Raw genomic sequence first — 60948 nt, forward strand, 5'->3', positions numbered from 1 at the left:
AAGATTTTAAAGCATGAATTGTGTTTTCGTTTGTGGGCTCTTCTTCATAGCTGATTTCTATAGTGCCATAATACAAGACTAATAATCCTTATTTATAATGGTCCAATTTAAGGAAAGCAGTTGGTGGATTCTCTTGGCCAGTATAATGAGGACATGCAGGAAAAAAGTGGTTCATAACATGTCTCACGTCAAGCAAGGGAGAGCTAGTGTTTAGCCAGAAATACTAATTATCTTATACCTTGAGCTCTTGTATGTTTTTTTGAATTAAGATAGTACTGTATACCAGTGCTAAATATATTTTCTAGAGCAAATCTTAACACAAAATTGACTATATTAATGATAGTTTTGTATCTGAAGGAACTCATAAGTGATCATTAAACAGTAGCATAATGAAATTTTGCATTCCACCCTCTGTATTAGATTCTTAAGTTGTAGTAGATGATATTATGCCAAATGGGAAATCTCAGTGAGACCTTTTCCCTTTTCTTTTACTTTTTTTTATAGCCAACAAAGATCTGATCCCATCCTGTTGCTGGCATTTTCTGAATTTCTTTCTTTCTTTAAAATAGTCAACATGTGAGAACATGCTTTATAAATAGTCTAAAAGAAAATGAGTAATCAGTGTTGTTAAATCATCCCAGAATTCTTAACAGGGAAAATCTTTGTGGTCATGTTTGCTAGTAATACATATTAGGATAGTATGTATTAAAAGTATGTCTTGCCTAGGATAGCTGATGACTGGATATTGTTCCCCAAGATAATTTGTGCTATTGTTTCCTTATCCTGTACGAACATTTAACATGCTATAATAGGTTAGTTTAATAAATCTATGCAATAAAAGTGAATGATAATGTGATTTCTTTGATTTTTTTGTCAAGAAAAAAATATGTACAATGTTGATCAGTGGAAATTAATTACTTACTTACTTTTCATCCTGCCTAGAGGCAACTCTAGGGGGCTTACATCAATATTTCCTCTAAAGTTAGTGGAATTTCTTTTGTTCATGTTTTAAACAGAAGCTGATGTCCATCTATTAGTAATAAGTGGTTTACTTATATTAGTAAGCAATTAAATTAGATGATTCCGGAGTTCCATGTCACTTATGATTTTATACCTAGAATAGCATTGGCATAGACACTGTTGTTCTGTTGTGTTGTTGTTTTTAAGAATACTCGCATTCAAGCAGGCATCTCTGAAATGATAAAGAGACATTTGGTTGTTATGATTCCAAAATGCCATAAAAGTAAAATAATAGATATCCCCTGTTATCCCTGTAAAGAGTCCTTAATCGTAATTAGGATCATGATAGTGTTATTTCAGAGTAACTATAGAGAAGCTATTTTGTCTTCCTGAGAACTAATCATTAACATCCAAACTTACATAGCAGTGATGCAACACTACATGTTGAGCATGTGGAATCTTGTTTCACATAGTTGATTTTGAAACAGCATGTTTGAGAATATCTTGCACTGCAAGAACAAATAATTCAATACCAGATCAAGTAGAACTAGACTGTTCCCCTCAAAACTCTAATAATGACATAAAACGTAATCATTTAATCAGACTCCTGATGACACAGGCATGGACTTGCAAGAGAGAAATGGTTACTGATAAATAGTTCTGGCGAATGATGCCTATCAGTTTAAGGAGAGCCAAACGCCATTAAATGACTGAAGCACAGCAAGAAATGCCTTGTCCTCTGTTTCTGTTGCTTCTCAATATCCCATGCTAGGGATTCATAATATAAAATCACAAAAGTACTACTAAGCATGGACAAATATGGGCAGATTAAAAGAGTTTAAAATGGCCTTAAGTACTAATGAGCTTTTGTTATAATCATCCTAATAGAGTATCAGTCACAGCAGTGAATGCAGACTTATTTTTCTGCTTTAGTTGGTTTTCTACTGCAATATAATTTGCCTTCTGTGGTGAATAATCATTTCAGAAAACAGGATAGTCAGTTGATACTCGGGTAGTCAGATGGTATAGTAACTTGCGGTTTGACTTCTTATCTTCCATTATGGTCACATTTGGATCAACAGGTTAGTTAATATGATTCTTGAATAATTGCTATGTATTCATATATTCTTATTGGCCCGAAAAATGTTTGAGATCTGACAAGATAACATCAAGAGTTGAGTGGTTTGAAAGGGGATGAAAGATGACTAATAGAATGATCAAACTGTATTTTTAGTATATGATAGTGGCTAATCAATAAAGTATTCTAATCTGCCTCACAAATACTCTTTATTGTATCTGCATAACCCCTCCTTTTCCCCACTTTATTCCAGTTTACCTACTGTATTAGAAACTCATGGTGAACTGTAAATCACAAGAATGTATACTTTTTCATAACATTTGTTAGTCTGAAATGATACTGCCAGACTCCTTTCGATGTTTATCTACTGATGATTTAATAAAAGTCTCCTCCTATAATGGTTATCCTCTGGAAACCAATAAGAAGAAAACAATAACTATCTTTGTCCCTTTGTACCACTAATTCTGTATTCAGTTTACAATCTATCTTGAGACTGTAATACAATAAGATTCATTTATTTATCATATGACAATACTACATTGGCCAGGAGATTATAATGTCAATACAAAATAGTTGTTTGGTTGCTGCTGATTGCTAGTCCCTTTAGTTCACATTTGGGCACTATGCAGAGTGCATCCAGGGGGAGAATTAGCTCCACATTCAGAAAACCTGACAACATTCTGCAGTGTCATCTAGGGCTTTTCCCACCACCAATGTCACCTCACATTTGGGTGTGTGACCATCAAAGAAGACAATTATACCAATCTGATTAATAAAACTAAGAAGGATCTAGAAAGATGGAAAAACCTACAACTGTCCCTGATGGGCAGGATCGCAGTTATAAAAATGAATATATTACCAAAATTCCTTTTCTTATTTCAGAATATACCCATTAAATTAGAAAAAGGTGTCTTCAAAGATTTTAATCAATTGGTTTCGAAATTTATCTGGCAGGGAAGAAAACCAAGAATAAAACTTAAGGCTATGCAAGACACTAAGGAAAAGGTAGGATTTGGCGTACCAGATTGGGAACTCTATTACACTGCGGCCATATTAACATGGCTAAGGGAATGGATAATGCTGAGAAATAAAAGATTACTCAAATTGGAAGGTCATGACCTCCAAGCAGGCTGGCATGCCTTCCTTTGGTATGAAAAAGGATCTGCACACAAATATTTTAGTAGACATTACATTAGACAATCTCTGTTAATAATATGGAACAAAATTAAACATGACCACTATACCAAAATACCTATTTGGCTATCTACGATGGAAGCATACATACACCCAAATTTAATTAACATGGAAAATATAGTCACATATAAAGAGCTATTGAACAGGCAGGGGGAGATCAAAACTAGATCAGAATTGACATCACAAGGAATACAAATAGAATGGTGGTCTTATTTACAGATACAATCAAGGTATGCACAGGATAGGAAGAACGAAGGTATTGCCAAAGACTACACAATATTAGATAAACTGTTGATACAGACAGAAAACAGACTGATCAAAGTGCTATATAGATTTTTGTTGGAATATAAACTAGAGGAAGAACATGTCAAAGAAACCATGGTCGCCTGGGCGAAAAATTTCGGTTACAATGTGGAATTGGCTAAGTGGGAAAAACTTTGGATACTTAATCAGAAATTAACATTGGCTATGGCGTATAAAGAAAATCTTTACAAGATGTTCTACAGATGGCATCTCCTGCCAGCACGGCTTTCTAAAATGTTTAAAAATCTGGCCCCAAATTGTTGGAAGTGTAAAAAAAACACCAGGCACTTTCTATCATATGTGGTGGACGTGCAATGAGGCAAAAAATATTGGAAAATGATTCAATCATGGTTAGAACAAATGGTGGGAGAACAAATTATGTTTAAACCAGAAACCTTTCTCCTAGGCATAATACCGGAGGGGTTTAAGAAAGATACACTGTATCTAATCATACATATACTAACTGCAGCGCGCATAACCTATTCACAGCATTGAAAAAAAAATACACCATCAGAGCTAGATATAATCAGAAAAGTGTTGGCCTGTGCAGAAGCAGATAGGCTCACTTTGGAACTTAAAAATAAAGGGGAATCAGAATATTTTGAGGTATGGAATAGATTTTATGATTGGTATAAGTTAAGATGACAAGACTGGAACAAATGTATATATTGTGATCAAACAGAAGGACAGACAATGTATTAAGTAGATTAACTGTTAATGGTTGAAACTAGCTGTACATAATGTGAATATATGATCACTCCGACTCCGCGGCATTGCATTGTTTTAAATGTAAAAATAATAAATATATATATAAAAAACAATGTCACCTCACATTTGGACATTGTATTCAGGCAGGTCCAGCACTGGTTGAATTCGTACTGCTGCTTGAAGAACTGTTTTGCGCTATGTAAGTGATAGTTATTTATCCACTTGCATGTAACATGCTTTCAGACTGTGAGGTTGGCAGGGAGGGGCAGATGCGAGGACAGATTAAGAACTTACAGTCGGTTGGGAGACCGTGGATGCTGGTTACACCCGGTCGCTTGTACCAACCCCGCGTTCTAGGTGGTCAAGAGTTACAGACCCAGGGCCTGAGGCTGTTGTTATGCAATGCGAGGTCCGTTGTTAACAAGGCCCCCCTCATTTACGATCTAATTTTAGAGGGGGAGCCGGACCTCGCGGGAATAACGGAGACCTGGTTGGGCCACGAGGGAGGTCTTCCCCTCGTGGAAATGTGCCCACCAGGCTACCGAGCATTTCACCAGCCTCGGGCCCAGGGAAGGGGCGGTGGGGTAGCAGCAATTATTCGGGAGGACTTAGAGCTGAGGGAGTCTACTGTGCCACAGACGTCCGGATGTGAATCCCTTGTTGTGAAATGGGGCCCTGGGAGACAGTTGGGCCTGCTGATAGTATACCTGGCTCCTCGCTATACATCAGCGGCCCTGCCTGAACTCCTCGAGCTGATCGCATCGGTGGCGGTTGAGACCCCCAAACTTTTATTGATGGGGGATTTCAACCTGCCATCGATGGGAGAAGCAACAGAGGGGGTTCGGGAGTTCATGGCTTCCATGACAGCCATGGACCTGACTCAATTGATTCAGGGCCCGACACACGAGGGAGGACACACCCTGGACCTTGTCTTTGTCTCTGGCCAGTGGTTGAGTGATCTGGGAGGAGGGGACTTAACCATCACTCCCCTGTCATGGTGAGATCACTCACTCCTTCGTCTTGACTTCCCTGATGCTACCTCCCGCTGCGGGGAGGCGGAACTGGAAAGCACTAGATGGTTCCGCCCCAGGCGCCTGATGGAACCAGATAGGTTCCAGACGGAGCTTGGGCCACCTCCTGTAACCCTGACCCGCCCCCGGGTAGAGGACCTGGTGGTCACATGGAATAATGCGACTACCGGGGCCCTGAACCGGGTGGCGCCTTTGCGGCCTCTCCGGCGGCAACGATCCACCCTGGCCCCTTGGTTTACCGAGGAGCTAAGGGTGATGAAATGCCGCAAGAGACGTCTAGAGAGTCGTTGGAGATCCTCCCGTTCCGAATTTGATCGAACACAGGCACGAGCCCATTTAAGGACGTACCTTGTGGCATTGAGAGTGGCCAAACGTCAATATTGTGCCACTCTCATTGCATCCGCAGAGAACCGCCCTGCCACCCTGTTTCGGGTGTCCCGCTCCCTCTTGTTTCAGAGGCCGCGGGAGGCCCCTCTACAGGGCAGGGCAGAGGAATTTGGGAAATATCTGCAGGATAAAATCGCTCAAATCCGGAAGGATTGGGTCCCTGTCAGTGGTCCAATGGAGACGTCCGTGGCTAGTCTTGAGGAATCGACCTGGGAGGAGTTTGACTTGGTTGCCATCGAGGATTTGGACAGAATGCGTGGACGACTGCGACCCACCACATGTTTATTGGACCCGTGCCCCTCCTGGCTTGTACTGGCATCCTGGGAGGTTACACGAGACTGGCTCCTGGGCCTAGTGAATGCTTCGTTGAGCGGGGGGTCTCTCCCGGCCGCCTTGAAAGAGGCGGTGGTGAGACCCTTGCTCAAGAAGCCTTCCCTGGACCCTTTGGAGCTGGCCAATTATCGTCCTGTCTCCAACCTTCCCTTTTTGGCGAAGGTTGTAGAGAGTGTGGTGGCTTACCAGTTTCCACGACATCTGGAGGAAAATGATTATCTAGACCCGCGCCAGTCCGGCTTCCGCCCCGGTCACAGCACGGAGACGGCCTTGGTCGCGTTGGTGGATGATCTCTGGAGGGCCAGAGATAGGGGTTGTTCCTCTATCCTGGTCCTATTAGACCTCTCGGCGGCTTTTGATACCATCGACCATGGTATCCTGTTGCGCCGGCTGGAGGGGTTGGGGGTCCGGGGCACCGTTTTGCAGTGGTTCGGCTCCTACCTTTCTGGCCGGACGCAACGTGTGTTGGCAGGGGAGGAGAGGTCGACCCTACGCCCCCTTACTTGCGGGGTACCACAGGGATCGGTCCTCTCGCCACTCCTGTTCAACACATATATGAAGCCGCTGGGTGAGATCATCTGTGGTTTTGGGGTGGGATATCATCTGTACGCTGATGATACTCAGCTGTACATTTCCACCCCGAACCACCCCAACGAGGCCGTCGAAGTGATGTCCCGGTGTGTGGAAGCCGTACAGGTCTGGATGGATGACAACCGACTCAAACTCAACCCCTCCAAGACGGAGTGGCTGTGGGTAGCGGCTCCCCGGTTCAGCCAATTAATCCCATCATTGGCCATCAGGGGCATTCAACTCGCCCCCGTGGAGCGGGCGCGCAATTTGGGCGTCCTCCTGGATGCCAGGCTGTCCATGGATGACCATGTGACAGCCGTGGCAAGGGGGCGTTCCACCAGGTCCGCCTGGTGCGCCAATTGCGCCCCCTACTGGACCGGGACGCCTTACGCACAGTCACTCATGCGCTGGTGACGTCTCGCTTGGACTACTGTAACGCTCTCTACATGGGGCTTCCCTTGAAATGCACCCGGAGGCTACAGTTGGTCCAGAACGCAGCCGCGCGGGTAATTATGGGGAGTACTAGGTACTCCCATGTGACACCGTTCCTGCGCGAGCTGCACTGGCTTCCTGTGGTCTATCGGGTGCGTTTCAAGGTTTTGATAACGATCTTTAAAGCGCTCCATGGCTCAGGACCTAGTTACTTGCGGGATCGTATTCTGCCCCATACATCCCTGCGACCAATCCGCTCGCACAGAGAGGGTCTCCTCCAGGTGCCGTCCACCAGACAGTGCCGAGGGGCGGCGCCTAGGAGTAGAGCCTTCTCTGTGGCGGGCCCAGCCCTGTGGAATGACCTCCCTCCGGATATTAGGAATACCTCTGAGCTCCGCTCCTTCCATGTAAAGCTCAAGACCCACCTATTCCAAGTAGCTGGCCTGGCTCAACTATGATCTAACTATATCGCTCCTGACGGGTTTTTTATTTGGGTAATTTAATTGTATTTATTTATTTAGGGGTTTTTAAACAGTGTGATTTTAATTGTTTTTATTCATCAGCCCACCTCCTCCTTGTACACGTCTTAGTATACGTCTTTGTTATATGTATGTCTTGTCTAGATATGTATTTTATATGTTTTATTGTACGCCGCCCCGAGTCCTTCGGGAGAGGGTGCGGCTAAGAAATAAATATTTATTATTTATTATTATTATTATAGAAGCTGAGCCAAGTGATGGAAGCTCACTCATCATATGGTGTTCAGACTTGAACTACCGGTGTTCAGACCTTCTCTAGCATCATTAAGCCACTGAATCACTGTGTCTCAAGAATAAGAAATCTTGTAGCTTAAAACATCTGGCCTAATTTGGGGAGTTTCTTCATATCGTTTGGTAAAACATAGCTGAGGAGTAGCTGAGGAGAATTTGAAAATTTTACACTTATGAACCATTTTTTATTGATTCTAACAAACTTAACCCACTGCGATTTTTAGATATAAGTAAAAGGAAAAATGAATTCTGACAGCATAATGCTAGGGGGCAACCAAAACCATTTTGATTGATACAGAGGAAAAGCTGGATCAAATCAATCCAAACAAGCATACAAAGGGGAGGACCAAAATCATTTAATTATATATTAATTTTAAAATACCTATTACCGTATTTTTCGCCCTATAAGACGCTCCGGAATATAAGATGCACCCAATTTTAAAGGAGGAAAATCTAGAAAAAAAAGATTCTGAACCAAATATTATAGTAAAATATTTTATATCAACTGTATAAAGTTAACAGCAGTTTAAGAACAATTTTATGTCAACTATGTAACACAGGGGTGTCCAAACTTTTTTCAAAGAGGGCCAGATTGGATGAAGACATGCTGGAGGGCCGAACATTTTTCCGAACATTCTTTGAACAATAACAATTAAATGCAAATGAATTATTTTATGCCAAGTTAATTACAAATGGCATACTTTTCATTTCATAACATTAAGATCAACTGACAGCTGAGTTTTCACAATGTATCCATCTTTTCCCTGAAGACTCGTGTTTAGTACATTCAGATGCTTTCTTTCCTCTTTCCCTCTTACTTGTCTATCCTTCCTTCCACCCTCCCTTCCTCCTTCCCTTCCTTCCTGCCTCCCTTCCAGTTCCCTCCTTCCTCTTTCCTCCTGCCTGCCTGCCTTCTTTCCCTCCTGCTTATCTATGCTTCCTTCCTTCCTTACACCTCCCTCCCTTCTGCCTGCCTGCCTTCTTTCCTCTTTCCCTATCCTCCTATCCTTCCTTTCTCCCTCCCTCCTTCGATCTCAGGAGCGAAAGCCTTTGAATGAAGTTTGATTGTGTCCCATCTAGCGTTCTCCACCCCGACCCCCGGATCCGGAGAGATTTGAGGGTGGGGGTGGAGAACGCTAGATGGGACACAATCAAACTTGATTCAAAGGCTTCGATTTGATTGTGTCCCATCTAGCGTTCTCCACCCCCACCCCCAAATCTCTCCGGATCCGGAGAGATTTGGGGGTGGGGGTGGAGAACGCTAGATGGGACACAATCAAACTTGATTCAAAGGCTTCGATTTGATTGTGTCCCATCTAGCGTTCTCCACCCCCACCCCCCAAATCTCTCCGGATCCGGAGAGATTTGGGGGTGGGGGTGGAGAACGCTAGATGGGACACAATCAAACTTGATTCAAAGGCTTTGGCTCCTGAGATGGTGCGCTGCCATCCAAAATGCTATTACTACGATCTCTGCTGCCTGGAACTGCCCGAGAAGCGGCAGGTAAAGCGGGCGCTGCAGCGATCGTGGTACCAGCATTTTGGATGGCAGCGCACCGGTCTCAGGAGCCAAAGCCTTGAGGCACCTTTCGTTTGCAGGAGGAGGGCAGCTTAAAGCAGCGCCCCAGCAATGTGAAGAGCCGCTGCCACCGCCACCACCGCCTAAGCCCTCTCGGGAGCCCAGCCGAGCGGGGAGCTCTGAAAGCGAAACCTCTCTCCTTTCCAGCCATCACGATCTCTGCAGCCCCCTCTTTGCCTGCCCCATTTTCAGATGACCCAGTGGCTACATTCGGCTTACAAGAGGCACTCAGATTTTTACCCTCTTTTTTGGAGTAAAAAAGTGCGTCTTATAAGGTGAAAAATACGGTACATGTTCACCTATTTAATTGTTATTTTGCCATAAATCTTGAATGGGGACAACATAGAAATTATGGAAATAGATGAACTATTGATTTAAGTTAACCATCTAATATTTGAGCAGGCTCTTCAGTTCATTATGATGTTATGTGGAGGTCCATTTTGCCTGATGTACATTCCAACCCCTTTAATCCATTTCAGTCCTGCTATTATTATAACAGAGATTATTGTTTCCTCTAATCACTTTGCTAATCTTCTTGGAATTGGATGTATCTCTTTATTAGGAGGGTTCAGGCTTATTTAAAGTGACAGGTTATTTATTCCTTTTTAAGATGGGAGCAAAAGTTTGGTCAGATGTAGCAAGGGAATAACTGAATGACAAGGGAATTGGATAAGCTACTAATTTAATAGTGAAATTTGATAATTTAAGAAAAACTTATATTTGTAAAGTTTGCCAAGGAGTTTAGTATAACAGGCCAACTGCCATTTTGGGAGGAATGCAAGTCAATTTATTTCCTTCAAAAGCTTGAAAAAATGATAGCAGCTATTGTTAAACATTCATATCTTGATGTTAGGCTGAATTATGAAGTATAATTATCTAGATTCATGAAACCTATTGGAAAATGACTATGGGTGGTGTACAACAATCCAGTAAAAACAGTAAATGAATAAGACAGTCATTGGTTAAAACCATTAAATCATGGCTACAATGGCTAGGTTTAAATGATATGTTAAGCCCAACACAAGTAAGACATACTTTGTTTTAGCAACAAGTTTTATGTCAGATTATGGAATATAAAGAAAATCAACAAAATGATTTATATTTAATTTCATCTCCATTTCTGAATAATTCACATAATTTGAAATAAGAAACAAAGTTGTTATTTTATAGATTGGTTGCTCTCTTGGGAGTGATAAGTTCATAGTTGGTTAGAATTAGGTCAACAAAATGAAGTTATAAATAACTGTTAATCGGGTAGCATTCATAAGTTCCAACTAAAGGATTGTGCTGAGATATTGGGAGGACTCTGTAATGCGTATGTGAGGATCTTTGAAATGACCTTAGATATTTTTATCTTGTAGTTCAGTGAAGGTGCACGGGGGTGAAACAGTGAGGAAAATTCCTCAACAAGATTGAATAGAGGCTGCAAGTAAAAAGTAACATGAGGAGAGGAAGTCCAGCTTTCATGTGCAATAGTCACTAAAAAAAAGATAAAAGAAATTAAGTTCCTAAGAAGAAGAAATAAGGTTTGCAAGAAGAAAACTGAGAAGAAAGAAATAGCAAGCATTTCTTCTCCATTTTTCAAAGCAACATGGGACAACACTTCACAAATGAGGAAGGAGAACCAGTTGAAATTGATGTGGCCGAATTGCAGGAGTGGTATAAGAAGTTTGTAATGGAATGCCCAAGTGGGACACTCTTCAAGCATGAATTCAAACGATTATTTGGGGTTCAGAATAATGAAGAAGCATCGGAGTATGTGGAAAGCATGTTCAAAGCTTTCGATAAGAATGGGGTAAGCGTGTTACAATTGATACTAAAAGTTGAAAGCTTACATTCTCCTGCTTTCTAAATGTGGAGTTTCCCTTTTGGCTAGATATTTTTTTGTTCATGTTACAATTAGATAGAATTTACCTAGAAGCAAGTCCCAAAGAGCACAACAAAATAAATTTCTGAATGAGCTTGCAGGAAATGGTGTTACGTTTCAGATAAGAAATATGATAAATATGCCAGGAACTCAGGAGGTCCAGAGTGCTGTACGGGAAGAGAACTAATCAGTTAAAAGTTGTATTTAATTGACAGATTCTTATTATTCTTTGATAGAATATTGACTTTATCATCATCATCTGAACAGAATTATTCAAGACCCTAAGATATTACTTTTAAAATAAATAGTTATTTGATCAAAATTCTCCCAATACTTTTGACAGTTGTGGCCCATTGCATTCATTATTTCCAAAAATTGGGGGAAATCTGATGAATTGTACTGTGGCATATGATGATATTTCCAGGAGGGGAAAAAAGTAGGGATGTTAGAATTTCAGAGATTAATGCCATTGTTATAATTTATTTTGGTAAAGAAGCAAATGTAGGTTTCATGCTGACATTTCTGTGAAGTGGAAAATGGTTTTGTTTTATTTTTTAATGCAGTGACAATATCAAATGCATGAAGTACATGTTATGCCTGATATAGGGGAGACATGATAGCATTATTCCAATATCTCAGAGGTTGCCACAAAGAAGAGGGAGTCAAACTATTCTCCAAAGCACCTGAGGGTAGAACAAGAAGCAATGGGTGGAAACTAATCAAGGAGAGAAGCAACTTAGAACTGAGGAGAAATTTCCTGACAGTGAGAACAATTAATCAGTGGAACAGCTTGCCTCCAGAAGTTGTGAATGCCCCAACACTGGAAGTCTTTAAGAAGATGTTGGATAGCTATTTGTCTGAAACGGTATAGGGTTTCCTGCCTAGGCAGGGGGTTGGACTAGAAGACCTCCAAGGTCCCTTCCAACTCTACTATTGTATTATTGATATGTACAAAGGCATTTAACTCTGGTCAAAACATATTGTTCTCTTAGTGGCTTTGGATCGAATAACCTGTTTTGCTCCAAAAAAAGCAAAGTTAAGTTTACAAGAAATTTTGTCACTAAACGTCTTATTTAAATACAATGCAAATGCCAAAGGCATTGTAATCAACCATTTTATAGCATTATGGTAATGTCACAATACTTTATATTATTCATGCACCCATTCTAGTCAGAAAAAAGTAATAAAATGTAGTGTACTAAACCTGGCATTTGAATGTGGTTCAATCTTTTGTAAGAAACGTGTGTCGCAATATTAGGATGCAGCATTAAGCACGTACAAAAACATTTTTTAAAAAAATCAGCCTATTTAGTTGCAGTGCATTACAAATAAACATGCTCAGCCACATAAGTTCATGTATCAGCCAAAAAAAGTAACAAGATAGGCATAGGATCACAAAGTTCTAAGATACCCACATGCACACATGACATGGACTAGGAATGCTTCTACATGAGGAAAATCAAAGACATTTAGATTCCAGTCATCATATTCAGACTTACATTTTATTTTTCTCTGGAAACATCCATGGTTTTGTAATTTAGCTTATAATTAATTTAAAAAGTAATAAACTATTACAGGAGGTATATAGTTAGGAAATAAAGTTTTTGATTACCAAGGTGATTTTCTCATTTGTAGGGGATAACTTTTTTGACAAAATAATTTTAATGTAAAATATTTAGTGCAAAACTAATTGAGGATGCCTATTTTGTAACATGATTGTCTTGTGTAATAGTTGTAACATTCACAGATTTTATCTGGGGGGAAAGAATGAAAAAAGTAGTGGAAAAATACTGGAAAATATAAATAGTTGTAAATAAACATTATCTGAATGTTGTCTTGAAATCTCCATGCCAGGGGAGGAGGAATTGCACAATAAGAATCTGGTCTGAAACAACTGTGCTGTTGAGTTTTCCATGCTTTAGCAATGAGTCCTTGTACTCTTGGTGTTTCTTGACTAGAGGTAAAGGCATGTCATTTCTAGTGTGACACAGGTTCTGCTTTCCTTTATGGAGAAGGTGTTGAATCCATTCATTCATTCATTCGGGTTATATGCTGCCTGAGCTGATCAAAATAATATAACAGTTCAACAATTCTGTGAGGTGATTGGGCTGGAAAAGACTAGCCCAAATTTATCAATTAGCTTTCATTTCAGAAGCTTGTAAATAATAGTTTATGCTATATGACTACCACACACTCAATTAGCTTAGGCTTATTTAATTTACCATGTCTAATCAAACTATAGCTTAAGTGATGTGTGAATTCCATCTTTAATAAGAACACAGGTCATTTTTAATGGGCAAATAGCAGTTGCGGAAATGCCTGTGGAGATTCTTATTCATGGTTGCCCCAAATGGCAACTGTACTTTCTTGGGTTTTTTTTTTCTTTGAAAATGTTTCGATTCTCATCTACACATTTTTTTTCAACCCCCCCCCCCCCAAAAAAAAACCCAAAACAAGTTAGTTTAGTTTGGAAAACCTCCTTTGGAATAGTTGCAGAAATCCTAATTCGGATCAAAATTTCTGCAATGGGATATGTTAACCATTTTCCCTTGATTTGTCCTAATCAGACATACAAATGCTTTGTCGTGGAAAAGAAGAGCTTTAAATAGAAAAGCTTTTCTACTGAAAAAATGTTGCATTGAGAAAAGGTAATAACAACCTATATCTGCCAACAGCAAATTCAAATTCCATCTTACCCCTCAAGATGTCATCATTGTCATCTTGGTGGTTAGTCAAACTGCTATAGTCCTTTTGGATATTTTTTTCCATCTGTTCTTGATCTTCTGCTGGTCATTTAGTATATTCCCGTTGCAGTCTTTAACAGTTCCTTGCCCTGCTGAAAAGCTGGATCATATCATTTTCACTATGGCAAACATGACCTTAGTATGTTAGCTTCTTCCAGATGTTGACACTGTTTGTTCCCCACTGCCTATTTTTGTCTTTCCCACCTTCAAATTTGAAAATTGCATTCAGCTTTTTAACTTCATTCTTTATTACCTTTAGCTTTCGCTGCTCTTCTCGTATTGCATTATATATTGTATTTTAATATTAATACAATATAGCAGCGACGTGGAGGCAGGGGAGGCACAGCCTCACCACTGTCATCATGAAAAGAAAAAAATTGTAAAAGGAAAAAGGCAAGAGCTGAGGTCAGGCTGAGCTAGTTGCTGCCTCACCGTGGATGACTCTGCTTAACTGTTTAAAAAAGCCTCTAAAAAAGCACCTTCTACTATATAGCAGGAGAACTGCATGCCTCATCTAGTCTGACTTTAGGCGTTTTATGATCGCTCAAGCAAAGTTAAGCAAGGGTTAAAAGCCTAAAAATTCCTGACATAGGTGAGGCATGCAGTTCTTCTGCCTCATAGTAGAGGGCGCTCATTTGGGCGGGACTTCTTCAGAGGACCCGAGGCAAGAGCAGAGTTGAAATCCTCTCTGAAACAGCTGGAAAAGGTATGTGTGGGTCAGAGGGAGGGGGAGGAATTCAAACTTCATCCTCCTGGTGTGGAGCTTTGGGCAAAGGCTGGAGGAAAGGACTCTGGCTCACTTGTGCTGCTCTCCCTCCCCAAGTGTAGTTTGATTGCAGGCACAGCCACGGTGCCTTTTCAAACCTGTAATCAGTGAAGCTGGGCTGGATCCTTCCGAGGCTGGGGGAAAGTGTGTGTGCTCCAGTATGGCTCTTTGACTGGCTTCCTGCCTCCTCCTGTGGTCTCCTCACTGGTGCTCTTCCCTCCAAACCAACTCTGTGTGTGTGTGTATGTTTGTTTGAGAGTGAGTGAGTGAGTGAGAGAGAGGGAAGGGGATAGGAGAGATAGTCCAATCCAATGTGTGTGTGTGTGTGTGTGTGTGTGTGTGTTTGAGAGAAGGGGGAGGGAGGGAGAGAGGGAGGAAGGAGGGGAAGGGAGAAGAAAAAGAAAAAGAAAGAAGGAAATTTCTTTCGCAAAGGAGAAAAACAAATGCTGTCGCTTTAAATCGGAACTGAGCATGCCTGGCTGTGGAATTCTGGGAGTTGAAGTCCACAAGTCTAAAAAAATTTGAAACCCACCACTGTGTCAGTGCCTCACCAGCCATAAACCTCACAGCACGTCACTGCAATATAGTATAGGTGGGCCAAGTCTGTGGTTCTCTAACTAAGCATGCACCAGATGTCTATGGAGATTCTCAATCATCCAGGTCATCTAGTTCAATGGTGTCATCACACAGCCACTTGTTTGTTCTCTTTGGGGATTTGGCGTGACACATCCTTTCCAGCAATTTCCATGATGTTACCTTGGATCTCTCACCACTGTTCATTTGGGTTTTTCCCCTTCCAAATTCAGTGGCTCAAACCTATTTTTAACTTCTATGGCATACATAGATTAGATGTTGTGACATTGAATTTGAGGAGATATTACCTTTTTTCACTTTGTACAATTTTGAGCTTCAGTTTACCCGCTAATAGTTGATTGTGTATAGTCAGCACCAGAAAGTATCTTAAGAGATGGTATTGAATGTTTCCAGGGTTATTGGACAACCTTGATGTTGTCCATTTGGTGCTGTTCCATGTGTATAATTGTTGCTTGTGTTGTGTAAACCAAGTGTTCATTACACTGAAATGATTTTCTTGACAAAATTGCAATTGCCAGCTTCATTTTGTTCACTTAGCCCAAACCTGTCTACTATTCTTGCAACTTCTCCTTGGCTTACCTTTGCATTGAAATCGCCCATAATATACAAAAGATCCTTTTCTTCCCATTTGCCTGAGAGCACATTGAAGCTCACTGTAAAAAAGCTCATTGTCTGAGTCTACAGTTGGAGCATAGATTTGTAGTATAGTGATATTGAGTGGCTTGCCTTGAATTTGGATAGATGTGCAATCGCTGAGCGCACTGTGATTCCCAACACATTTAGCAACTTATTTACTTACCCAGAATGCAAATCCTTTTACCTGATGATATCTTTTTCAGGAAAACAAATCATAAAATCATCTGATTTGAACTGACAATTGCCTGTACAGTATGATTCACTAATGCCAAGATAATTAAATGCAATGTGATTATTATGTCATTAGAAAGGATAGGATGTTCCACTTCAGACCTTCCTTCTCCCTTTTTCATGCAAATTAGCTGCTTTGAGCTCATTGAAAGTTTAACTATTTTTTGAAGTTGTTTTTTCTTCTCTCTCATCACCCCTGCACAAATAAAAAAAAAGAAGTTGTACCAACACAATTCAGCTGTGATTTCGGGGAATCTTCTCCAATCTTCAGAGTCCATGAAAAAGAGGCACAGGAGCCATTGGCAGCTCATGACTATAAGTGGTGTATTGTGTGACAGAGCACAAAACAGTAAATGTACTGCTGTTGAAATCTAAGTTGATCACAATTAAAGTGACTATTTTATATTACCAGGATAACACCATTGACTTCCTAGAATATGTGGCTGCTTTGAATCTGGTGTTGCGAGGGAAACTGGAACACAAACTGAGATGGACATTCAAAATATATGATAAAGATGGAAATGGCTGCATAGAGAGACCTGAACTCCTAGAAATAATTGAAGTAAGTAGAAATGTGTGATGTTTTCACGGAATGTTTTTTCATCTAAAATTTATTCTTTAAAAAAATGTAGTCTCCAAAACACACAATCCCTTTAAAAGAAAAAAGGAAGATGAATAGAGGATTTTTTTCTCCTTACATTTTAAGCAGACATTTAGGAACACATGAAAGAAAGATAATGGATGTTAACAACTCTTTGCTGACTTGTGTTCCCAGAGCAAACAAACAGGTTCCACTAAGACAACAAATTATTTCTACCTGTTTAATTTTACCTTCCCCTCAGAAAGAAAAAAGGAATATGAGAGAATATGTATATTAGTTGTTGTTTTTTTGAGAACAAACCTGAAATCCTGGGTTATAGATAACATAGCTAATGTATGTTTTGTTGTAGTTTTCCAATTGTTTCTCTCATAAATTTGTATTAAAGATGCAAAACGCCTGCAGAATGCATTGTATCTGATGCAGCACTAGGAGAGAAACAGTCTACATCATTTATTCTATACATTTTCTTAAATATTTATTTTGTTATATTTAACTTTGCAAACACTTGATCAAGCTAGTCATCAAATTTAGATGTACATCTATATCAGAGGTTTACATATGCTTTATTATGTGACTCCCACTTAATACTATAGGTTTTTCCCCTCCAGGCTATTTATAGCATTAAGGAAGCATACAAGTCTGAAGAAGAAAGAGCTGTTCCTGGTCTTACTCCAGAAGAGGTTGTGGAAAGAATATTTCATCTCGTAGATGAGAATGGAGATGGTAATAACTTGATTTGAAGCCACATTGAAGTCTTATTTGAAATTACGGTTGGCAATGTGATGCCCTTCTAGATCTTTTGTAATGCAAAACTTCCCAAAACATCATGGCTCAGTACAGGGGTGGGATTCAGTCAATTCGGTCTGGTTTCGGGAAAACCGGATGTTAATTTTAATCTGGTAGTTACAAGGACTAGCTGACTACGCCCACCCTGCCCCTCCCAGGAGTCTCCACGCAGCCTGTTTTGGATGCCAAGTAAGTGCAGGGCCCACGCAGAGACTCTGGGAAGGTCAAAAACAGACCTCCCTGAAGTTCCGGAAGTCCAGAAATGGGCCTGTTTCCAGCCTCTGGAGCCTGGGGGAGGCCATTTTTGCCATCCTGGAGGCTCGAAGAATGCCTGCAGAGCCTGGAGAGGGTGAAAATGCCCCTCCTCCCATGGTGCAGGAAGTCGAGTAGGCCACACCCCCATGGCCACACCCACCCAGCAGCCAGGCAGAGAACTGGTTGCTAAAAATTTTCAATGCCACCCCTGGTTCAGTACAAGTCCAATGCGAATTACATCTCAACATTTCTGGTGGCAACAGATTGCCTGTGCCTGATGCAAGGAATACACAGATTTAATCCATGTCCTTTAAAATATGGATATTTTTTACTGACATTTTAACAGTTATTGATTTGCCAAGTGACAGTGATGTGGTCAATGAGGAATCCTAGGAGCACACTCATGTTGAGTGCTTTTCTTTTTTACAAAAAACAACAATATTTGAATTATTTAATTACAGATTTTTTTCAATTTTTATTTTTTAAAAACTTTGGGAGTGATAACAGCATTTGAATAATGTTTAAACAAGCATTTGTCAAAGCTATGTGGTGTTCACATCAGCTCTAGGGAGCGAACGCACATTCCATAATGTTACCGATTGGAAATTTAAGCTTTCTCTTTCTCATTTTCTAATCGAAACCCAGATTCATTATTTCTATTATTCAGCAGGGGTGGAAGGCAGGAGAAAAGAAGTCAGTTTCCCAGATTGTGACTCATTCACCTCAATTTCTGTATAATATTGTGGCGAATACTTTCCAGAATGATTCATTTCTCAAAAGCACCTAAATATTGCATTATCTGGTTTGTCCTTTCCAAATTTGCTCTAAGATTTCCTGACTTCTTTAAATATTTATGAGGGGCAGGTGACCACTATCTACTATCCAAGCAAAATTATGTTTCTGAAATTCCAAATCAGACTTTCCAAGTAACTCTGCCTTAGTTAATTGTTCTTGTATATCACTGCCCTAGTTGCGGAAAATATAAAGGTTTCCATCTGTTCTCAATCAAAGAAGCAACATTTTGATCTGTTAGTACATTTCCTGCTCCTGTTTATAGTCCAATTGTTAACACACTATGATTTCTTTCTTGCCATTGATTCTTTAGGACATTTATCTCTGGACGAATTCCTAGATGGAGCACAAAGAGATAAGTGGGTAATGAAGATGCTACAGTTCAATGTAAGCCCAGGTGGATGGCTTGCCAATCAGAAAAGAAAAACTGCAGAGCTCTAATCATTGCTTGTATTATTTTAAAAGTGTAATGAGAAAAAAAAGCATTCCTTGTCCTTCATTCTGTTTTTCCTTGATAGCAGCAGGCTGAGCTCTAGGGGAAAAAACAACATAATGCTGCTTTTTAAATTATTCTGCTGTGCATCTAGGCCACTGGCATGGAACAATTACCATGTCATGGTAATTTGGGGAAAAAAATTAAAAACCCACCTGAAATGTAGGGATGAGGACTATTTGGGTGGCTGTAGCTGATTTTAGGCTATTGACAGTGTTGGCAAAAGGTCCAACTCACAACTCCGGATACTAGCAACTACCTCATATTGCTTACTTCTTACTCCAGACTTAGTTATCAGAAAAAGATGACATGCTTAAAAATAATGCCTACCCTATATATTTCACACAGCAAGGTAGTATCATATGATCAAATGTTCTGTCAAACAGAAGTTCATATATAGCTAAAATTAGCATATCAGGAAAAGCTAAAGTTTTGTAATCTTATGGGGAGAAGCAAATAATCCAGTGGCAAGGGTTTGCAAACTATCTGGTTTGTACAATATATTGAGTTATAAACAAGTGAGATATACTGTAGCTTATCATTTAGAGCAAACTCAACCATTCAATGTGAATGTAGCCCAAAACAGCATCAGTAGATACAATTGACATTCTCTTCAGCACACTGATTTTTGTAGATGATCCATGGAATGGGTGAAAGTCTCCGCAGAAAAATGCAAAAATCATTTGGAGTATTGAAATAATTTGATTTCAGTGAACTAAGGTCTCTCAGCAGCAATAGTAAATACTAGTCTTGAATGAAGGCCAGAAAAGATGACAACACAGCACTTCCAGTAAGTTAGCGATGTGTTAACCATGTTTTCTGGAACTGGCTTAGAAAAAGAAAAGAGTTTTCATAAGTTTCCTTTGGTCCCTGCTGCTCAGAAAAGAATGGTCTCCTGATCTTAGAATGTTTTGATCACAGGTTCAACCAATGGCACACTTATTTGTTAAAGTTGTCAAAAATATCAGGTGAGGAGTACAGCATACGATTTTTCTTATGCATAGGTGCTTTAAAATGTTATACTAAGATCTTAATATTGTATGCAATGCAACCTGCAAAATTTTGCTAAACTTCATAAACTGTACTGGATTTATAGTTAAGGATCACTTCATCTACCTTTGGCTTTGGTCTTTCTGGTCAACTTAGAGATGGGAAGAAGATATTTAATGGCGCAGCTTCTTCAATCACTTGCTGGAGAGAACCCTGATTAAAAAAAAATATTGTAATTGTAACTTCTTCACAAAAAATCCACAGGTCCAATATCTTACATAGTCACTACTTTGAGTGAAGTTGATAGATCTGTACCTTATCAACTTAATTCCCATTCTCAATATTGTTATTATAGTAATTAGGTAAAAGAAATTCTGCAAATTCATAATTTATCTGCAGTCAGTACCTGCATTAATGCTAGGTAAAAGTTAGAATCTAAAAGTGTATGTGACTTAGATTTGGACTTTTGTCCCATGGCAACACTTTTGATTGTCACACCTTTTTGCGTCCCTCCCAAAAATCCTTGCTCTATACTCTGTTTTCTGGGATATCCCATATAGAAATAAAGATGTGGGTTCATTCTATGCATTAATGCTTTTTTATTATTATTCCAGTGCCAGAAAAATTTAAGTCCTTCATTGTAATAGCTACTTGTGTGCCAAGGAAACAGTTCTATGATTATGGTTTCACATGGATCTCATATAGACAATGCCATGTAATCTTTGAGAACACATATTGATTTCCCAAAATGAAATAAACCTTTTTTATCTCACCCACAATCTATGTGTTCCATGTGCTTAACACGCCCAACAGTCCTGGCAGCTCATACTGGGCAGGGATGGGGAGTGTTGAAAAGGGAGACCAAACCCAAAGTCTTAATTTCTTAGCTACACCTCTGAAATTTCATTCTTTCTCTTTAGTTTATTAGCCAGCTTCATTTTTGTGGTACAAGAGGAGTTGCTAGTGCTTTGCATGGGAAGTTTATGTCAAAGATGGGAGAAAGAACATTTTATTCTGGAATAGTTTTCTTCCAACTCAAGGATGGGTGAGAGGCCTTTAAGTCATCATAGGTATGACTCCTTTTCAGAGATCCAGCCAGCCATATCCTCTTCTAGAATACTGTGTATTTGTCAGAAGTCTACAAGGCCAATTGCTCTCCTCCTATAGACAATTTCCAAATTCCTTCAGAATTGCCTCACAGCAAGACAGGTGACAAACAAATGTAACAAATAAAACAAGTAATGCCTTCAATTTTCTACAGGCTCATTTCCACTACTGAATTAAAGTGCTATCCACCTTTCCTTGAATCAGGAAATAGTACTATCATCTGTGTCCCCGTGGGCAATTCTTTTTTTTTTTTTTTTGTAATAAAATTTTTATTGGTTTTTCAAAATTTATAGGGAAAAAGGTAAATGGACAGGTATACAAATTTTGGCAGTTGCAAAGTGTGTGAGGCCCCCCTCCCTCCATACCCATAGCGTACATTTATATATAATGCATTAGTATATAATTGATTATAATCAGCATATTAGTTCTATTATTAAATTCAATCAAATTAAACATTACAATATAAAATCCAAATATAATTCCATTTTCACTTTCGGTCAATTTATAATAATATGATTTTCATATTTATTTCTGTGATCTGAGTCTTCTTGCTATTGCCCCATCCCCCTCCACTGGCAGAGCTCTGGCCCCTCCCGTGTCCTGCGTGTCCGTTGTAGTGTCTGGTGGTTTCTCTAGGAGTGTTTTATTTTTTTCCATAAAGGCCTGCGCCTCTATGGGTGAATTAATTCTGATTCTTGTCTCCTCCCAGAATATCAGCATACCTTCAGGCATCAACCATCTAAACCACACCCCTTTCTGGTATAATTTATTCGCTAATTGCGAATAATTTTTTCTTTTTTCTCTAATCTTCTTAGGGATCTGCTTCAGAATGGTTACCTCCATATCATGATATGTCAATGCTTGCCCCCTTTGTACACCCAGAATTTCATCTCTTGTGGTTTTTCTAAGGAATTTAATGTGAACCTCCCTGGGTACATTGTGTGTTCTAGCATAAGCTGAGTTCACTCTATAAACCAGATCTATATCCCACCCCATCTGTTGTTTTTCTTTGTGTGTATAGTCAGCCAGAATGTTTGTCATGATGTCCCTTATATTTTCCCCATCTTCTTCTATAACATTTTGAAATCTAAGATAATAGGACATTCTCTCAAATTCTAATTTCATCTGTTGGATGTCAAGATCTTTGTTCCCTTTCTGCACAGCTTCCACCCCCCCCCTCACCTCCTCCACCCCCCCCTCCACAAGATTCAGTCTTTGTGAGTTCTTATATATTTGGGCTTGATTTTCTTTAATTTCATCTTTCATTTCCCTTAACTGTTTCTTGATTTCCTCCTGGCCCTGTAGAATTTGTTGAAGCATTTGTTGAAAGTCCATCTCTGTAGTCTTATGTTGCATCAGTTCTGTTATCTTTGACTGTGTGGCTGGACTGGATGTTGCGGATGTTGGAGCAGAAGTGGCAAAGCCAGGTTTTCCAGGAGGGGGTCTTTTAGATGCCATCCTTTATAACGTTAAAAGTTCAGTCCAAATATGAAGTAAGCAGTTAGAAAAGAAGGGTAGCCAGGTGAATCCGGGAGCAGAATAACCAGGCAGAAGAGAATCTCTCCAATAAGTCTGGCAATAGATAGAAAATTTCCCCTAGAAGGTTAAAAAAATACCAATCCACAAGAGGTTCCTCTGGGAGACACGGAGACAAAGACCGGAAGCCTGAATTTTAAAGGTGGAGTCAGGTTTCAGAGTTCATAAAGACAACGGAAGTGTGCCATCTTGCCCTGCCAGTTTTGGGCACAGAGGCGTAACAAAGTTTTAAAAAGTTCCAAAAGTCCTCAAATCATTGTAATATGTAAAATTAAATTGAAAAGAAAATCATCTCAGCCTAAGTGAGGCTTCATTCGTTGGCTCTCCCCCCTCCTCCTTCCCCGGGGGCTGAGAGCAAAATTGTTTCTTGCCGCTTGTCCAAGGGGGGGGGGAAAACCCCCCTCCCTCCAGCCGCACCTCCAAAATGCTCCGAAAGTTATTTTAAAGTTTTAAAAGCTGAATCAGATCTTCATGCAAAGTAAGGGATGAAGAGAGAGGCAACCTCACCGCACCGCAGCTGCTTCCTTCAATTGTAGCATTCTCCAGTCGGCTTGTAGCGAGGCGCGAGGCGTGGAAACGCGATGCGCCCTCCGAGCTTGCTCCCCGGTGCCTTGGGCGCGCGAGAGAGCTCCCGCCGGCTGCCGCCGCTGCAGGAGACCTCCGCGATGCCGCCCCTCCGGCAGGACCCCTCTGCGGGGTGTCCTGTGCCCCCCAAGGAGTGGGGAAGCCCACCGGGGAGCCGGAGCGGGCAAAGAGCTGCCCGTCGCCGCCGCCGCCGGAACCGGAACTCCCCGTGGGCAATTCTTAACTCTGCTTCTATTATTTGTGTTCATATTCACTAGCAGTTAATTAATAAATTAATAGATTTTATGCATCTTAAAACTGTTGTTGGATAATGTCAGAATATAGAAGAAAATACTACTCCTTTAATACCAGTGCAACTAAATGCAAGGTTGTCTCTCATTCATGAGATAAAATGCAGGTAGCATTAAGGAAAGGAAAGCAATAAGAATTGCCATGACATGATTGTGCAGTAATTAAGTGCAAGAGGGGATACAATTAAAGATTTTATGGGATGCTAAGAATTTCCCATTTTTAATGGGTTGGAGGCTTGCTTTTCTTTTGCTTCAGTTTCATTTCTTCCCTTTTAGCTATTCTTTTCACTTTTAATTTAGTTATACTTCTGTATAATTAAGACAAGGCGTTGCGATGGCTCAGTGGTTAAGATGGTGGGCCTGGAAATTTGACAGCCTGGGACCTTGTCCTTTGAGACCCGAGAACAAGGGTGAGCGCCTGTTACTCGCCCCAGCTAGTAAACAACTTAGCAGTTGGAACGCATGCGCATGTAATGCTTTACTGGGAAAGGTTACTGCATTCCATATTTTCATGCTGGCCACATGATGATGGAAGCACCTCTCAGACAACATAAGATCTATTGGCTGAGAATCAGACATGAGCACCTCCCCCTTGAATCAGTCACAACTAGATAGGGGAAACCTTTAAAACGTTATAATTAGGATATTGTGTGAACATGCTAAACATCTTACTTTTGTTTTTATGTTTTTATGAAGCCAATTTGAATATATTTTATAAATAAGACAGACATTACGAATAGCTAAACAACCATAGATGTATAGATGTACAGCTTCCCTTTGCCTCCTATGAATTAGTGAAATCTTTCCATCTAATAAAGCTGAGTGTGTATTTTATGGAATCAATTATCTGATTGTGTCAGAGAAAATCCTGCCCCAGGATTCAAAAAGTGAGTTGGTGATTTAAAATTTCCTAAAGTTTACATGCATAGTCCCATGGCCCAATTATACAGTTTGAGAAATCTTATTCCAACGCTCTGATGTCTGTGTATTTGTGGTAGTAGACAAGCAGTTTTTTAGATACCTGTTTCTGGAATGAGATAACTGATAGCTAAAGGCCGATTTCCTGCTCTCTCTAAAGGATTCCAGGGGTTTAAAACATAGAAAAAGAAATGGGGACAAGGGTGAGTTCTCATTGTAAAGTTGTCCACCACCATCACCACAAAATAGGCACTTACCCTCATCCATGAGGGTGAATTGTTAATTACTGATATTAATGGACCGATAACCAATCTGTCCATTAACAAAACAAGAGATACATGGAAACTGGACTTGCCACTCAAAAAAAAACCTAGCCCATTCAAATGCTTGGGTAGGAGAAAGGCAGAATTATTTTTGTTTTGATTTTACTATAAGGCTTGATACACAGCGGTCACTGGAATTTTTCTGTAATGGCTTTATAGATTTTCTACAAGAAATTCTACCTCTCCAAGCATTTGTATTCTTGGAAATCTATCAAACCTTTACTTTGCTACCCAAGAGAAATCTAGAAAGAGTCCCGCTGAGGAAAGCAGTACATCATCACTTGTTTTACTGTGCAACTCACTTTTATCATCTCTGAGATCAGATGATGCAATTCCTTATATATGGGAAGGATAGAATCTGTCTGGTAAGGCAGTCTCCCCACCCCCCAGCCCATGGATTAGCTAGTTTAAGGCCAGTTTTGACAAATGATCTAGTTTTTGTCCTACCATATGAAGTGATTTAAAGTATTTTCATACCAACTGGTGACACCAATCATTTTGCTAATGCCCCATATTAAATCTTGGATGAACAGTGCCGATCACTGGCCTTGCTGAAGCCAAACATAGCTCAGCCGTGCAAACCTGCCAGAAGACATTAGTTTTGCCTATCAACTCCATAAAATCTCATTACAGTGGCAGGGAGAAAGAGATCTTGAAGAGCTAGTAAAGAAAGTAGAGTCCACAATTCAGTATCAAAGTTTCTTTTTTTAAATCTCACTGACTGTAATGGTTTTGCATCCATAAAGAACTGGCTAACTGAATAGAGAATACTGGACATGTTGCCTCTCTATTCTGATAAAGGTTTAACAAAACTTGAGTATGAAAGATGTCTTGGTACTAGAAATACATAACATTTTTGTGACATGAATATAAGTTAAAGGAGTGCAATTATAGAAATGGCCAGTTGATGGTATTCTAGGCTATGAAAGAAACCAAAACAGAAGATTAAAAAAAACAGGACAAAGATATCTTATGAAAATCCTTGCAAATTGAATTCTTCACAAACTTTAATCCCTCCCTCCTCCTTCTCTCCCTCCCTCTCTCCTTCCTTCCCTTCCCTGCAAATGCTAAAGGAGTGCATACAATGAATAATGGTGCTTATCATGACAGCAGATTATAAAAGAATACAAGTGGGAATAGAATTCTGGCTGTAAGGTCTGGAGATAATACACATTTTAAGGGACATATCTTGAAGACTAAAGATCTCTGTTGGTGTTTTATGGAGCAATCTAATGAGGAAACAGGACTGGAATGTAGATGATAAAAGATAGCAATAAATCCTGCATGTGGTAAAAATAATTCCAAGTAAATAAACTAATAGCCAAATGGTTTTCAGCATTTTATGATTCTAGAGATGTTTTTATCAGTCAAGATTATGGAAAAATTGTTTAACCACCAACAAGTAGATAGATAGCTTGGTGAGCAAATACAAATGAAATTGTTTGATATGGATATATTGTATGTCAATAGGTCATGTTCACTATTTCTTATCTCAACCACTAATACCCTGGCTGACTCTGTATTACCTTACAAGGTAGTCTCTCACTCTCTCTGGCCCTCCCCCCTTTTTTTCAAAAGAGGTGAGGCTTTGACTATCCTGCCATAACTACCATCTTAAATTTTAGTCCCATTAATGCAACTGACTCCCATGCTCAAATTTGTTGCCATTTCCAGCAGCTATAATTCATCTTTATACCAAGCATTTTAGAAAATTGGAGGGGGGGGCATATACAGTACTGATTCCAAAAATAAAAATCCCAAACTGATTATTTTATAAAATACAAACTTTAATGAGTCATTTCATTGTACTATGTATAAAAAAATAAATCAGACATGTAAACTGAAATATATACAGAATGTAGAGAAGTCTACATAAATAAATCTAATATAGAATACTTAAGCGCAAGGAAATTATTAATTCCAGTTTCAGTTGAATCATTCTCACATCTGCCTATATCAGGGGTGGGTTCCTGCCAGTTCTAACCTCTTCTATTTTTCCACAAATCTACAGTGCCGTTTAGAACCGGTTCCAGCTCCCTCCCCCCGCCCGTCCGTACATCATCAAGATGAAGAGCGAGAGGAGGAATTCTGGGAGTTGAAGTCCACTAGTCTTAAAGCTGTCAAGTTTGAACACCCCTGGGATTTTTTTTCTAAAGGGTTAGGGGTGTGAGGGTCTTGTAACTTGACAGCTTTAAGACTTGCACATTTCAATGCCAGAATTCCTGAGCCAACATGACTGGAGGAGGAATTCTGGGAAGACTTAAAGCTGTCAAGTTTGAACACTCCTGGGGTTTTTTTTCCAAAGGATTAGGGGTGCAAGGGTCTTGTAACTTGACGGCTTTAAGACTTGCGTGCTTCAAATGCCAGAGTTCCTGAGCCAACATTTTGGTTGCAAAGCAAGAGCATTGTTAAGTGAGTTTCACCACATTTTACAAGTTGGCCACGCCCACCCAGTCACATGGCTGGAAAGCCACTCCCACCCAGTCACATGGCCGGCAAGCCACTCCCACCCGGTCACATGGCCAGCAAGCCACTCCGACAAAGCAGGCTACACCTACAGAAGAAGTTCTAAAAAAATTTGAAACCCACCACTGCCCTATATCTCTTATCAGTGGGTATGGCAATGATAAAGAAAGATAAATGTGTTGCTATATCAAGTATCTTAGAATATTACAGTTTTGATAAAGTACTGTAGCACAGCACTTTTTTTTTGAAGCTAAAATTCAAAGAAATAATGCCTCCTTTCCTGTTGTTTGATTTTAAAGCAAGCATTATTCTCCAAAAATCTAATTTATGGATTTAGACCTTAGGGCAGTGATGGCGAACCTATGGCACGTGTGCCACAGGTGGCACGTGGAGCCATTTGTCAGTGTACGCGAGGCGCTGCCCTGTCAGCTGGCCAGCGCACATGTGCGCGCTGGCCAGCTGAGTTCACCTTTTTAAAAGCCATTTTTTGCCTTCCCCAGGCTCCAGAGGCTTTATTGGAGCCTGGGGAGGGTGAAAAGAGCCTCCCCCACCCTCCCAGAGGGCCTCTTCCAGTTTGCTCGGAGGATCCTTTTGAGAGCTGTGAAGGCTTCAGGGAAGCCCCCGGACGATCCCTGACACCTTTGGAGCACTTAAAACGACCCTCCGAGCAACCCGGAAGTCACTTCCAGTTTGCTCGGAGGATCCTTTTGAGCGCTCCAAAGGCTTCAGGGAAGCCTCCGGACAGTCCCTGAAGCCTTCGGAGCGCTCAAAGGATCCTCCGAGCCAACCGGAAGTGACTTCCAAGTTGCTCGGAGGGTCGTTTTAAGCGCTCCGAAGGCGTCAGGGAAGCCTCCGGACGGTCCCTGACGTCTGGGGAGGCGGGAGAGGCTCTTTTTGCCCTCCCCAGGCTCCTATAAAGCCTCTGGAGCCTGGGGAGGGCGAAAAAAGCATGTAAAATGGGGGGGCATTGTGCGCACATGCGCACTGGGGGGTCACGCATTGCATTATGGGTGCAGCACACCCACACACAACCCCCCTGCGCTCCCCCCACTTGTGGCACGCGAGCCAAAAAAGGTTCACCATGGCTGCCTTAAGGTTTTTTTTTCCCCTCTTCCCTTTAGGATAATGTGACTTAATCTGCTTATTCTCTCACTTTTCTCAAGAAACAGCAACACAATTTTATTCATTTTGTGTGGGAATTTTCAGCCCCATTGTTCATGTCAAAGATGACACCTGCAACTCAAACAGATCTTTATTCACACCACCACTGATTGGCCAATAAAAACCTTACAATGAAAATTTGACTGAGCCGTGCAGAGTTCTGCATGTACTGTAGCTTTTGTAATTCATACTAGAAAATACTTTTTCATTCTTTCAGTGCTTTATGATTTCTGAGCCCCTGTTATGAATTTAATATTTTATTTATTTTTGTATTTATGTTACTTATATCCCACAGTTATTATTTTTTACAAATAACTCAAAGTGGTGAACATATCCAATACACCTTCCTCTTCCTATTTTCCACACAACCGTAAGAGGTGAGATGGGCTGAGAGAAAACGAATGGCCCCAAGGTCACCCAGTTGGCTTTCATGGCTAAGGCAGGAGTAGAATTCACTTATCTCTAACTGTCAAACCTGGTGCCTTAACCACTAGACCAAAGCTAAAAGAGAAATATATATTTTTCTAGTCAAGTATATATTGGTGCTTTCACATAATTATTCTTTGTCAAAAATGTAGTCACAAATGTTCAGAATTTGTCTTACAAAAGTCAACTATTTTCTGTATTTTTTTAAGAATGGATTTTTTTTTTCATTGTAGTTGTTGTAATGCTTAGGCTACAAAATCCCTAATGAATGTATACAGTTAAAAGCTTGATCAGTTTAGAAAAGATTTTAGCATCTGGGGCTTTTCTCTGTGTACCTGAACTTGAGTGTCAATCTGCTACCAACTAAACTTAAACTATGTTTCAATTCCCATAAAAAAGTACTTAAGAGAAATAATTAATAAGTCTCATGTTAGAATACAGAATTGTTTTAGGGAAACAAAATATGGTTTGCACATATGGAGAACTCAAATCAAAAGATGGATTATTTGATGAAAAAAGCATGTTCTTATATGAGCAACATTTGCTACAGTAAAAAATAACACTTCATCTTTAAACGGCGTGGGCTACATCTATATAAAGCCAAAATATTGTTCTTTGGCCAATATCATTCATGTATTAAAAAGAACTTCTGAATATGCAAAAAGGCTTATATCAAAGGATTGTAACATTTACAGACTCGAGATCAATTTGAGCAAGTGGGATTTGTAGCACTGATTTTAAAGAACCATTTTTTAGATATTCAAGAAGTGGAAGATAATCTTGGATGCCATTTAGTTCCACTACTTCTTAGGATTATCAAAAAACAGACATTCTATCCAAAGCTGTATTTTTCAACTTTCCTTAATTTAATTCTCTTCTAACTGACTTGTGTGCTCACCATAAGAAGCAACCACAAGAAGCAGTCAAAACGATATAAGGCATCCTGTGGATCCATCTTAGAATACTCTCTTATACTTACCTTCCTCACTGACACCTTAAAGACCAAATAAACTAAGGAACTTCTTCCATTTTATGTGTTCCTCTAACCCAGAAGCATTGATAATTGCCTTAAATTTCTAGGCCAACCTGATGTCTTCCACAATTGGTGATGACAAATATTCAGTGTGTTCATAATAGACAGTACCTCTTTTACATACAACACAAATATTCTAAGTTGTTACAATTTTTAGTGTTGAGCTTTTGTTCTTGTAATATTACATTTTTCTTTAAAAAAAACAATAATTTGCCTATTCATGTTTTGTGGGTGCTCCAGTTGTTTCCGGGTTCTTTCCATCATTCTGGATCTTATCAAAGATATGTTTCAGGTCTAAACTACGGGTGAGTATGTCAAGTAGAACCTCATCTTTCTGTACTCCATCTATGAATTCTTCAAGAGACAAATCACCTATAGAAACAAACAAGAAAATTTGGTTCATGTAGCGCCTGCTGAAGTGACTCAGAGCTGATTTTGTGAACAATACAATACATGGATATCCAGTTAGTACTAACTACATCATCTCCTAATGCTTAATTCTGGTCACTTTTTGGGGAGAAAAACGCATAGCCTTTTCTTATGCTTTTGACAAATACAAAATTCCCATTTCTGTAAGGACATTAAAAAGTTTGATGGACTAACCAACCAAATTCAAATCCACCAACAATTGCCAAGGAATCTGTAGAGGAATTTAGAATTGACCTTGGAGGTAGAAAAAAAATGAACAAAAGATTACGTTTCTTCAATCTTGAGAAAGAGGAGAACATGAGAAAGAAACTCAAAGCAACCCTACCTTGATTGTATATGGTATAAGATGGGACAGGGAGAAACCTGGACAGCTTTCAAGATTCTGTTATCCTATCTTACAACAAAACAAGCATTCCTGGAATCCCTGCCATGCCCGTTTCTTGATCTAGCCTGCATCAAAGGCTGACATCAGACTATAAAGCCTGTCCAAGTTTCTCTTTGTGGATAGATGCAAGACTCAAAACTGAAGCAGATGGCTGGATGGATGGGATGGGCATATTGGTTTCATTCCGCTTTCCATTTTCTTACTTTTGCATAAGAAAATGCAGGCTTCAGCTTGTAAATAATTCCTCTGCTTCTGATCTTAAGTAACTGGAAGACCTTAACTTTAACTTTTATTTAATTTATAAACCGCGCCCTCTCCCAGAAGGGACTCGGTTTCTGGACCTCAATATTTAGCTGGTTTTAACTTTAACTTTCTCTTCTTGATGTGCACTTTGAGCATTTCCCATTGACAATTAATGCTTCATTTTTGAGACTAATTTGAAGTGGTGGTGGGTGCAATAAAATAGACTTCAAGGAGGTAGAATTATTAACAGTTTAGCTAGATTCAGTTAAGTTTATCTAGCCATTCTGAACATTGGCAAATTGTCAGTTTTAACCTTTTTCCTACTCAGATATCATTATATACTATTGGATTGCATCAAACTAGTAATATCTCAGCGTAGATAGAAAAGTTTCTTACCATCTCCATTTACATCAATTTTATTGAACACCATATCTGTGAATTCCTCAGCTGACATGACTTCTTGACATGGATTAATGGTGCGAATGGCCTGGAAATAAATATATAAATATATCAAACATCTAAAAAAGTCCACATTCAGTTTCCCTACCTGTGAACAATTTGAATATGTATGACTTTTTAAAAAGAAGAAAATCAACAAATTCTCACATAAATGCTGTATTTTCCAATAGGAATTACGGTACAAATTAATTTGTGATTTTAAAATGTGAAGATCAGATGATATTTTTATATATTTGTTAGTTCTAATCCACCCAGTTTTTCTCTATATATGCATCGACCCAGACTTTTTTGTATTACAGTTTCTCCCCTCATTTTCCTGTACATAAGTAGTAGACATATATCGCACATATAGTATGGGTGAAACTTAAAATTTTTTGCATCTTACTTGTCAAAGACAATGTCTGGATATATCAGCCAGACATAATGAAAAGCACAATTGACTGAAGAAAAGATTGAAGAAAATAATTTACCTTAATGATGTTTAACAACTCATCTCTGTCAATACAGCCATTCCCATCGACATCATACAGCTTGAAGTACCACTTTAATTTCTGTTCCACTTTCCCTTTCAGAACCAAGCTTAGAGCTGCCACATACTCCATAAAATCAATGTATCCATCCTATTGAAGAGCAAAAAGTGACATATTCATTAATTTAAGTAAGCTAGAGTTGTACTTACAACTACAGCTTTTATAAGTGTATTTTTGAACTTGTGCTTTATCGTTATGATTATTGCTGATGTTGCAGTTATCATCTAATGTATTTGTCCTCTTGAGCTTGAAAGCTATTATTCAGAAATTATATTTTCCCCCTTTTCTACTGATTATTTTGCTTAAGGTGAAACATTCTTGTTTTAGAGTGAAAGTTAAAAGATCAGACGAGTGTATTTTGTGAAGAGTACAATTTGTGATTATTTCTATGATAACATAACCAGAAAGGAACTTCTCTGCTAAAAACTGCCCCATGCACTTGTATAATAACATTGTTATAAGTAATCATAAAAGTAGATAGTACTACATGGGGAAATGTTCAAACACATGATGTTTTAACATTAATTTCAACTGTTAACATTCAGTCATGATGAAGAAAGAAAATAAATATGGCACTTTTTCAGTCTGCCTTATTGGTCTTCAACTCTTTGCACATTTTCTTAAGATAATGGTATGGTATTAACTAGTAATAATTTGATGGTCCATTGATGTTCATTGGCTTTATGAGGTCAAACAAGGTTTTCAGGGAAGAGATAGTACATTGTACCCACTGAGTTTAGGAGTAATTAAGACCACAAACTAAAAAGTCATCTTGCACATTTCCTAAATGGGCCAATATAAATTAATTAGCCCTATAAATTAATTTAGGAAAGAACAGATTAGGAAAGGAGAGGCAAACTCACATTCATCTGTAATGGTGTCCAAAGGAGGTGAAAAATGGTATCACAATCTTGGCACACCACGGACAACTCTGTATACAGGACTCATTTTTACATGAATATTTATATAGGCTAGATTTGCCCATTTGCTACTTGTTTGATCCATTGCGTAGTGAACCCAACCAAAGCTCCACGTTAATTTTGATTTCTTTGTCCATTATTACCAAATTTTGGGATTGTATCAGAGCATTGCTTATATGATAGCATTTAATAAAAGTACTAACAAAAGCTGGGATTTCAGCTTAAAAATCTTGCACATAAACAATCAGCACATAAACAAATACTTGGATATACACACATAGTCAATGAATGATAATGATGTAACTTAGTGCAGTAAATGAAACATCTACAAACAAACTATGTCAGAAAGCATCAAGAATTCCACATTCAACATGAATTACAGATATTCTCTTCTATTGAATATATGTCTGCTTAACTGCCTTTGATTATACCATAATTTTTAAAAACAGTTTATATTTTAGGACCCTTGAATTGTCCAAATTGGAACCATATCTTCCAATGTCTTACAAAGTTATTTCTGTTAGAGAAGAATTACTATCATTAACTTTTCTTCTATAGGACATCTATTTTGCCTGATCTCCCATGATCAAGCGTATGTGCTACATCTACATTCCCATGATGACATTCACATGAATTTAGCATGTCACTAAATTAAGGTGCTTTTTATTTTGCATTTTACTCTTCCTAGCCAATGTTTCAGTGGAATCTATGCATTACAGCTAGGAACTCCTTGAATCTCCTAGAAAAGATTTTGCACACTTCAATCTATTTTGCTTTGACCCAGAGGCACATGAGGGCAAACTGCTCAAGTGCAAAGCTGACCAACAAGAAAGCCCAGCCTGCTTCTTTAATGTCAACAAACAATTCCATATTTGCATGCTTTCCCTAAGAAAGAGCTATTCTCCTCAAAGTTCCCCACAGAATTCTGCATCTGGTTCCCTACCATTGTCCGCAGTCAACAGTTGAGCTTCATAATATGACAGTCAAAATCCGGTCCTTTTGGACCTAAACCATCCCGAAGAGACGGTGATAGAGAAGAGCATGTCCTGCTGATCTCAGGGTCATCGCAAAGTTCCTGATCGATCCAGGAGAAAGCTCTTTTTGCCGCCTACAAGAGAAGCAGCCATTTTTAAGCTGCAAACGTTGGGACAGACCCCTGAATCGAAGCTCAGCATGAGAGAGAGTGTGTCGGAATTGGTGAGATAAATTTTACTTTCAGAGAACACTCAAAAAGATTTAGAGTAAAGTTAAAATTGAAGACAGAAGAGAGCAAGCAGCGGATTAGCCTGAATTAAAACTATTGTGTTATCTTTTTTTCTTTAATTTTGTTTCTTTTTTATGGATGAAATTTTTACAAATGCCTCTTACTTTTTAAATTGGACTGGTCTCTTTTTCCCTCCTTCTATTTTTTCTCACTTTTTGTATTTGTGGATTAAGGATTCCTTTCTTATCTTTCTTCAACGTACAGCAAGATTGTCCTTTTTAACCATTTTTTTCTTAACCCAAAGTAAGTTTAAAGAGAGAGCTAAAAGCAGAGGAAAAAGAAGCAACACTGCCATCTAGAGGCTGGAGGCTTAGAAATATTGTTGTTGTTTTTTTACTTGATGAATATCGCATGCTTCAAGGCTTCAGAATTTGCTTATTGAAGAATAGTGGGAAGAGTACAGTTTGTTTACACAGGCGCTCTTCTGGAATATTATCAGTAGCTGGACTGCAGTAATGAGAAAGCCTTGACTTGAAAGATTATAGTGAATTTATTTGAAACCTAGTAAAAGGCCTTGGATGTCCTAGTAGCAATGTTTACAACCTGGAAAAATGGCGCAATATGAAGAAGGAGAGGAAATAACTTTGCAAAAAATTGTGCTAGAAATTCAAAAAATCCTAATATGCACAGAAAGAATTGAAAAGTATCTAGGGATTATAGAACAAAGAACAGAAAAAATGGAGGGAAGAGTTGAGGATATTGATGAAATAATGATGAAACTTGAAGATAGAGCTCAAAAATATGAACAAAGTGACAAGAAAATTGTTGATACTGACAACAAACCGAGAGTGGATGGAAATGATACGTATGGAATACTGAAAGGAGAGCTAGATGAACTGGATCTCTATCTCATGCTTCAAAACATAGATGAAGAAAGGGGAGAAAACTTGGCAGATACAATGAGAGTATCTTTGGCAGAAGCACTAGTGATAACCAAAGGCAAGCTGATGAAAGGAACAGATGGAGGGTTTCGACAAAATATGCAATGAACAACAAGTTGCCAAGAGAAGTTCACATAAGACTTATCAAGAAAATACCTAGAATACAGATTTTACAAATGGCAAGAGATATTGGACTGCACTACTACTGGAAGGATACAGGATGATGAAATGAAATGTCACAATAAAATTAAGTTAAATTTAGTTAAACTTTGAGTATTATGTATAAGACAAAGTAATAATAATTATAGTCATATAAATGATTAATAATGATAATAATGCATTATATATACTAGATTGATATATGGAATTTTATATAAGGTCTTTTTATATGAGGACCATGGAGATGATGTGGAAAAGCCTTTTTTTTTAATAAAAGATAAACAATTCTATATAAAATAGAATACAAAGATGTAACACCATTGAATGAATCCAGGATGATGTAATGGAATGTCGTAATATAAATTTACTTTAAATTTAGTATGCTTCACATGAAAAGGATGTAATAATAGCTATATGCAATGAATGTTTAATAATAATGATGATGATAATAATAATAATAATAATAATAATAATAATAATAATAATAATAATAATAGTATGCATATATATTAGTTTGATGATCTGACCAATGGAATGTGCGAAAATGAGTAAGTTGACATATGAAATTAGAGAACAAGAAGATAAAGAATTTTATAGGACATGGGATCTATTTAATTAGTGATTAGCTTAAAAAAATGATATGAATTGAAAATTTATTAGAAAATGTTACTGTGTTTCCCTGAAAATAAGACCCTGTCTTATTTTCTTTTGACCCCCGAAATAAGCGCTTGGCCTTATTTTCGGGGAGGTTTTATTATTTTTGAGGTGCAGGAGGCGGCAAGCATGGTCACCTTGTGGCTGCTGCTGTGTTGCAGTATTTTGGGGGAGGGCTTATTTTCAGGGGAGGGCTTATTTTAGCGCATGCGCTCAAAAGCCCAATTGGACTTATTATCCAGGGAGGTCTTATTTTCGGGAAAACAGGGTACCAACACCAAAATAATAGAATGATTTAAAATATATATAAAAACACTTATTATTGGACATGTTGAAGATGATGTAACGAATTATTATAATATAAATGAACCCATATTTAGAATATCTTGTTTAAAATGAAGAAATAATAGTGACAGTCAAACAAATGAAGTACTATAATAATAATGTATACAAATATACTTGATTGACAATATGTGACTTTATATAAAATTTAAGGGATGACTACCGAAAGGCTGCACAAAAACCTTGTAACCAATCGACACACTGTACGGAATGGAAGATATGTTTTATGTCTTTGTCTGTTTTTGTTTGTTTAAAAAAATATATTAAAAAAACATGACAGTCAAAATCATGACCTTCATAAGTTAACTCCATTCTGGACTGTTGGACCTATAGTACCCTCAAATTCCCAGCCAGAATTTTTACCTTTCTCTTATGGAAATCTGATTCAGTGTTATTATTTTATATTTGCACAACTACTAATGACAGACATTTTTAATACTTGCCACATTGAAATTATTTGGATACAAAAAGGGTTAAGTATTTCGAGACTAATCTAAAAAAGTAAATAATACAAGAGAAAAACTTGAGTAACTTTATGTTGGGTAGAAGGAAATTACAATGAAAATCATTCTATTCCATTTCTACTTATGAATCTTTTAATGAGATGATTCTAAGCTTCTGAAGACTAGGCTTCTTCTTTTAAATCCCCATCTAATCAAAAAATAATTAATTTAGCCACTGTAACAAATATTTTTTAAAAGATATACCATGGTTTATTTCTATAACACAATCATAAAAACAATTTGAAACATGACATAGGAAGTGTATGCAGAATTAATGCTGACAAAATGCTTTTGTTCTTGAGTTAAAACTAGTCATTACAGTTAATTTTCAAAGAAACAAACCTATCAGCCAAAGTAGAAAATGAATCAATGTGCATAAATTATTTCATTGACCATTGCATAATAGATCTGTATATATCACTTGCTTGTCAGCACAAGCAAAAATCTTGAGGCACATTAAAAATTAATAAATAATTCTGGCATCATGTTTCATATATTATACTTACCCCCAATTATATCATCTAATAAATGTGTGTGGCTTTTAAAAGAACCACAATACTCCATATGGCTATCTTGATCAGATCAACATTTCTAAGTCTTCTGCAACTTAAATGTTCTCTCTCCCTCTATACACACAAACACACACACACACATGGGCAAATACAGAATACTGTATGCAATAATAATTATTTATTAAACGTGTAAGCGTAAACTCTCAATGAATCTGGGAAGCTGTAAGTATTATATTAAATCACTTACCTTATTAAAATCAAATGTCTCAAACATTTGTTCAATATATTCGTTTGATGATGGACTCAGATTTTTCAATCCAAAAAACTGTTTAAACTCATGTAGAGTCAATTGTCCAGAGGGACACTCTGTCATAAATTTCTTGTACCACTGGTGGCACTCTGTGGCACTCAATTCTTCAACAGATTTGCCATCCATATTCCCCATATTTAAAGCTAAACAGGGAACAGTGAGGTATTCTAAATGTTTTTCCCTCTTTATTAAATATTCATATGGAAGAGATAGCTCAAAGAAAAACTAATGAAGTAGAAAAGAGTACAGAAGCTGTTAAAAATAAACTTCTTTAATGAGGGAAGGTGAAGAAGCTCTTTGAGAGTTTTAAAATAGTGACAGCTTCTTCAAAGCAGCTTCTGATGTTTAAAGACTTAACACTAAATAGCCAATGAGAGAAAAGTCCTGTGATGGGTTACTAGTGTCATAGAAAATTGAGACCAAAAATAGAACAATGTAAAATGAGAGACTAGTGGATTATAAGGTACAGGAAAAGTTGAAAATGGCTACAACCATAACTTTGAAAATAGCTTAATAATATATAATCCACTTTTGATTATGTCAGATATGATTATGACAAAACAAGAGTTTGTGAAAACAATTATGTTGTCTTTCAAAGTTCCTATTACTTTCTTTGAATTAAACAATTTGAAAGGGCCATTCAATTTGAAAGCAGGCCCATTCAAATAAGCTTATGCCATGCCCTCAACTGAGTTCTAATGCTCATTGCCCAATAGACACAGTGCAAGAAACAATCCACTGGGTTGTATTGAATAACTATACAATGAGGATGAAATAAATAAAACAAACTAAGTAGCATGTTACACATAACCATGTCTTCTGCTGAGGTTTGCCTATTGCATCACATAGTAATGACAAGGCTAAGGAAAGAAATGGTTAATTACTTTCTTCAGGTACTAAGTATATAATAATAAGCATACTGTATCTGCCCTTGTGGCAACTTTCTTCTTTAGTTATTTTTAACTAAAAGCCCTAAAGTTCTGTGCAGACAGTGGCTGCTCAAGGGTATAAGTAAATTGAACCGGGAAATGTGGGTATGTGTTTAAGCTCCTTTCTACAGATTTTTGCATTGCAAAGGATTCTCTAAGCACATTCAGCTAACTCTTGGGAGCTCTGATGATCCAGTAATTAAGAGGTAGGCCTGCCATCATAGGAGCTCTGAATAGAGCAAATATAGAGTTCTTTACAGAATTTCAAACACTTACTAGACAAGCAGATAAGCGAAGACACAGGGCAGAGTCTTTACAGATACATCTATATCTTTTCTTTTTCTTTTTGTGACTTTGAGTTAGTATTGACTCCTGGAAAGTGCCTGCAGTCTTGGCAAGGTTTTTCACAAGTAGTTCACTTCTTCTTTTCTAGAGTAGGGAGTGTAATTGGGCAAGTAATTCAACTTGTCCATGCCTAAAGTGGGACTATAACTCATAGCCTTCAGGTTTTCCCTGATGCCTTAATCCCTACCCCATACTGGCATTCCATATCCATGACTACCAAGGCAATTTAGATCTCCCATATAACACCTCTCAATTTAGTACTCCCATATAACACCTCTCCTGCGCGAGCTGCACTGGCTACCTGTGGCTTTTCGGGTGCGTTTCAAGGTGTTGATTATCACCTTTAAAGCGCTCCATGGCACAGGACCTAGCTATCTGCGGGATCGCATCCTACCCCATACATCCCTGCGACCAATTCGCTCTCACAGGGAGGGACTCTTCCGGGTGCCATCCACTAGGCAATGCCAGTGGGCGGCGCCCAGGAGTAGGGCCTTCTCTGTGATGGGCCCGACCCTCTGGAATGACCTCCCCCCCGACATCAGAACTATTACCGATCTCCGCTCCTTCCGCAAGAAACTCAAGACCCACCTGTTCCAATTAGCTGGCCTGGCCCAATCGTAGTTTTAACTTTCAATCCTCCTGGCCGGCATTTTAAATTTTAAGGGGTTGCCCTTTTAACCTGTTTTAATTTTTAGTATCACTGTACAGACCCTATATTTAATTTGTTTTAATAAGGGGTATTTAATATTGTTATTGTATATACGGTTTTAGCTTTTGTCTGTACACCGCCCCGAGTCCCCTCGGGGAGAGGGGGCGGTCTATAAATTTAATAAAATAAAAAATAAAAAAAATCTACTTATAGACAGATCAACTGCAGGTGTTTATGGTTATTAGTATGTCTGCATACTCTTTGCTTCCTCAACAAATTATCAGTGTTGTTTGTTTCAGATTCCTTTTCCAATTTCTACTTCTTTGTTATATAGTAATTAACCTGAATGTGAATTAACTGTATAAGCTGTTATCAAGGTATCATCTTGAGTAGGAAATTATGTTGTCAGACTATATGCTTCATGCTTCTTGTTCAAAAGTTTCCAATACATATATGTCAGGGGTGTCATACTCATGTCATCGCAGCGGCATCATGTGACATATCAGGACTTTTTCCCTCTTTACTAAACCAGGCACATGACACATCCAGCTCATGGGCTGGGAGTTTGACAGCCCTGATATATGTGAATGAAAATAAAATGAAAATAATCTGTGAGAATATTCTGTTTTATCTTGAACACATTTTTCAGCCTTGCATACATTGCTTCACATTTCATCATTTTCATATATAACTCTCTATGTGTGTGTGTTGTGAATATATTCAGAGACTATAATGCTTTCATATCAATTGTTTTACTAAATTTCTGAACCAGCTCTTTCAAAACACATACAAAGCCAGATACTTTTAATAGGTCTTGTAAGAATTCATATACCATATTTTTCAGAGTATAAGATGCACCTTTTTTCCTCAAAAAAGAAGGTAAAAATCTGGGTGCGTCTTATACACTGAATACCACATTTTTTGGCCTCCTGAAACCCTGCCCCCTTTGCAAAAATGGCCATGCATAGACTTTAGGAGGCTTCCAGAGTGCTCCTGGGGGCTGGGGAGGGCAAAAATGAGCAAAAAATGGCCATTTTTTGCTTATTTTTGCTATGCATGCTCTTTTTTGGACAAAAAAATGGGCCCATTTCTGCAAAAAATGGGTCTTTTGCTCATTTTTGCCCCTCCCAGCCCCCAGAAGCACTCTACAAGCTTCCTAAAGGCTATGCATGCCCTTTTTTTGTGAAGGAGGTCTGTAGAGTGCAAAAACCATTTTTTAATTTGCCTCTTTAAAATCTTGGTGTGTTTTATACTCCGGTGTGTCTTATACTCCAAAAACTACAGAAATCCCGTGCTTCCCAAACCTTTTCTTTCATTACCCAAAACCCACTTATCAGAAAATCCTTTTCACTGCTTATCAGAAAGTCCTTATTTAAATGTATTGTTGCGATTGAATTTGTGTGTTGTTACTTAAAGAAAAAACACCTTTATTTAATTTTGGGTAATTTACTCAGGTTTGGGAAGCAATGATGTAACCCAATTACAAGTTGGCCTTGTAATTTTTACATCTATCCTACAGGTGACTATCCTTAATTATTAGATTCTGAATATCTATGTGAATGTTACACACATGTTAAAGAGAGTATTGTGGGGTTTTTTCATTGTAATATCTGGAACTATGCTTGGCTATAAAAACAAATCGGAAATTGCTTTGGCTTTAGTTCTCCCTATTTCTCTGGAAATAATAAATAGAAGTAGTAAACAAAGCAACAGAGAGAAAAGTATCTGCTCATTTGATCTTCATTTTGGTGCTTTTCTGACTGGTGGGAGATCTACAGCTGTAGATGTTTCAAAGCCAGAGTAAGGCGGCTTTGATATCTTTCTTGTAGAACTTGAGTTATTCCATCATGGTTGGTTCCAGAAGCTCTTGCTGTAAGGCAGAACTCTGTTTTTTTTTTTAATTTGAAGCTCCCACAGCATCTCTTTTTAGATATGCTTGGAGGATGACAGAGTTCAGATTTTGAATCAGAATGCTGCTAGGAAAGTCTCAGGAGAAACACAAGGCTGTTTCAGACTTTTTTGCTTTCTGAAGCCACACCTGGCTTTTTCTGCACAATAGTTCTCCATTTTGGAATATTTACTCTCTCGATATCCATGACTTTCCTTCGGTGGTCAGTGTCTCGACAATACCGATAGCCACAGGTTGGTTTTTGTAAAGTGTAAAATGGATTGTAGGAATTGGAATAATTAGGGTTATAGAAGGCAAAGCTAAGATTCTCGGGCTTAAATCCTCCTGAATATATGACCTGAGGGTAATATTCAGAAATTAAAGCCTGCTCCATCTTGTAACCCAGAGCTGCAGGACATTTCTTTTGGGGTTTCAGTGCAAGATCTGATGACTTGAGCAAAGCTTCAGTCCCTTTCTTCTCCTGTGCCATCTTGCAAGGCTTGACTTCAGACCTTGTCTTCATGGATTAACTTGGTCTATAAAGAGAAAAGCCAAGGGGAGGGGGGACAGATTTACTCTCCCTTTTATACAACAAGCAAGAGTAGCAGCATTTGGCCAGTTGATTGTCCCCAAATTCAGAGCCACATTATAATTGTGCAACACAATCCTGTGAACATTTGTGTTAGCCTGAATCCATAGCAAGGGGGATGTTAACGATATCAAGCCACCCACCAGCCAACTCTTTCCCCAAAGATTTTTAAAACCCATTTCTCCCCTAATGGAGTATTTTCAATCTGAAACAAATGGATTAAAAGTAACCGTGGCTAGGAAGAAAAAGAAAAGGTGGGTGGTAAAACCCACTTTCAGATGTAAAATAAAGCTGAGATTTCCATCCATAAAGACACTATCCAGTAGCTTGTATTCTGCTATGACAGAAACAAAAAGGCCATCTTTTTCTACAGGCATCTCTATGTCTACAAGCACTATAGTTTTTTTTTAAATTTTAAAGTAACTTCCTCCTATCCTATCTTTCCCATTAATTTTGAAAAGGTTTTCCGTTGCAGAAGAGGCCATGCAGTCGTGCTCCCTTACTGGAAAAAACAACAGTGAGTCAAACCCTTCCCAGAACAACAATAAACAATCTATCCCCCCAAGCTTGCCTTTAGCTTTTGGCTTTTATTGCAAAGTAACAGATAGGTGAAAAGATGCCCAGCAGCTCAGCAGTTCCAGGCAGAATGTAAAAGATTGAAAGTAAGAATCGATGTCTTCAGAGGATATGGTCAAAACAAGTCAAGATGACAGCCGTGATACATGACTGAATCGCTGCTTGTTTTTGTGTTGCACATATAATGCCCAGGAAACTGTTCAGAGCTGCAATCACACTGTCACAGTTGCATTTTGACTTTTTTTGGCCATACCCCGCAACATCCCTTGTAGGAATTTTCAGAAAAATGCAGCAGCTTGTCCAGATCATACATTATTTCTTTCTGCTCTCTATTGGCTCCCTTGCAATTTGAAGCTACAAACACCAAAACTCTTAGGAGGCCTAGAGAAAAACCAGGATTCTTCCAAACAAAAAGGAAAGGTTGTCTTTTTTTTCAGCAGTTTCCACAGAGGAGCTGTCAGTCTTCTCTCCTGCTTCAAGAACCCTTAGCTCATTTGTGAGAAGTATGATAAGAAATAATAATAAAACACAGAGGGGAAAGACCTCGCAAGATGGGACATGAAGAGAAGGGGCTATTTGCCGAGAAAATCAAAAACTGAAGCAAGTAAAAAAATAATCAAGGAGACAATCTGGACAAAGACTTTTCCATGGAGGAGCCTAAGGGTCATCCAGCAGCTCTTCTCTTTTTAAGCCCATCTGACTTTAGGCCATTTCAGCTTGCAGGTCCTGACGTTTGTCAAACAGATGTTGGGCTTTCCCTACATTAAATCTGCAAGACGACACAGGGAAAGAGAATTCCTAGTATTTTTATGAAAATATTGCATTCTATTTGAGCTTTTCTGTGTCCTGTTAATATACACATCCCATAAACTGGGAAACATTGCTTTAAAGCACTGCTGTGCTGTGGGGATCCCTGGGATCCTGTTACCATCATGTCTTTCTGGACCATCTCAGTATATGCACCACTGGAGCAAGTCAAGTTGAGCCTGTGGTTTAGCGCTGGGCCATGTGTGTGTTCTTCTGCCCCTCTCTAGTAGTAATATCTATAATTTATACATTTATAAATTGACAAAATACAAAATATAAAGCAAGGATTTGGAGCATACTGAACAATTACTTCCAGCCTTTCTCAATAGCTTGATCTTTCTTGACACTCACTATGTGCTTTTTCCAATGCTGGGAAAGTTCTTGTCACCTATGGCAGAAAACCATGCTGTCTTGACATTTGCTGTCCCTATTGTCAATCCTTAGCCTGCACATATTGCCTTCGCTCCCACTCATTGCCAATCTCCTGATTTTTTTCCCACCGATTTTACACATCTTTGCAAGTTGTTAGAATAAAGGGGGGAGGAAATATTTTCACACTGGTTCAATTGAGAATGACCTAAGGAGACCTTATTCATGGACCTCAGAAGGCAATGTCATGGGATTCGGCAGGAAAAAAGATGGGGCCAGGAGAAGTTTATGTCAGAGGAGGTGCAAGGAGAAAAAGAGCCAACATTTATTTGCTTATGCAAACTCTCTGCATCTCTACTTCTTTATTTTCTTCTGATGGGCTAGACAAGGAGAAATGAGCAGATAGTTATTATCTGCCTCAGACTGCAGGAAAGGCGATGCATAATCAGATTGTTTGAAATATACACACGTGTGTGTGTATGTGTGTGTGTGTGTGTGTGTGTGTGTGTACACTGGTCTTGTTATATTTGGGTCTTTTCCCATGTAAGATTGAGATTGTCTTGGCAATATTTCGGCGAGGTCTCACTCGCCATCTTCAGGCTGATATTTTGGGCTTAAAGCGTGGTCGGAGCTGCCGTCTTTCTATAAATCTTGGGGAGGGGGGGAATGGAGTGCTGGCTTTGTTTCAGTAAGTGGATTGATTGGCTGTGTGGATGTATCATGATTGGTAGATAGGTGCTGATTGGTGCTGGCTGTGTGTCCGTTGTTTTGTGTTGTAACAGCCTGGGTGGTGGGTAGGGCTCATTTGTTGACTAGGGCTGGGTTCCAGAAGTCTGGTAGGTGGGAGGTATTGTCATGTTTATTCATGTTGTGGGGTGGTTCTCTATTTCGATAGCTTCCATAATTATTCTCTTGCTGAAGTGTTCAGTTTTGCAGATTAATTTGGTTCCTTCAAAATTAATTTCATGTCCTGTAGTTTTAAGGTGCTGCAAAAAGGGAGAAAGTTTTTTTTCTTTTTTTCTTACTGAGCAGAACACAAGAACGCGGAAAAAACTTTTGTTTGTCTGTCTTTCAGCTCACTCCAGACCATCCAGGCAGAAAACCATATTTTTAATGTTGTCTATGTTATATTTGTGTTGTATTTGTGCTGATAAATAAATAAAGGGAGACTAGTATAGATCTATTTCAAGCTATTTAGCTCTCATCAGCTAGCCATACCCTTCCTGGGATTTGAACCTGGGCTGTATTACATATTAGGCAGATGTATTAGCCACTAAGCCACAGGCTCTCCTCCTTTATCAGCTAAGCCAGGGAAATAGGTATGTATTGTGTCACAACCCCTGGTATGCCCAAATATCAGAGGGAACACACGGTTTCCCTTTGTCTGTCTTTCGGATCACTCCAGGAGACCATCCAGGCAGAAAACCATATTTTTAATGTTGCCTTTGTTATATTTGTGTTGTATTTGGCTTTAGATGATAGATAGATAGATAGATAGATAGATAGATAGATAGATAGATAGATAGATAGATGGTTGAAGGGCAGTTTAAAGAGAAAATATATTAATTTTAAAAATGGAAAAATGTCAAAAACTTTAGTTAGGTGATTTCAAGTGGTCTAAGTCAGAGTTGTCTAAGCTTTCCAGCTTTGTGGACTTGCCAGAGGGGAAGGGGGGGAGGGGATGGTTCTGCATGAGCCACGGATGAGCGTGCATATGTGTGCATCCCCACTTCCATGAGTAGTGGACAAGTGTGCCCACCACCAGCCTAAATGGAGCTGTGCGCACACATGCCTGCCACTCATGCAAAAACACATGCGCGCACACTCGGCCTCCACTTCCAGAGCCCAGTTGTGAAAGGCTTAAGGTCCAGTAGTGGTTTGTGGCTTTGGGGTTGGGGACCCCTATTCTAAGTGGGTTTTTTTTAAAAAGGCAATGAAAATAATTTACAATCAGTTATCATTCAATTTATGAAAACCAATAACAGGAGTCAATAAGATTGCAACGCAGCTTTCTTTAAACCAGAAGTGAATCTTTGCTAGTTCTGCCTTTGTTTCAACCAGAGTTTTGATACTTTTGCATGATAGCTATTTTTATTTTTATATAATTGGATAATTCCAAATAAAATATTTTATTCTCCAACCTGTCTCTCTTGTAATGGTTACATTCCTAGAGACTATTGAATGAAAAATAATTTATTCAGTAGTTAATAAAACTGTTTATTTGTGCATTCTAAACATGGCTGGCCCTTGACATTATTTTAAAATCTTATTAATGGTTTTCTACTTTCCATGACGCTCTCAGCTTGTTAGGCTGCACTAATTCAACTCTCTAAATCTAGTTCTATCCACTAAGGTACAAAGCCATTAATCCTCTAACAAGGGAAATTACATAACACAGCAGTAAAACCCTATGCAGCCAAGTAAATAGAGCAAGATAGCCTGGTTTTGTTTGAGTGTTTTATGTTTAGCAAAAATACATCTTTCATCAGCCACCCTTCACAGGAAAAGACTGTTGTTGTTGTTAAATAAAAGTTTTAAAGAACACAGATGTTCTTTTTAAAGAAGCAGCTCAGTTTTAATAGCATTAACAGTCTAAATGCAGATTAATATAGTGCAGGCCACTGTTTCTCAATCTCAGCAACTTCAAGGTGTGTGGACTTCAACTTCCAGAATCTTCCCAGTTCTGAGAGTTGAAGTCTACACATCGTTAAGTTGCTGAGATTGAGAAGCACTGGTGTAACTATACTATAAGACCACTATACACTGAGCTGTAGCACATTATACTGTAAGACAGTACATTAGTACACCCCCAAACCCTGGTCCAAGGACTGGCACCAGTCTGCAGCATGCCAGAAACCAGGCCACACAAACAAAGTCCCATCTGTGGGATGCAGGCAGTACACGAAACCATGCTCACCTCTCCAGTCCTCAGAAAAACCTGTCTCCCTGTAACCAGTCCCTGGTGCCCAAAAGGTTGGGGGCCGCTGCAGTACATGATACATTTCCAAGTGAAATCAATCTATGGAGTCAAGAAGTCCCCATCCCTTTTCATAGCCTATAGGTTCTACTCCAAATGGTACTGACTACAACACTTTAAAATTGGTGGGAAATAAAGCTATAGAGTAGCCCCCAGGAGAACTTGTCATTCCAGTTTGATAAAATAGTTTTCTTTGATGAGCTGTTGAGCATTTCTTTGACCTTAGCAAAGATATTTTCAGAGCCAAGGTCACACTCCTCTGCATCAATTGGCCAACTTACCTTGCAAAGTCTGGCCCAAAGCCACTGCTACTGAGCAATGAAGATGGGAGCTGCTTTGCTTCCCAGAGGAGCACTGCAGAGATGCTGCTTTCAAATTTTTAACCTGGTTCTTAAGTGAATTCTGGCTTCCCCAGTGACTTTGTTTGTCAGAAGGTCGCAAAAGGTGGTCTCATGACTATAAGATACTGTAACCATCATAAATATGAGCCAGTTGCCAAGCATCCGACTTTTGATCACAGGACCATAGGGACGCTGCAATGGTGATAAGTGTGAATGTTCAATAAATGAACTGTAATATGTCAAGGACCACCTGTATTCTGTTAGGTAAAGGTAACGGTTCCCATTGCACATATGTGTTAGTGGTTCCCAACTCTAAAGGGCGGTGCTCATCTCCATTTCTAATCCGAAGAGCAGCGCTGTCCGAAGATGTCTCTGTGGACATGTGGCCAGCATGACTAAACACTGAAGGTGCAAGGAGCACGGTTACCTTCCCACCAAAGGTGGTCCCTATTTTTCTACTTGCATTTATAGATGCTTTCAAACTGCTAGGTTGGCAGAAGCTGGAACAAGTAACGGGAGCTTGCGGAGCTAGGGATTCAAACCACTGAACTGCCGACCTTCTGATCAACAAGCTCAGCGTCTTAGCCACTGAGCCACCATGTCCCGCATTCTGTTAACAGATCCTTTAGCATGAAGAACCTCGATTCTAGTACTCTGCTATTACACTTTTGTGTCTAGTTAGCCACCTTTCCACAATCTGGTGCCTGGGTCTTAACATGTGGAGGACAGTAGGAAAAATGATTTTTAACTGGATAACTGGATGGGATGGATAGGTTTTGACACAGCTGCTCTGTGAACTAGCTTTCCCGTTTACTGCTTCTCATTTTGAATAGCAGACCATTGTTTTATTATTCAATCCAGACACTTTTGACAAAGGAAGGTTTTCTCCAGGTCACATTGTCAAAATCTGCAATGGAATTTTGCAGCACATCCACGAGTTATGCACCCTGGATTCCTTGGATCCTGAACAAAAGGGGTTATGATGAAATGAGGGATTCCCTTCCTCGGGCTCCGCCCCGTCCTCTAAAGCCCAGCCGGCTCGTACCTTCGAGGGAATCCCTCCTTTCGGGTTCCCCTTTGGCGTCGTCACGCTGCAATTCTTCTCCACGTGAGCACCGCGCCCCTCCTCCTCCTCCTCCTCTTCCAGTTTTTCCTAAGCTCCTGGAAAAATGCGGCCGGCAGAGAGGAGGGAATAGGTGGGCGTTGCTGCCGGACACATGATGACCTGAACCGTCCAGTGCCACTTCTTGGCTGCAGCTGTGGATGGAGCCGCGCCACGCCTCCCGTTCCAGACCTGGGTCATTGTGACTGGGGAAAGGCGTCAGCTGGCGAGGTAGAGCTGGATTGTTCCTGCAAAGGGAAGCTCAGCGGCTGGGAGTTGCTGGGTTCCCGCCGCACTCGCAGGAAAGTCAAGAAGCAATTTAGACTTCAAAGGAAAACAAACGCCTTTCCTGTTTAGGAGCAGCCCATCCTCTACTGGGCCAGAAGCGAAGGCCACGCCAGACAGAATCAGAAAGCAGTTAAACAATCGCCCCGCACTCGCTCAGCGCTATTGTTTAGAAGATTCTAGATTCTGAAGCCGAGCCCTTGTTTCTAGAGCCAAGGAATTGGGGGCTCTCCCTTGTCCTCCCTTCCCCGCCGCTTTGGCCCTAAACGGTGTCGGGAAAGCAGTAGCAATGGTCTGGTATGACAAGCCGGGCCCTACTAACATAATATTAAGAGTCACTATTTTTGGAGTACTATTTGGATAGTGGAAACTAATCAAGGAGAGAAGCAACTTAGAACTGAGGAGAAACTTTCTGACAGTTAGAACAATTAATCAGTGGAACAGCTTGCCTCCAGAAGTTGTGAATGCCCCAACACTGGAAGTCTTTAAGAAGATGTTGGATAGCCATTTGTCTGAAATGGTATAGGGTTTCCTGCCTAGGCAGGGGGTTGGACTAGAAGACCTCCAAGATCCCTTCCAACTCTACTATTGTATTGTATTGTATTATTGTATTATTTTATAAATGAAGACATTGTTGTGTGTGTGTGTGTGCGCGGGCCTCGCCTAGAGTCTCTGTGGTGAGCTGAGCCGGGACAGAAATAGCTTACAGAAAACAAACAGATATTTTAATATTCTCCTTCTCTAGCAAAAAGGCAAGTGCAGAAACCTAATCTGGTGTCTTTCTTTGCATGCCTTGCAATTATTCACCTCTCCCCCCCCCCCTTTCCAAATCTTATCAATCATAATTTCTTTGGCTACATTTGAAAGAATCACTTTGAAAGGAGATGGGCAGCAAATGGATCTTATAGATAAATTTTAGAGAAGTCATGATGTCAAATGAATTAGCCACATTTGTCTATTTGACACTTTCTGGCTGCTCTTTCAGGCATTATTTTTGGGGTGATCAAGCTAGTTGAGAGACGGAACCTATCAGAACAATAATAGATGCTCTTCTGTGCTTTTGTCCTGCTTACCAGAGTTTTATCAGTGTTTGAGGGATGAGAAGTTTTGTTGTTCTGCCACCTATTGGGTGCAAACCTTGACCCTAATTAGGACTCAGAAGCAGTGGTGAAATTGATTTTTTTTAGTACCTGTTCTGTGGGGGTGGCTTGGTGGCAGGGCCGGATTTTCCTATAGGCTAACTAGGCTTCAACCTAGGGCCTCAAGATCAAGAGGGGCCTTTTATTTTTATTTATTATCCGTGCCACATTTTTTATAAAGGTTAGTACCAATTACAACATGTTTCATTTAATATATTGATATATATCACAGTAATGATGTATTTTATTATCTCTCATGTAATTTACAAACTTAAAAATGGGAGGTGAAAGGGCCCCATAAGTGGAATAGCCTAGGGCCTCTTTTCATCTAAATCTGGCCCTGCTTGGTGGGCTTGGCAGGGGAAGGATACTGCAAAATCTCCATTCCCACCCCACTTCAGGGGAAGTTTACTGCAAAATCCCCATTCCCTCCTGACTCCTGGGGGAAGCATATTGCAAAATCTCCATTCCCACCCCACTGTGAGGCCAGCCACAGGTGGTGTTTTGCTGGTTCTCCGAACTACTCAAAATTTTCGCTACCGGTTCTCCAGAACCTGTCAGAACCTGCTGAATTTCACCCCTACTCAGAAGATATGATTGGCCAAAGTCCCCTAGCTGGATTCCATGCCTAATAGAGGTCCAGCATCTGGACCTCCACATTCCTCGTCCAGCACCTTGAGACGTTGTTTCTTAGTCTTAGCAACTTTAAGATGTGTGGACTTCAACTTTCAGAATTCCATGCTGTCTGGGGGATTCTGGGAGCTGAACTCCATGTGCATTAAAATTGCCATGGTTGAGGAACACTTCGGTAATTACCACACCACACTGCCTGTCTCAGAGCAACAATCCGTAAGCTTCGAGAAATTTTCAGTTAAGAAATTGCTAGTGACCTGAGAGATGAATTAATGGGCAATGTAACTTAACACAACTGTATTAAACGGGTACAAATAGATATTTGGCAACCATAAATAACACATGAACTTAGCTTGTGAAAACAAAAAGGGTGAGAAAGAAACTCAAGATCATCTCGCCTTGGCTGTATTTGTTGTAGAAAGAAGAGACAGAAGGGGACACACTGCCAGGATTTCACGATTCTGTTACTAAAACCTGTCTCAATAAAGTATTTTCTGGTATTTCTTGTGATATCTCCTTCCTGACCCGGCCTACCTCACCTGAATTCCTCTAGGCACAGGTAGACTGTAGCTATTAGCAGCCATACTGCTGAGGAATCCTGGAAACTGATCTATTAAGAGGCAAAAATATATTTTTATAGTTTTCATAACCTTATATAGTAATTATTTATCATAATTTATATGCGATTATCCATTAATCTGGCTGCCAGAAAGTTTACATAAACTTAAAGAAGGGTAAAACTACAAGCTTGCCTCTGAGTTTGTCTCCCCACAATGCACAATTAAAAAATCTTGTGCATAAATGCGTGATTGTGGATGTAATGGCATATCAATCAGCTTGTTCCTGCTTAGTTGTCTGTGACAGCTTATCATTCTTTAAAATCTTTTCAAAGGGACTACACCCTTCTCAGGCATGCATCATTTAATGTTTATGCATAGCTGAGTTTCATGTGAGTTAGCGGCATGAATAATTTGTGTCATGTCATAACAGATACTTACAGGAAAGGGAGTGCTGTGATTTTATTATATAACCTCCCTGCTGTATTTTTTATCCAATAAGCACATAATTGTCATCACGGCATATTCATCGTTGAACATATTCAGATCTGTGAATATGTACAAGTGTCTGTGGATAATTTGAACTATTGTCTTCACGAATCAAAGGGCTCTCTGATTTCCAAGGTAATTATTTACAGACCCAGAGATACCATGTCATAATGACTTTGCTTTAATCTTCCTACCCCGCCCCTTTAAAAAATGTATTTTTCTCTAACTATGTTCCACTACTAAAATGCTGAGCATGGTGCAGGACTACCTCCAAGCTCATCTTGTGTTCTTCCTTTCCCATAACATCACTACACTTAACATTTATCACATAATGTCATCATAATATCACTCTTCAATTTCTTTCTTACCAATTATCATGGATGAAATGAATTCTAATGTTGCAGCTAACAGGGCAAATTCTCAGGCCTTGCAGGCTGTTCAGCTCTTTCTAGTGAAGTAACAATGAATCTTATTTATTTTAGGGCGTTTCCATTTCGAGGAATCATGAAAAGTACATATGAAGCTCCCTTTTTCCAACTTGTTAAAGCAGCTTTTTAGATGCCATTCTTGGTGGTATCCACTGACATTTGCATGCAGATCAGCTTCAATTTGCTGAGAATGCAAAGCAAAGTGACTTGAGTATACTCAAAGTGCCTCTACTATCATAGCTCTAAATCAGGGGTGGGTTCTGGCAGGCACTACTGCTAGTTCGCTCATGGATGTGCTGTGTGTGCACACGCATGCGCAGTGCAATAAAACATGTTCTGTGCATGCGCAGAAGTAAAAAACAAGATGGCGGTGCTTATGGTGGCGCCTGGAAAACTGGTTCGGGGCTGTGGCAGGCCTGGGTCACTGCCTGTTCCAGTGACAAAAGCCACCAAACCACTACTGGTTTGGCTGAACTGGTCCGAACCAGTAGGAACCCACCACTGCTCCAAATGTATTCTGTTATCACAAAGCATCTCTAAAGATGATGTCTGTTATTCAGGTTTTATGTGCAACTTCTAAAATGATTGAGACTGAGATGAACGGGATTCCCCCTTCATACGTTTACTTCTTAGATGGCATGGAGTGCACACAAATCAAATAGAGAGATCAGATAATATTGATGTTAAATATCTCTTGTTTTTTTAGAGCACTGCCCTCTTGTGGAAAAATAATCTGTCACATTATTTCTTCTCCAACATTAACAGTCTACATATATATGTTATTTTTGAACACCGTAGGGTTTCATTGAAAATATATAAGGGGAATAACAAGCAGTTTTCAAGGATGGCCATGTGACTGCAGAGCATAAATTATCCTGTCTTCGTTCCACTACATCAGCAAGAAAACCCCTGCATTAGATTCTACCTTTATGCAGGATGTTAATGCACTAGAAACTGGTTTGCTGCAAAATGAAGATTGGGGGAATGATCTCTGTCTATTTCTCTTGCTCTGCCTCAATATAAAAAGCTGAGAAAAATATAAAAAACACAGTGAAAATCTGGAAAAACAACTGAAATGTCCTCAAACTGCAATCAATCATCAAAACAAAATGGATCACCCATGACTTGTTTAGCACCAAATGCTACTTGGCACAGATCAAATTCAAAATTTATTTCCTAGAATTTAAGGGACACATCCTGTAGCAGACTGTAGTTAAAGAAATATCAACAAAAAGCAACTCCTTCTATTGGGCAAAAGAGCTGTAAGTCAGCCAAATGTCATCAGAAAACACCTCTCAGAATTACAGTGTCAGAAAGACCATTCCTATTACTACTTGAGGGTGGTAAACTTAAATGTTAGATTACTAACGTTTGTTTATCATCACTCTGTCAATCATTTGACTACATTTTTCTCACATTTTCTAGCTTAGGCTTCATAACATTCAATGCTTTCCAGTTATATGTTTTCATCTTGTACTGCAGCATTTTGAAACCGGCTGTTGGAATAAAATAAGCATGTTTATTTTCACACTGTGTGTGGTTTTAGAGGAATATATTATTGTGCATGTTATATTTTTGTCTGTTGTTATATTAAAGTTTTCAACAAAACAAACCAGAAAAATGCAGGAACCGAATATTGCCACATTAAAGAAATAATGAGGGCTTCTGATACAGCATGAACAGAACTAAATAGGTTGTTTCATTCCTCTTGGTGGAGCAAATTCTGTTCTGGCAGAAAACTGATCTGTTAAGCAGAATAGAAAGACCATTTATATTTAGCTCTTACAAGATTTCTAACAAAATTTTAAATTACCCTGCTTCCCCGAAAATAAAAGCTCACCGGATAATAAGCCCAATCGGGCTTTTGAGCGCATGTGCTAAAGTAAGCTCTCCCCACAAAATAAGCTTTAAAATATTGAAACGCATGTGCAACTGGTTCCCGCCATTTCCTGGGGGGAAGGAGAGAACATGCCCCATGCACCCCACATGCACCTGCCATCCATGCGGAATGGCCTCGTGGAGGTTGCTCCCACAAACTCTAGCTACCATGCCCCTTCTCTTACTAGTGGCCGCAAAAAGAGTGGCTAGAGCTGACAAGAGTGTGCCAGAAACAGAGAGAGAACTTCCAGTTGCCTCTCTGGATCAGCTGGTCTGCAGGCCGAGGTTAAGGAACTTCCTGCACCTCAAAAATAATAAGACCTTCCTGAAAATAAGGCCAAGTGCTTATTTCGAGGGTCTTATTTTTGGAGAAACATGGTAGATAGCAAGTGCCTAATCTGTGCTGGTAGAGTTCTGTGTAGGACAGTCATGAGACAAAATTCCCTCTCTTGTTTTATCATCCTTCAAGATGGGCATTTTTATATCTGTTCTTTGTTTGCATTATGGATACTACATCATTATTTTTCTGAGAGGTTTAGGGCAATGAATGTGCTTCTTCCTTCCCAACCACTAATTTATCTGCAAAACATTCCTATGAAATAGTTTAGGCTTAAGACCAAAGTCAGACAACTATGTCTCAAGGCAAAATACTAAAGGCAAAGGTATCATATGGACAACAAATGTATGTACCATCAAGGTTATTGTTTGCTCGGTTCTAAGATATAGGAACGCAGTAGCTCAGTGGCTAAGACACTGCCAACCTAGCAGTTCAAAAACACGTAAAAATGCAAGCAAAAAAAATAGGAACCACCTTTGGTGGGAAGATAACAGCTTTCTGTGCGCCTTCAGCGTTTAGTCATGCTGGCCACATGACCACGGAGACGTCTTCAGACAGCGTTGGCTCTTTGGTTTTGAAATGGAAATGGAGATGAGTACCGCCCCCTAGAGTTGCAAACAAGTAGCACATATGTGCAAGGGGAACCTTTACCTAACATATTAAAGAAGTAGTTATTAGTAAGCAATCCTGGCAAAATGATGCACAAAGTCAGAAATTGCCGAACAAATAATTTATTTCAGGCACAGGAAGGTTGGTTTTAGGGAAGAGTGTGCTGACAGGAGAGGTCTCATCAAATCTCTATACCAGAATTTCTCAACTTTTAGCACATTAAGCAATAGCAATAGCAGACTTATATACTGCTTCACAGTGCTTTACAGCCCTGCAGAAGCGGTTTACAGAGTCAGCATATTGCTCTCAACAATCTGAGTCCTCATTTTACCGACCTCAGAAAGATGGAAGTCTGAGTCAGCCTTGAACCACTCAGAATGGAACTCCTGGAGTGAATAGTGAGTAAGCCTGCAGTACTGCATTCTAACCACTGCGCAACCATGTGTTACATCTAAATCTGGACTTTGATTTCCAGATTTCCCAAGAAAATATGCTGGCCAAAAGATTCTGGGTGTTGAAGTCCACACATCTTAACATTGCAAAATTTGAGCTCTATTCATATAAAATGAGAACTGGGATTAGGCTTAGAAATTTGGAAAGAAAGAAGTTTTATTTTTTGTTTTGGACAAACAAGCATTTGGTGCTGCCTCTTCTTGGAAAGCAAACCAGTTCAATTTCAGTCTTGTAAAGACAAGACAATTTGTGCAAAGGTACAGAACTGTAGGACAAAGAAATCAGCTTCCCTCTTTTCAGTGAACAGTATCTGAGAGAATTGCAGATGTTAGAGGAAATCTCTGCCAGGAAACATGAAAATGTATAGAAGTAGGCGTAGGGAATGGCAGCTGGGTTACTTTATGCTTTCATTGTTATATAAAAAGGAGGCATGCACCTTTGTAGGCCATAATTAATTATATTTGTGGATAAAGAACTCAGTATTTTTAATCCTGTTGAATTATGATTGGAGAGCTTCTGATGAATTATTCCTTTATCAGTCACTCGCTTCAACTTTTCTCACTCCATCCTTCTTCCTGTCTTTAAGAAGCAAACGTTTAGGGTTGCACTGATTGCCAGTACAGCATTTTTCTACATAAATAATGTAGTGCATTGAATTGCTTCCCAAGGACCTTGCTTTGCTGTACAAAATCACACAAACAGTCCAGAGCAGCCTGTTTTTCCTCAAGGCTCTTTCAATACAGATGAAGATTAAAAGGTGAAAATTTTGAGTTCAGATGGACTCCTGATGATTTTATAGTCATATCATGACATGCTATTATTATCATTATTATCATTATTATCATTATTATCATTATTATCATTATTATCATTATTATCATTATTATCATTATTATCATTATTATCATTATTATCATTATTATCATTATTATCATTATTATCATTATTATCATTATTATCATTATTATCATTATTATCATTATTATACAATTGTATCACAGCGGCCAGTTGTTTTGCCGGATTTGGCATTGATTACTAGTTGGGGCCCCACCCAGGGGCCTAGGACGTCGTAACATATTTTCGTAATAAACGTGCGGATCCAAGCAGTGCAGCTTTTTGCATTTGACTGATGGTGATTTTGTCAAGTTTTAACTGTTTTAAATGTAATTCCAGTGCTTTTGGAATAGCACCCAGTATGCCGATTACCACTGGAATTACCACTGCTGGTTTGTGCCATAATCGTTGAATTTCAATTTTTAGGTCCTAGTATTTCGTGATTTTTTCATGTTTCTTCTCGTCGACCCTGCTATCATCTGGTATTGCGATGTCTATGATTGTAACCTTATTTTTCTCAACCAGTGTGACGTCTGGTGTGTTATGCGCCAGTATTTTGTCCGTTTGTATACGAAAATCCCACAGGATCTTGACCATCTGATTTTCGGTGACTTTTTCAGGCTTATGTTCCCACCAGTTTGTTGTTGTTTTAATATTATAATTTTTGCACAAATTCCAGTGGATCATTTGTGCTACTGAATTGTGCCGCAATTTATAATCAGTCTGCACGGTTTTTTTACAGCAGCTGAGTATGTGGTCAACAGTTTCATCAACTTCTTTGCAGAGTCTGCATTTGGCATCATCAGAGGATTTTTCGATTTTGGCCTTAATGGCATTTGTTCGGATAGCTTGTTCTTGCGCAGCCAGGATTAGTGACTCTGTTTCTTTCTTTAATGTACCTGTTGTTAACCATTATTATTATTATTATTATTATTATTATTATTATTATTATTATTATTATTAATATTAGTAGTAGTAGTAGTAGTAGTAGTAGTAGTAGTAGTAGTAGTAGTAGTAGTAGTATTGACAAATCATCTATAAGTTTTGGTGATTTTCATGAGATAATGAAAATCTTGTGACTTTCACACCGGAGGATTGGAATCATTGGAGTTCTTACAAATAGAATTGAAGCTGAGTTGAAAAGGTTACTGTTCTCTAACATACAACTGGATGACTGAATAGAGGTATGCGCCAATCCTAGTCTAAATGAGCCTGCAAATACAATATTATATGCAATTGACAATTTCTAATGCCTATCTGAAAAGGACTTCCTCTAATAGGAAAGGCTGCTATTCAGTTCTCAGAGAAAAATGCTTCCTGTAAATGCTCAGATGTTCTAACCTCACTGCTGCACATATTCTGAGGCTCTACTTTAGCATTACAAACACTTCCTGATGACATGCAAGCCTTAACTTGTCGAACCGCATCTTGATTGAAAGAGCTGACTATGGATAGAGCCTGTCATGGGTGTTTTCCTGACTTCTTGTCTCTGGTTATTTATGATATGCCATGGTTTAAAGGTTTGTAATAGTAACGGGCAAAGGAATGAACAATTTCTTCCCCACTAATGATTTACAATGTCTAATACTGTCATTCTGCAGTTGTATGGAAAAGCAGCAGTAATGAATGTCTGCTTTACTTTGCAACAATGATTTTTATTTATTTTATTTTTTCAGGATTTATAGACCGCCCCCTCTCCCCGAAGGACTAGCTGATATCATAAAACGTTATTAATCGTTAGTGTGGAAATGCAATGTGATTGCACAGACTTCTTGGATGGGGAGCAAAGAAAGCCTAAAACAGTTTGGTAGTTTAAAACATGCAAAAGTTTCATTATGAATGGCCGCTCCTAGAAATTTCACCACCTAGTCTTAAAATCAAAATAAATAAGGAAGCACATATTAGAAGAGCAACTACATCAGAAGTTTCTATTCTTAGAGATAATCCAGTGTTTTACGTAACTGAAAGCATGGAAATATAGGATTACCTTAAAGAACATGTTACAAAACAGATGACCTTGTACTAAATTGAGTCTGTCAAATCAAGACCTGCAAATGTCTCTTTGTATATGCATGTTGCTTCCTCCCTGATTTACATACCTCCTGCACTGCACCCCAAATGGATGAAAGAATTGTACATTCTGCCCCATGGTTGAAAACTAGAATAGGAATATGATGGGTAGAATGACTGATGTAGCCATGCTTTCTAGCCTGAGATGAGGTTGGGGATAATTTCATAAATAGTACCATTCCTTTTATCAGTACCTTGACAGCACCCCAAATTTGGAAAAGGCGAGCTGGGAGATTATTGTCTATTTGTTTACTTTATTTGGTTTATATGGGAACCAGGGATCCTAGATGATTAACAAGACATTAAAAACAATGATCAACCAAAATTAAAACCAAAATTACAGCTTTCAAAGTCTTGTACAGTTTATGTACGAATGTGTTTGTTTATTTATTTAGGAGATTTATATTGCCGCCTCTTCGCATATATGTTCCATGTGCCACAATGATAGATTGGAACCCGGATAAACCATTCAAGTACAAGTAGTGGAATATGATTGTCTATCATTTCCACTCTCAATTTAACTATGCATAGATATGATTAAGAGACAATTTAGCTATTTACTGAAAATGGAACATATGCAAAGTATTCCTAAATACTATGTGATATCTTCATATAACATCAGAAAATAGAAGGTTTAGAAAAGTATCCTACTTTTTAGAGCCCATCTAGCTAAATAGCATGCATTAAAAACAAATTTTGAAGCTGTTTTGTATTTTCCTATTTTTTCTCTTTCACAGAAAGGAAAATGATAGCATAAGCAAGAAAATTCCATACATGATCAGGAGACTAGATAAAAGAAACATCCTCATAGTATAAGAGTTCCTGAAGAGGTGTAAGAACACAATACAATTTGTTGCCAACTTGAAACTTCTTGGGGGAGAAAGAAAGGATTAATAATGATAATGATACCTAATACAGAGTAGCTTTCTTGTAACAATCATGAGCAGTAGACATCTCACTTGGTTCAATAGAAATAAATCCCCAAATAACAGCATCATAGCATTTTTATGGCAAAATAAAATATCTTACATCAGTAAGCAAGCCCTGAAGCTCACATCAGTGTGATAAAATCAAAAGCTTTCTCCTTTTTTCCTAAATCATTCCTACCCTAATACATGTCTCTACCAACCTCTCAAGATAGTACTCTTTTAGAAGGCACCTCCCATTTCTGTTCCTTCCTTTCTCCTGTGTATATAATATAGCTTGCTAAACAGGTTTGTGAAACAGTGCAAATACCAGGCAATATGTCTTGCATATTTCTCATAGGTATTTATCCTGCCCATTGGCATCCACATATCTTCTCTACTGTATAAGAAAATTACTGGGCCTGCTTTCAACCCCACTGAATTCAGTGGGCTATATGTATGAATTACAGAATCATAGCAGTAAGGTTTGGAAGTTACCTCAATTATCTAATCCAGGAGTGTTAAACTCGCGACGACATGTTGTCACGTGATATATCACAACTTTTTCCTCCTTTGCTAACCTGGGAATGAGCATGGCAAGTGTGTGACGCTATGGGCCGTGAGTTTGACACCCCTGATCTAGTCTAACTCCTTGCCCAAGAATCCACTACTATAGCGTGTTTGATAGATCCCAAAGGTGCTTTTTCAAAAGGCAACTGGGCTTTTCTTTTCTTTCTTTTTTTTTAAAACAAAATTTTTATTGGTTTTAGGAAAAATAATTAGGAAAAGAGATGGTGGATAAAGTTACAAATTTTGACAGTTACATTATGCAGGAAATGGCCCTCCCCCCCATTCTCATAATTTTCATTTATTAATACATTAAATTGTTGCTACTTAATAGTATTTTGTCAGCATATAACCTTTTATCTTCAAGTAATTTCAATCATTCTATATCAAACAGATTTTCTAGTTCATTTATGTGATCTGAGTTTTCTCGCTGTTGCCTCCTCTCCCCCCTCCAGCAGGGCTCCGGCACCTCCCTTGTCCTGTATGTCCCATGTAGTGTCATCAGGTCTATCTAGGAGGACTTTGTTTTTTTCCATGAAGGCCTCAGCCTCCATAGTTGTGTTGATTCGGGGCGTTGCTTTTCCTTGAAGATGTTTTGCTTCTCATCCAAGAAGCTTCTTCAAGAAGCTGAAGAAGCATCTTCGATGAGAAACAAAATGTCTTCAAAGAAAAACAAAGAAAGTTCAGTTGCCTTTTGAAAAACTGCTCTGGGACAACCATGACCTGGATAACTGAGAATCTCCATAGACATCCTTGACAGATATCCATCCAAACTCTTAATTACCTCTGACAATAAAGACTCCACCACGTCTCAAGGCAATCTGTTTCATTATTGAATAGGGAAATTCCCATTGGGAAATCTTTTGTAATGTCCAATCTAAGTCTTGTTCCTTTTAAAAATACAATGTATTGTCATGTGTTCTGGAACAATCCTGAACACTTCTGGCTCATATGACAGTCCTCCAGATTCTTGAAGATAGTTATCTGATCTCTTCTTTTTCAGGTTAAATATATTCAATGCCTCCAGTCAGGTCTCATAATATTCTCCTTGCAGTCAACCTGTCATATTGATTGCCATTCTCTGGATAGGCTCCATGTGTTTGCCAAGCAAAAAACAATGCCAGAACTGAAATGCAGCCTATGTATGCAACCTAGAGGAACGATAGCTTTCTTGATCGTCACATTAGATTACCACTGATATATCATCACTTTTTTTTCCAGTTGCATCACACTGTTGGTTCAAATTCAGCCTGTAAACCACTAAGATGTTGAAATTCATCTTACTAGTTTCTTCCCATTGTTTCAGCTTTTCAGGATCCTGTATCATAAATGGTCTGGCAAGATAAATATTTAGAAGGAAAGGACTTCAATGTTTGTACTCACAACAACAGTTCCCTTCTTCACACCTCAGATGAATTTTTGTCATACTACAGAAGCAATGCAAAACATTCTAATTCCCTGCATTTCTAAGACCAGTAATGGAGAATTTGGGACAAGGAAGCTGATCCACAGAATCCTGCAATATGGGTATGAGAAGCTTTTGTGCAATTCCAGTTGTGTACTGCAGCCTCACATGCATCTACAGTAAATTTCCTGCATGGTTACATCTTGTATCTAAATCATATGAAAAGTTTGCAATTACACCTGACGTGCAAAT

The 60948-nt window shown here is 39.0% G+C and overlaps 2 protein-coding genes across 3 annotated transcripts; one reads left to right on the top strand and one right to left on the bottom strand.

Moving 5' to 3' along the window:
• Positions 1 to 10772: 10772 nt before the first annotated feature.
• GUCA1B (guanylate cyclase activator 1B) lies at positions 10773 to 20309 on the top strand. The gene is made up of 4 exons (XM_081947238.1): positions 10773 to 11139; positions 16595 to 16744; positions 17392 to 17506; positions 18930 to 20309. Exons 1-4 carry the CDS (start codon positions 10936 to 10938, stop codon positions 19055 to 19057), a joined length of 597 nt encoding a protein of 198 aa, XP_081803364.1. The 5' UTR covers positions 10773 to 10935; the 3' UTR covers positions 19058 to 20309.
• An 8119-nt stretch (positions 20310 to 28428) lies between these two features.
• On the bottom strand, positions 28429 to 50630 carry LOC309388833 (guanylyl cyclase-activating protein 1-like). Of its 2 annotated transcripts, XM_081946514.1 has the most exons (5): positions 48051 to 50630; positions 41540 to 41882; positions 31931 to 32080; positions 31398 to 31488; positions 28429 to 30316 (listed from the first exon to the last, which is right to left on the bottom strand). In XM_081946514.1, the coding sequence occupies exons 2-5, from the start codon at positions 41867 to 41869 to the stop codon at positions 30159 to 30161; spliced, it is 729 nt and encodes a 242-aa protein (XP_081802640.1). In that variant the 5' UTR covers positions 41870 to 41882; positions 48051 to 50630; the 3' UTR covers positions 28429 to 30158. The 2 variants fall into 2 exon arrangements, with proteins under 2 accessions (XP_081802640.1, XP_081802641.1); XM_081946515.1 differs by lacking the exons at positions 41540 to 41882; positions 48051 to 50630 and adding an exon at positions 37473 to 39030.
• Positions 50631 to 60948: the final 10318 nt, after the last annotated feature.

Source organism: Natrix helvetica (genome assembly GCF_964273705.1).
Source record: "Natrix helvetica genome assembly, chromosome: 3".
Lineage (NCBI taxonomy): Eukaryota > Metazoa > Chordata > Lepidosauria > Squamata > Natricidae > Natrix > Natrix helvetica.

Coding starts and splice junctions, on each gene's coding strand:
- GUCA1B (XM_081947238.1), top strand. CDS start 10,936: ATGGGACAACACTTCACAAATGAGGAAGGAGAACCAGTTGAAATTGAT. Junction 11,140..16,594: donor AAGCTTTCGATAAGAATGGG/GTAAGCGTGTTA, acceptor TTATATTACCAG/GATAACACCATTGACTTCCT. Junction 17,507..18,929: donor CGTAGATGAGAATGGAGATG/GTAATAACTTGA, acceptor TTGATTCTTTAG/GACATTTATCTCTGGACGAA.
- LOC309388833 (XM_081946514.1), bottom strand. CDS start 41,869: ATGAAGACAAGGTCTGAAGTCAAGCCTTGCAAGATGGCACAGGAGAAG. Junction 32,081..41,539: donor AAGTCATGGATATCGAGAGA/GTAAATATTCCA, acceptor GCTCTTCAATAG/GATGGATACATTGATTTTAT. Junction 30,317..31,397: donor AATTGATGTAAATGGAGATG/GTAAGAAACTTT, acceptor TTGTTTCTATAG/GTGATTTGTCTCTTGAAGAA.